This window comes from Sciurus carolinensis, chromosome 1 (genome assembly GCF_902686445.1).
Source record: "Sciurus carolinensis chromosome 1, mSciCar1.2, whole genome shotgun sequence".
Classification (NCBI taxonomy): Eukaryota; Metazoa; Chordata; class Mammalia; order Rodentia; family Sciuridae; genus Sciurus; species Sciurus carolinensis.
The window spans coordinates 121,120,420-121,192,508 of NC_062213.1; the positions used below are offsets into that span (position 1 = coordinate 121,120,420).

Sequence of the window (72,089 nt, forward strand, 5' to 3'; positions counted from 1 at the left end):
GTGAGATGCACATCAACAAGTGTCATTCAGACCCCTGCCAGAATGATGTCACCTGCCTGTTATACATGCCAGGTAAATAGATGCCTCCATGCTGGGGTGTGAGAAGAAAAGCAACTCTGTCCTAGGGAGCCTTCAGGAACCAGGGAGGTTCCATGTACTGTCAGCATTTCATTCCCTGACTGACTGGGGACTGTAGGATGTCTGAGCTCCCAGGTAAACACTTTTCTTACACAGAGGAAGGCAATATGGGAGTTGGCAGGGCAACAATGTCCAAACTGAACAAGTCTGTTATTTCACAAGCCAGATGCACGTCACAGAAAATTTCACAGGGAATATACCATAAGACTTTTTTTAATAGCAAACTTTCCTGATGTAGAGAACAATGTAGTCTGGTTTAAGAGTGCTTCCAAAAAGTGAAATCAGGGCAAGGAGTAAACAACTTGCATGAGAAACTTAGTGGTCTGGCAGTGCCCCGGTTCAAGGACAGATAAGCTCTCTGTCCAAGAACATTAAAAAACTTAAAGACACCTGGTTTCTGCTCTCATGGCCTGGCTCCTGGCCAGATCCAGGTTTGGAGACTAAACATACTGATGGCACTGAGCCCAGTGGCTCCAGACAATAACTTTATATGTTTACTCCAGTGTATTTAAGAGAGATAAGAACTCAAAGGTGACAAGACTGCTTTCTTTGCTTATGTATGCTGCGAAATGCCCGTGATGTCTCTCCAGTGCTGAGTCACTCTTGGTATACTACCTGGGATGGTTTTCCTTTTGTATATACTTTATATGTCTTAATAAATATTACCTTTTCCTATACAGCTTGTGGTGGTACATTCAGTGGATCGACCAATATAAATTTTAAATCTGTGCACAGCAATGGGAAATACATTCCCGGACACCTGATCCCCCAATGTATTGCAAAATCCATCCCATTTCATTAATGGAACCAGATGTTACCTGCAGCACATGCTTAATGGTGCCCTGGAGTCATTCTGCAGAAACAGTACTTGAATCCTCAGAGGCACAGCTAACACTAGTGAAATCACAGCTGAGGTGGCTGCTCTGGCTGATGAACCATGCCAGCTGCTCTGGTCATGTAAGGTGCCCTGACTTTGACCGGAACACTGACTGCAACAGCAGCTACCACTCAGCTGGCATTTTGGAACACAGAGGGAGGACACTTTGGGTCTGGCACTGTCTGGAAAGTACGGATTGACACAAAAAGCATGGTAGAGTCAGTTTGCTTGTTAGGTCTCACCAGTGTCTCTGTCAACTCTTCATAGTGACAAGGACCTTTCACATAATCCACTGTCCTAATTACAGGGACTATTTCTTGACATTACCAAGTCCCTTAGTCTTGGCAGAAATGTCCATGCTCATGGAAGTTGTAGCCACCTCTGCATACTGTCCTTTCTTAGCTGGAGTATGGCTTTGTCTCTTTCTGAGCTGTGTGTGGTACATTTTGTGCAGGTTTCAAAGATGTGTATTGTGAACTGGAGATCAACCAATGTCAGAGCAACCCTTATGTGAACAACAGGCAGTGTGTGGACAAAGTCAACCACTTCCAGTGTCTGTGTCCCCTTGGTAAGTGTCCACCACCTGGCCCTGTTGCCTTCTATATTACAAAGCTGACTGACCATAGGAAGGAGGGGGCATGTGAGTGGGCTGTGCATGAGAAAATCATTAAAGTGAGGACTTGGTGAGAGGTGTGTGTGGAGGGATGGGGAATTGTTTAAGCTAGCCTATCTTCTGACTCATTTGTGGATGGAGGTCCAAGTTTGTTCTGGAATGGTCCATGACCTCTGTAGGTATATTTCAGATCTCTCACTCCCATAGAAGACAGGGTTTTAGGTTGTTCAGGACTATTTTTCCCACCCGCCATGGGTCACACTATTCAAGCCCCTCTGAGAGCCTGAGACTTTTCACCTCACAAATCCAGACAGACAACATGCATCCAGTTTGTTGCAAGATTCTGTCTGTTCTTTCCCTTCACGCTGTTGTTGAAGACATGGCAATTGTCTTCCAGCAATCGGCCTGTCCAATTTGTCTCCAGAGAGAGGGTCCCCTTGTGCTCTTTTGAGGGACTTACATAGCATTTCACTTCCTCTCGCTCCCTCTAGAGCTGAAATCTGCTCTGAAGCAACAGTGAAGACAGGAGGGCCTCTGCCCCTGAATTCCTCCCCGGTATCCTGGTCACCTGCTAAAGAGAACCTCTAAGTAGGGAGAACCACCTGCTAAGAATGCCACTGTGTTGACCCACCACCATGAGCTCTAGTGGTAACCTGACCCACCCTCCATGGGCATCATCCACTCAGCAAGTAAGACACAGGATAAACTTTGACTTAGGCCACACTTGTGCCTCCTCATGGTTTCATGGGGTCAGTATGGCAGATTGATATGGAACACTGTTCTAATACTCCATGCCTGCATGGGGCCAAGTGTATCAATCACTCAAATGGCTACAAATGCCAGTGTGCCACAGGTAAGTGCCTGCTCACTATTTGTCCCCCAGAAGGTCCCTCTGCACAAGGTGGCAACAGTCCTCTGATAGCTGCTCTGAGTTAGAGACAGAAAGGGCTTTGCTCTAACACTCAGAGCCTGCCCTGTGTTAGAGAGAGCTACTGACAACAGATTTTCTAATGTCCTCGTGGCCCATTTCTGTAGCACCTGCCTCCTCTTCCACCATGGTAGTGTTCTGGCCTGGATATTCCACTGGTGTCCATGTCTTTCTGGGACATGGAGAGCACTGAGCATCCAGCTGGCTTGACTGACTCATTTGAAAAAGTAGGATTCCCATGGAATGCTGTTCCTCACTGGGACATCTCTGCATCTGCCCTCTCTCTCTCTTGAGGCCAGTGACTAGAACAGACCTAGGAGTCGAAGGGCTGAATGCACACTGTGGAAGCTGGGACGGTGTTGCTCTTGGGAGGTGGGTGTGTAGCCAACAGGCAAGAGCTCTGGCTGAGAAGTTTGGAGTCTCCTTGCTGATTTCTGCTATGGTTTTCTTTTGCTGCTGGTGTCTGCTAGATCCTCAGGTATTGGGAGGACTCTGAGAGAAGAGCCACTTTGTTACACATCACAGTAATTATGAAGAATGGGCAGACATGCTGTCTGTCTCCAGAATCCAGTGCTCTTCCCTGACCCTGGTTGAAGGCTGCCTGGTAGATGGAGGGCCTGCTGCTCCTTCTGGGTGGATATGGAGTTGTTTTCTCTAAGAGCACGTTCCATAGGTTTCATGTCCCAGAGCAAAGGAAACTATCAGTGGAAGAATAACCAGTGTATGCCTTTATTAGAAGAGAAACTGCCAAAATCGGGGGATTTATTGAGAACTCGTCCTAGACTTAAGGAAAATGGTCTATGTAGTAGGTAGAGGTAGGGTCATGGTTAGCTGCTGTTATGTCCAAGTTCATGTCTTCAATCTTGTCTCACATATGCCAAGTTTGAAAACACTCTTTTCTGACTTACCTGAACAAATGAAATACATCCCATATCTTTGGAGCTGGGAAGGCCTGCCTCTTCCCACATTTAGATAAGTCCCTCAAAGAGCTGAACAGACTGTTTTGAAACCTGAAAGTACTTTGATCCAGGGCTGCTCCACAGATATGAGATTTGCTGGGAAGAAATTTAATTTACCAGCAGCTGCATTGTCACCTTTAGAATGGAGGTGCTACTGTGGTCCTTGCCGTCATTCTTGTTATAACAACATGTTAGGAACTTGGATGAGAGTTGGGTTTAGGAGCACTTAGTTTCCTATGGGATTACATCATGTGCCAGGAGGTATCAGATGTGCTTTCTGGGGTGGAGAGGGAGTGCTTGGTGTAAGTAGCTGTCACTGAGAGTCAAGGGGTAAATATGAGTGGTCTGCAGCAGGCAGCCTGGAGAGGGACCCAAGGAAGGTCTCAGGGCCCTTCCAAATCCACTCCTGCAGCTGTTAGAAGAATTCAAGCAAAGAACTGCTGGCAACATAAAGAAATGTTTGTAGAATTAGAGGTGATTTAAATATTCCCTATCAATTCAAAATATACCTCCTAATTGGCACAGGCTCTTTAGTTAAGCATTTGAACTCAGGTTTTAACCAAAATTGTTTCAAAGTTCAGTCCTGGAGGAAGAACATAGTTATTTCAATTTCATAGACTTCCAGAATCTGTGCTATTGTAGAGTAAAATATTATAGTTGTCTCAAGAAGAGAATTTCTCAAAATCTAAAGTTTGAACCACCTGCATGTTTTAAAATATGGCTGTTGAGTTCCACCCATCACAATTTATGCAGTAGGGCCTAGGGATCTCAAAAACAAGAGCCTTAAGTGGCTATTTTGCAGAATAAAGTTCGAGAAACATCGTCTAGACTGAGAGATAATGAATTGTTTTCTTTGTTTTCAGGGCTCCATAAAATTTTACAGGGAGACTATTTCCTGAGGCAAAATACGGATTCATAAAACTTTAAGAATGAACACAAAAGGCTTTTCTTTATAATCGATTTAATCATTGAACTAAATTATTAGTCCATTGACTAAGCATCCCTCTGAATTGTAATTTACCTAGGTAGACAAGGAAGAGGTTGACTAACTGAAAAGTGAATTGGTGGTAAGCCAGCAGAGAGCACGTTCCAGAAGGTTTCTGAGAGTGTAATCACAGTACCAGCAGCACGATCAGCCATCTTTCCTGATGTCTGAGGTGACTATCTGGCAAAACCTCCCATCATATGAATGTCATCAGTAAATACTGGGATTGATTCTCCTGTCCATATGGTTGGATGTACTAAAGGTGGATCTGGGAAATGGGCCTAAGAGATTTCCCTTATTTTAATTACCTGAGAGCTCACTTGGGCTAGCATATAAATGTTGTGGTTGGAGATTTATGCTCTCCTTATTGTGCATTCTACTGCTCCATGTGTCTCTCAGCAGGGGTGGAACTCCTAATATCATAATTTAGGCAATATTTTTTGAAATTAAGTGGATTTACAAAGGGATCTGTTTCCCCTTTTTACTTTTATTTATTTTGCAGAAAAGACTGCTATAAATTGGAGATTAACCTTAAATTGTAGACAATGGTCTAGCCTTGTACAAATATTTAAACCATAAGAACTGACTTAATAAATATTTCTATTTGGCACGAAGATTAATAAAATTTACCTATTGTTAAAGTCAATGTTGTGTTGAAAAGGCCATTACAATAAAAGAAAACAGGCCCGAATTCCAAGGATTTGATTTTGTCACAGATAGTGAGCTGAGTTACAAAGCTATAAAATGCAGTGAGTACAGACAGTGAAAACTAGACTCATGACCTGTTTTTATGGGTAATGGCCTTATTATTCTAAATTAACTTAAAATATTATATTGGAATTGGTAGTGTCTGTCACGACAGCATTTCATTAAACTATTTAAAAATCTTAGAATTTATGTCACTGATTTAACAATTATATTTTAAGGGATCTTATGGAATGACAATCTATGTATAAAGATACAGTTGTATGAATATCTTTAATAACCTTGTTTTAAAATTGGAGAATATCATGCTAAGTAAGATAAGCCAATCTCAAAATACCAACGGACGAATAATCTCAATGATAAGCGGATGATGACACATAATGGGGGGTGTGAGGGGGGCAAGAATGGAGGAAGGAAGGACTGTATAGAGGGAAAAGGGGGGGGAGGGAGGGAAAAAATAACAGAATGAATCAAACAACATTACCCTATGTAAATTTATGATTACACAAATGGTATGCCTTTACTCCATGTACAAACGGAGAAACAACATGTATCCCATTTGTTTACAATAAAAAAAACCCTTGTTTTAAAAGTAGGAAAACTAATCCAAATGTCCAACATAGGGCTTTGAATAAATGAACTATATGACAAACATCTCGCATTAAAAGTAATGCTGCAAAAGAATACTAATTATGTGTAATCTAAAACAATATGATAAGCTTTAAAATTAACAATATAACTGTGTATGTACAAAGTATGTATATTTCTGAGCAGTTTGAGTATGGAAAGCAGTTTAGAGGATTTAATAAGTGTTAATAACAGTTCTTTGAACCTCAAAAAATATTCTTTTTATGTATATTTAATTTTTCTTAAGTAAGTCTCTTGACAAAATCTAGGCAAACTACTTTAATCTTGAAATCATCTTTAGCCACTTTATCTGAATATTATTTTGTAAAACTTCCATTTATTATTTCTTTGGATTAATATAAATTAAGTAGCATAATCTAATATCACATCTGAAACATGAAACAGACAAGCCAAGAGCTTTCATCCCCTCTTGGGGGAGGGTGTCAAAATACTTCCTTAACCCATATTGTTAGACTTTAAATGAGCCAGTATCTCCTGAATGTCTTCTAAAGTTTACCTCTTAGTGTAGAAAGTAATATAAAAAGTGTACAACTTATATTTATTTAATTTTGAAATATTAAATATTATAATTAATTAATTAATTAATTTGTTGTTATATAAATTTGCAAGAGACCATTAATGAAAATGTTAGTTTGGGGAGTATCAGCTTAATAACATGTCCCTATAAATCAAATACTTTAAAGACTTCCATATCTGGAAAACAATAATATGATTAATATGTCAGTACTAATTACTGTGGTTAATAAAATATAGCCAATGATGTATTCATATTAATCAAATTTGGCCTTTAAAGAGAAATTTGAAATTTGGAATACAAGGTGGTATTTTACAATAACAGGTATTGTTTAATCAAACTGTAGAAGACATAATGTCTTTGACATTAGCCCCCTTTGTTTTTATAACAGAAATTTAAAAGGCATAAGAAATTAATAGAATGAGAAATAAATATTTTAAGTATTTTCTTTTTCTTCTGTCCTTTAGTTAGAAGGTCCAATTATATTTGTAAATAGCATTTATGAAAGAAACGTACTATAATTTAAAGAAAAAATTTTCAATAACTGTAGCTGATTGTGTTAATTAAATATAGCCAAATTAGTACATACAAAGCCAAATATATATAGCTGATGTAATTCTATAAATCTTTTGAAAGTTACTGTGCACAAATTTTGTTTTAATTTACTCAACATGTTATACTCTTCCATTTTATCAGGTGAAACAAAATTATTTTTACATGCTTATGCATCACACCTGATACTTAAAGCGCTACTATCTTGGTACTCAATGAGAAGATAGAGAATAAAGGAATTTTAGACCATCTTTGTATTAACCTAATTACAAATATGTCTAATGTGTAAATATATTTCAGTTAAAAGTTTTCATATTTAGCAGACGATGTGCCAAACAAGGATATTTTAGCATTCCTTCATTTTTAAATAAATTATCTCATGTAATAAAATTTAAATAATTTTATTTACCTAAAAAAATTTATTTATTCTTAATTGTAAAAGTCAAAATATCAAATGTAAATAATATTAATAACATCCTTCCATTTAAAAAACCATCAGTAATAAGGGATACATATCTTACATATTATAGAATTTGATCATTTTATTACATATTTGACAACGTAAAAAAATGGGAATAATTAAGAAGCCTTTTCACCTGGGAAAATGTGAATAAAAAAGTATGGAGAAGGATTTTTTTTCTTCTGGTTCTTAAACCAATATATATTAAAAGTCATTAATTCACATAATTAAAATTATACAGATCGAATGGTATTATAACTTTAAAAGGTGAGCATACTACTTGAACTGTAAGTTTTGAAATGTAAATATAGTCATGGTGTGAACACATAAATAGATGAGACAAAAATATAAACTTTTATAATTTATTGTAAGGGAAGCTACATAGCAATGAACACACATGTATTAAACATTTAGTTAATCTAATAATTTAAATATGAAAGAAAATCTTAAGAATAATTCAGAATGCCAACTGTAGTCCTGATGATTGTTACTCACCTTAGAAATCATGATGAAAAGCAAATTATTGATACACCAAAAGACACAATTAGATGGAACAAAATACATAGAGAGCTAAAATGAGTAAGTGCTTCCAAGAGTAACAGAAGTGAGCACAACTCTACCCAAAGCTTGAAGGCCAGGGAATCTGCAGGCAACGCTCCAATTGCTCAGGATTAGTGGCTTTCTCTTGAGAACATTCTCAGTAAAGACAGTGGTGGCATCAATGAGGATAGGCACCTGACACCCAGGTGTTTCCACAGCTAAACCTTCAAGCTCATCACCCTCGAGCTCGGGAGGGTTCTTCGCTTCAAGCTGAGTCCCCAAATGTGCCTCTGAAAATAAAACCACAGACAGGAACTGTTACTTTCTATGACCCTTATATGACACACCTACAGACCCCAGAGGGTCAACAAATCAAGAAAGCAGCCTCGCACAACCAAGTACAAGACCCGTGTGCATGTTATAGTGACTGATCCTTCCATTCTGCACATGCCTCTGACATATGCAGTACTGGTAATCCTGAGAGGAGGCAAGCACGACTCCAATTTGTGAAAACATTCAGGAGAAATGGAAGGAGTTGATACGTGTAACTCCCAGTTACATAAGGCAGTAATACAACTAGGGATATTGGCAGTGCTTTTAGTAGGGAAGAGATCATAAAAGTCAGGCAAAATCAAAAAATAAGGCAAAAACATATGAAAAAGAAGAACTAGGGAAGAATCACTACTGGAAAATTTTAGATCCCACTGCGACCCTTGACTACTTTTACATATATGCATTATTACTAAATAACTACTACATATGGCTTACATATGGTGGATCCATCATATGAACACAAAATTATGAATGCTCATGTGAAGAACTGTAAAATACTTTAATATTCTATTCAGTAACAACTGGAAATAATTTACAAAGGAGGGGAGAGAGATAGAGAGAGACAGAGAGAGAGAGAGACACAGAGAGACCGAGAGATGACAGAGAGAGAGAAAGAGAGAGAGAGAGAGAGGTGTGTGTGTGTGTTTGAAAAGCAGAATATCCTCTTAGACACCAGCAGCCAATCACTGCACTGGGGAGATGAATTGGATTCATCTGCAACACCATAGGTATACTCACTGGCTCCATCTAGGGCAGAGCTGAATTTAGTCTCATCTGGTGGCGGAAGCTGTCCTAAGTCACATGAATGAGCATGACCAGAGGATTGAAAATACTCTTCTCCTGGCAGGAGGTCATCCTCTTTCTCCTCAGGCAGTTCACCACTGAGACTGCTGAGATAGGGACAAATAACACAAGAAATCCAGATGGTTTAAGAAGACAGGGCCTCACTCTGGTCCTGATTCAAAGCTGAAGGGTGGAGGCCCAGGACAAGGACCCCACCTTCAAATATGATCAAGAAAACATTCTCAGTCCATGGACATAGTTCAGGTGCCATGCTATGAGAGAGAAAGGGAGAGACACCAGTGGCCAGGGTACTGTCCACATAACAAGCTGATGGGCAATGGAGGCTCCACTCCACCTATAAGGCACAGTCCAGAGGGAGCACAAAATAAGAAACATAGCATTGGGTCAACCTGTGCCTGACTCATGTTGACACCAACACATAGCTGGCCAGTGAATACAGCCTGCTGTGTTGCAGAGTGCCAGAGAACTTGTGCCTTCTGGAACTCTTTCTGTCCAGTTTTTGATAGAATCCCATCTCTTCTTGATCTTTGTACTTAACTTGCTAAGGCATACCTGTCCATGACCTCAAGCCATGAGTGTAGAAAGACGGTATGCCTCTAATTCCGATTGCAGAACTTACAAAGATAACAACTGATTGCTTTAAGGGAAAGAAGTGCCCAACGCTGACTGTGCAGGACCTCTTAGTGAGACTCCCTCTATCCTTAAGACAGAGAGAAAAGATGACCTGCTACAGGACTCCATCACACCACAAACAGCAGTCTTTCTTAACCCTTGATCGGGAAACACATGGCTACTTTTGACCTCATGGTCTATACTTTCAGATCATCCTCAACCCTTTATTTTACCCTTTCTTATTATCCACAGATAACTTGTCGTTACCTGGAATTCAGCGAATCTTCCTCTTCATTGTGTTCATTTTCATGGTTCTCTGTAAACAATTCAAAAACATCCTCAAGTCACTAAACAGTGGCATTTCACCAGATCCAAGACACAGCCCATTGGCATTCTCCAGTCACCTTGGCTAGACAGGAATAAGAACCTGCAGAGAACCTTGGAAGTTCTTCCCATGTAGGTCAGGAATGTGTAGAAAAAGGGTCATACAAAATGCAGGGAGCCAAGGAATGAAGACAAAACAACTCCAGACCACTTGGCATCTGCCACCTGGAGTCCAAATGACATTCAGTGGTTGAAACCTGGGCTCTTTCTCATCAGTTTTCACGCTATTCCTCTGTGTGTCCAAGATGCGAAGCCAGGTTTCAGTGAAGTTCTATTTCCCAAGGAGGGTCCAAGAAGGAGCCATATGCCAGTGATATAGGAAAGACACGTTTCCAGAAGAAAGAGGCAGTGGAGGAAAGGAAGTTGGCAAGAGAAGGCAAAAAGGCCTAGACTGTGAGATTCCATGGAAAACCACTTATGTCTGAGAGATGCTCCTCAAAGGATTAGGAGCCCAATCCAGCTGGACTTTCCTGTGGCCCTTAGGCGGAATATCCGGACAGCAGGTGGGGGAACAGAGCAGAGTCCAGAGTGCAAACAGGAGATGGAGATGGAGAAGGAAGGGCCCAGTCAGGGTGGAAGCCCATGGAATTTAGAGGCAGGACTGCACAGTCTCCAGCTGCATTTGGAAACAACCAATGGTGAAGAGGAATCACAGTAGAAGGAGCTACGAACTTATAGAGAGAGCTAAAAGGGAAAAGTGCTTCCCAGAGCCAACAAGAGATCACCACTCTACCCGAAGCTTGAAGGCCAGGAAATCTGCAGGCAATGTTCCACTTGCTCAAGAGTAGTGACTTTCTCTTGAGAATCTTCTCAGTGAGGATGGTGGTGGCATCAACGAGGATAGGCACCTGAGACCCAGGTGTTTCCACAGCTGAGCCTTCAAGCTCATCACCCTCAAGCTCGGGAGGGTTCTTCGCTTCAAGTCGAGTACCCAAATGTGCCTCTGAAAATAAAATCAAAAACAGAAACTGCTCCTTTCTATGACTCTTATATGACACACCTACTAACCCAAGAGGGTCACCAAATCAATAAAGCAGCTTCGCACAAACAAGTCCAAGACTCGTGTGCATGGCATAGAGACTGATCCTTCCATTCTGCACATGCTTCTGACATATGCAGTACTGGTCATTCTGAGAGGAGGCAAACACGCCTCCAATTTGTGAAAACACTTCAGGAGAAATGGAAGGAGTTGACACGTGTAACTCTCAGTTACGTAAGGCAGTAATACCACTAGGGATATTGGCAGTGCTTTTAGTAGGGAAGAGATCATAAAAGTCAGGCAAAATCAACATAGAAGGAAAAAGTTATGAAAGAGAGAACTAGGGAAGAATCACCGCTGGATAATTGAAAATCCCACTGTGACCCTTGACTTCTTTTACATATATGCATTATTACTCAATATCTACTACATATGGCTTACATATGGTGGATCCATCTAATGAACACAAAATTATGAATGTTTATATGAAGAAGTGTAAAATACGTTAATTGATTTTATGGTCAGTAACAACTGGAAATAATATACAAAAGGGGGGAGAGAGAGACAGAGTGTGAGATAGAGAGAGAGAGAGAGAGACAGAGAGACAGGGAGACAGAGAGACAGACAGATGAGAGAGAGAGAGAGAGAGGTGTGTGTGTTTGAAAACCAGACGCCCTGTTAGACAGGCAATCACTGTACTGGGGAGATGAATTAGATTCATCTTCAACACCATAGGAGTACTCACTGGCTCCATCCAGGGCAGAGCTGACTTTAGTCTCATCTGATGGGGGAAGCTGTGCTGAGTCTGATGAATGAACATGACCAGAGGACGCAAAATACTCTTCAACTGGCAGGAGGTCATCCTCTTTCTCCTCGGGGTGTTCACCATCGAGACTGCTGAGATAGGGACAAATAACATATGAAACTGAGATGGTTTAAGAAGCCAGGATCTCACCGTGGTCCTGATTCAAAGCTGAATGGTGGAGGCCCAGGACAAGGACCCCGAGTTCAAAAATGATTAAGAAAGCATTCTCAGCCTATGGACATAGTTCAGGTGCCACGCTATGAGAGAAAAAGGGAGAGACACCAGTTGCCAGTGTACTATTCACATAACAAGCTGATGGGGAAAGGAGGCTCCTGTCCCCCTATAATGTACAGTCACCAAGGGAGGACACAATGAGAAACATAGCAAGTCAATATCTACGTAAATGATGTTGAATTTTAGATACTGGTTTCTTGTCAATAGTGTCCTGAATTTATAATTTCCAGAGACATTCTGCCTTCTTTTAATGTCAATATTATCACATGACATAATATTTATTTGTCTACTTTTCTTCTCATGGCTTACCACCCCTTGATCTCAGGCCTGCAGTAGAGAAATCATGTTTTGGGTGTCATCCTGATACTAGCCCTTACCAAGAGGTTACTGCATTTCTTTAAGAGCAAGTAGTGCCCAAGGCTGCTCTGTTCCCCTTGATCAGACTCCACCTTACAATACCATAAAGAAAACCGAAACCCTTGCAAATGGGTTCCATCATCTTTGATTGAGTCAACAACTTCACTTAAGAGTCCTACTGCGCCTTTGGTTAAGAAATCTGTTAATGGGCTGGGGAGACAGCTCAGTTGGTAGAGTGCTTGTCTTGGAAGCACAAGTCCCTAGGTTCAATCCCCAGCACCGCAAGGAAAAAAAAAAAAAAGAAAAGAAAAGAAATCGGTTACTACATTTGTCCTCATGCTCTGTAGTTTTAGAATCCTGAACCCCCTTTATTTTACCCATGCTTTCTAGCCCATGATCATTCATTGTTACCTGCAATCCAGTGACTCCTCTTCATTATCAACCCCATTTTCATGGGATTCTGTAAAAATATTCAGAAATGAAGACATCATTAAATAATTCCATGTCACTCTCTCCAATAGAGACAACTACCTCAGAAGAACACATAATTTATATATGCTAGATTCGGGGCGCACTTAAGGGAATTATATTGAAAGAACTCACATGCTGAGTTTAAAGAAATGGTCTTTATGCTATGCTGATCCATTATGCACAATGTCTCTAATGGGTTGATTATTTTCATGGCATACTTTTCCTTCACTTAAATGGTTAAATTCAAAATGCATTTTGGTCTCCTAATCCCTGCATACGTGTTCAGCTTCTTCTGGATTTCACTAGCTGAACTTTTCTTACTTCCACAAAGTTCTTTCACAACCTTAGTGGCTCTGTGCTCCCTCACAACTCTCAAATAGAACCAGTTCCATTCACTAAGAAGAGGATTCAAATCCCTCAGCCTCATTTCCCTCAAAAATAGGGACTGTTAAAGATCTCAGTGTTGACCCTGGCAGTAGAGGGAAATTCCTCTTTGCAAACTATTCTGATATGAACCAATATTTCTACCACCTGATTCTAGCATTTTAATGGAAGCAAAATGAAACACTTCCAATAAGTCATTCTGTGATGTCCTGAACTGTGATGTAGAATCTAGGGCAGCTGGTGAAATGTTACTACTGTAAGGGTGGAGTATTAGACACTTTGGTTCAGATGAGAATAAATGCTCATATTAGATTTTGGTACAATATACAAAGTCTAACAAGGCAAAGAATACTTGGTGCTCCCCAGGGCACAGGTATCTTGACCATTTATTGATTCTGCAGGTCAGAGGCTGTAGCATTCCCATCAGGGAAAATTCCACACCCAGGGTATGAGAGGATGGTACTGGAGTCCAGAACCCAGGCACCATGATACCATCTCCCAAAATACATGTGAAATTACCATAATTCTTGGGCAGTCAGAAAGACCCAGGAAAAGTGTTCAGACTTAACATTTAGCAGGACAGATGGAGGAGCAGATCCCATTGTAGAACAGTCTGTTAAACAGGAGACATGGCATCTGCATGTGGCAGAACCAACAGTGCTCGTCAGCGCACCTTTATTCTCCTCACCCCAGCCTACATTGCTTCACATCCTGCATTAGCCAGTGAGTGCCGAGGAGGAGGGGTGTGGCTGGAAACAGGAAGAGTGCAAGGAGCATGACCCACCTCATGTCTGTGCTTCAAACCTGGTCCTACCGTTTGACTGAAACCAACAAGTAACTACAGGACCTGCCTGCAGGGAGATCCCTCTGTCCACACAGAGGGCTGATCTTAAAGTACAGGGAGACTCCTGGAAGCCCCAGGAGCCTTATTCTCCTTGGAAGTGATGGACTTACTATCCACATCCACGTGCTCTTCAGAGAGCGAGGATGGACTCTTGGGAGGCTGGTAAGAGTCAGGCAAGTTGTGGCAACTGGAAGGATTCAAATCCATCTCAACCAATGGGTCCAGCAGCACTTCATCCATTTCCTCACTCTCTTGTGGTTCCATCCTGAGTCCAGGTATGTAAGGAGAAAAGAACGTTAAAAAACAAAAAGTTTGGACTTCACAACTGCTCAGTAGGTTATGACTGAGGTTCCTCTATGAGAAGAAAGCGTGGCTACCTCTTCAAACTGGAGTATCAAAAGTAACCCTGTCTAGGTCAGAATGTGACTTTCATGGGAGTTTGAGAAGATGGGTATACAGTTGGAGAGAGGGCAGCAAGTGGTCAATGCACTGGCCAGAAAATATGCTGATAAGGAGACTCGGCTTTCCCACAATGACAGCCATATGTGCACTTCATTCCACTTTCAGGCAGGCTTCTAGTAAATTGTTTCCTGAAGTGTTACTGACTCCGAATGATCGTGGCTATTCTAGGCCTTGTTTCAATACTGTGATGTAACTTGAATTTTCTTGGATCTGTTCACATTGGCTACTATGTAATCACAGCCAAAACACTCATGGCCAGCATGAAAGCAAAAAGAAGGGAATCCTTCCAATTTCCCTGTACAGGAAAGTACAATGGTTCACCCTGAGTGTAGGAAAACCTGACTTGAGTTCACCTTATTCAGATTGTCTCTAGGTAATGAAAGTTGGAAACTAAAAGAATCATAAAGAAAACACCCACTATCTGTTTAGCAGAATAGATGAAACAGACACAGTCAGCACTTTCTACATTCCCCTGGACCTGAGATCTCCACGTCACCCTTGCCTTCAGATTCACCTGTGGTCTGTTGCCTCTTCCTCTTCCACTTGCTTCTGATTATGTTGACTTTCTGCAAATACATTTAGACAGCAACACTCACAACAAAATCCTACTTATGCCCCATTACCAACTCTCTGCCAATTTATACACAGGGTGTGTTGAGTATTCTTGGCATGGGAAAAGGATTCTCTGAGAGGAACATTTGAAGATATCTCAGCTGTGTCAGATTCCGAGAAATGGAAAGGCTTCCTGGGCAGATGGTTCCATCACATTCTGTGCTAAATTTCATAATCGGTTAAAACTCTTCTTTATTCCAATGATCAGGAAACACTAAAGAGTGGCTGTTGGAAAAGTTTCGTCAAAACTCAGAGCTTATTCCATCAGATGTGCTGATTAAGTGTGCTTGAGTTGAGATTATATACTCAGACTAAATTGATGAATGGAACTGCAGACTCTCCAGGAGGAAAGATCTTTCATGCTACAGAGAGAACAGGATACTTCCTAATAAAGGGGACAAAGAGTGCCAAGGTGAAAGTCATGCCCTCAGGAAAAATTCCAGACACATTCACAAGGGATCATGTCAACAGTATCTCCAGTGACATACTCAAGATAGTAACCTATCTGGACAGTCACTAATCCTCAAAGTACATTCTCTGTGTAGGATCAAACAGTAGCAAAAACATTATAGGAGAGATCAGCATCCCAGGCTGGAAGAATGAGGTCATGCAGACCCCTGTTATGCACAAGAATCAACAGTGCCTGTGAACAGGTCATGATCTCTGCAACTTCCTGACTCTTGTTAGTCCTAGGTTTACCATCTTGAATATGCCATTGGACCCTCAGAAGTATGACTGCTAGGAGTACATTTCTCTTTTAATGGGATACTCATGAGTGGCATCTAGAGAAGGGGAGACTTCATGCTCACCCAACAGATCAGCACCAGAGCAGAGAGGCTGGTGGATATCTGACAATTTACAGTGACTGAAGGAAGACTTATGGCCCTCATCCAATGAGTCCTTCAGGGTTTCTTTCACTTCCTCCTCCTCCTGTCCTGCTTTGCTCAGCCTGGTGGGATAGAGTACAATTAAACCAAAACGATTAATATAAGAGTCCCATGTGGTCATTTGCCTGCCTCTTGCCTGTCCATCGCCTGCCGTACACCTATCCATCACCCAACGCAGGAGGTTCACCTCCAGATTGTCTGGCAACAGTCAGCAAAGTGATCGCCAACCACCAGTGGAGCACCAGCTGCCTGCTGTTGCCTGGAAGTTCACTGTTACAGTACCTGCAGGTTTGATTATACGTGGCTGCAGTCATTTTGAGACAACAGCCAGGACCGGTAGTACGCCTGGCCTGACTGACTGAGCCCCATCTCCAGTATCCCTCAGCTGGACCGATCACTCCCTGCCTCTGGGGCCCTCACATCGACTGACTGCTCTCCGCCGCCAGGACCCTAAGACCAACTGACAGTGCACTATCACCAGGAACCCAGACTGACTAATTACAACCGGCCTCCAGGATCCCGCAACCACACCAAACACACCCAACCTCCAGGACACCTGCCTGACCAACCGCACCCCGCCTCCATGACCTCCAGCAGATCACGGCCACACCCTGACCTGCAGCTCCCCATTTGCCAACACAATTTGAAGCCAGAGTGGCCATCTTGGATAATCCTGGAAGCCATAGCTCTGATCTTTAGGTGGGTCAAAACCCATTCTGAGATGCCTGCTGAAAGACTGAAGCTCATTGTCAGGTACCTCTCATGCATCAGGTCACTGAACTCTGGGAGGTTTCATTACTATATGAGTGTTATACTGTAGATTTTCTTTTTTCTCCTTATTGAAAAAGTTTAAGTTTTTATTTCTTTACTTTTCTTGCTCTCTTTTCCTTTTGTTTACCTGTTCCCTCAAAGTCTCTTTCTCCCTTTTTTGATTGCTAACATCCAATTTCTTTTGATTGTACTCTCACCCTTTCTATTATCTAGAACTTCTGTATATTCTTTTCTTATCCCATTAACAGCCACATTCTACATCCCTCTGCATCCTCTTTGTCCTCCATTTGAAACTGCAGACCTTATTGCAAATCTCTTTGTTTTACTGAAGATAATATTTGAACTCATTCTGTTTATTATGACAATTTTGTTATTGTCCTCATAGGGGCTATTTGGTCTAGGATTGCACAGTGTCTGAATTGGGCACTGCTAATATTGATCTCCCCTTAAAGAAAGGGTTTTGGAAACCTATAGGCCACTATAAGCCTATAGGGGGAAATCTGCAATACCCCAGATCTGCATTGCTAGAGGGGAAGATACATGAACAACATAAACAAACAAGGGAAGAAAATGATCCAAAAAAATCTAGATTCTATATTAATAGAATCCAATGACACTATGTTAGAAGAAATATCAGAAAAGGACTTCAGATTATACATGATTAAGATGATTCATGAAGCAAAGGATGAGATAAGAGAGCAAATGCAGGAAATGAATGATAATACCAATAAGCTCAAAGAGCAAGTGCAGGAAGCAAAAGATCATTTCAACAAAGAGAGATTCTCAAAAAAAAAAAAACCAAAAAAGGAAATCCTTGAAATGAAGGAAACAATAAAACAAATAAAAAACTCAATGGAAAGCATCACCAAAAGACTAGACCACTTGGAAGACAGAACCTCAGACAATGAAGACAAAATATTTAATCTTGAAAATAAAGTGGCCCAAACAGAGAAGATGGTAAGAAATCATGAACAGAATCTCCAAGAACTATGGGACATCATGAAAAGACCAAATTTAAGAATTATTGGGATTGAGGAAGGCACAGAGATACAAACCAAAGGAATGAACAACCTATTCAATGAAATAATATCAGAAAATATCCCAAACCTGAAGAATGAAATAGAAAATCAAATACAAGAGGCTTACAGAACACCAAATGCACAAAATCACAACAGGTCCACACCAAGGCACATTATAATGAAAATGTCTAACATTCAAAATAAATATAGGATTTTGAAGGCCACGAGAGAAAAGCATCAGATTACATATAGGAGGAGACCAATACGGATAGCAGCAGACTTCTCAACCCAGACTCTAAAAGCTAGAAGGGCCTGGAACAATGTATTTCAAGCTCTGAAAGAACATGGTTGCCAACCAAGAATCCTATACCCAGCAAAACTTACCTTCAGATTTGAAAATGAAATAAAATCCTTCCATGATAAACAAAAGTTAAAAGAATTTACAAATAGAAAACCTGCACTACAGAATGTTCTCAACAAAATATTCCATGAGGAGGAAATGAAAAACAATAATGTAGTTCAGCAAAGGGAGGAACTACCTTAGAGAAAAACCACTCAAAGGAGAAACCAAGTCAAATTAAAAACCAAAAATAAGCCAAACGACTGGGAATACAAATCATATCTCAATAATAACCCTGAATGTTAATGGCCTAAACTCATCAATCAAAAGACATAGATGGCAGAATGGACTCAAAAGAAAGACCCAACAACAAGCTGCCTGCAAGAGACTCATCTCATAGAAAAAGACATCCACAGACTAAAGGTGAAAGTATGGGAAAAAACCTACCACGGACATGAACTCAGTAAAAAAGCAGGGGTTTCCATCTTTATATCAGATAAAGTGGACTTCAAGCCAAAGTTAGTCAGAAGGGATAAAGAAGTACATTTCATACTGCTTAAGGGAATCATAAATCAGGAAGACATAACGATAGTAAATATTTATGCCCCAAACAATGGTGCATCCCTGTATATCAAACAAATCCTTCTCAATTTCAGGAATCACATAGACCACAACACAATCATTCTGGGTGACTTTAATGCACCGCTGTCACCACTAGATAGATCTTCCAAACAAACCAACCAAAGAAACCACAGAACTCAATAACACAATCAATAACCTAGACTTAATAGACATATATAGAATACTCTATCCATCAATGAGTGGATTCACTTTCTTCTCAGCAGCACATGGAACCTTCTCAAAAATAGATTACATGTTATGCCACAAAGCAGCCCTTAGGAAATGCAAAAAAAAATAGATATTGCCCTGTGTTCTATCAGATCATAAAGGACTGAGAATAGAAATCAATGACAAAATAAAAAACAGAAATTACTCCAACACCTGGAGACTAAATAATATGCTATTGAATGAAACATGGATAACAGAAAACATCAGGGAGGAGATAAAAAAATTCTTAGAGGTCCATGAGAACGACGATACAACATATCAAAATCTCTGGGACACTATGAAAGCAGTACTAAGAGGAAAATTCATTGCATGGAGCTCATTCCAGAAAAGAATGAAAAGTCAACAACTAAATGACCTAATTACAGCTCAAAGCCCTAGAAAAAGAAGAACAGAATAACAGCAAAAGTAGTAGAAGACAGGAAATAATTAAAATCAGACCTGAAATCAATGAAATTGAAACAAAAGAAACAATTCAAAAAATTGACAAAACAAAAAGTTAGTTCTTTGAGAAAGGAAATAAAATAGAAAACCCTTAGCCACTAAGAATGAGAAGGAGAGAGAAAACTCAAATTACTAAAATTCGTGATGAAAAAGGAAATATCACGACAGACACCACTGAGATACAGAACATAATGAGAAGCTACTTCGAAAATTGTATTCCAACAAAATAGAAACTACCAAAGACATTGACAAATTTCTAGAGACATGCTCCTCCCAAATTGAACAGGAGGATATACACAATTTAAACAGATCAATATCAAGCAATGAAATAGAGGAAGCCATTAAAAACCTACCATCCAAGAAAAGCCCAGGACCAGACAGATTCTCAGCCAAGTTCTACAAGACCTTCAGAGAAGAACTCATTCCAGTACTTATACAGGACCCCTTCATGCTCAAAACACTAGAGAAAATAGGGATAGTAGGAACATACCTGAACATTGTAAAGGATATTTATGCTAAGCCCATGGCCAACATCATTCTTAATGGAGAAAAACTGAAACCATTCCCTTTAAAACAGTAACAAGACAGGGATGTCCTCCTTCACCACTTCTATTCAACATTGTCCTGGAAACTCTAGCCAGAGCAATTAGACAGACTAAAAAAATTAAAGGGATACGAATAGGAAAAGAGGAACTTAAGACATCACTATTTGCTGATGACATGATTCTATATTTAGAGGTTCCAAAAAACTTCTCCGGAAAACTTTTAGACCTCATCAATGAATTCAGCAAAATAGCAGGCTATAAAATCAACACATATAAATCTAAAGCATTTTTATATGCAAGCGATGAAACAGCTGAAATGGAAATGAGTAAAACAACTCCATTTGCAATAACCTCAAAAAAAATAAAATACTTGGGCATCAATCCAACCAAAGAGGTAAAAGATCTCTACGATGAAAACTACAAAACATTGAAGAAAGAAAATGAGGAAGACCTTAGAAGATGGAAAGATCTCCCATGTTCTTGGACAGGCAGAATTAATATTGTCAAAATGGCCATACTACCTAAAGTGCTATACAGATTCAATGCAATTCCAATTAAAATCCCAATGACGTTCCTTACGGAAATAGAGCAAGCAATCATGAAATTCATCTGAAAGAATAAGAAAGCCAGAATAACTAAAGCAATCCTTAGCAGGAAGAATGAAAGAGGGGGTATCGCAATACCAGAACTTCAACTATACTACAAAGCAATAGTAACAAAAACGGCATGGTATTGGCACCAAAATAGACAGGTAGATCAATGGTACAGAATAGGGGACATGGACACAAACCCAAATAAATACAATTTTCTCATACCAGACAAAGGTGCCAAAAATATGCAATGGAGAAAAGATAGCCACTTCAACAAATGGAGCTGGGAAAACTGGAAATCCATATGCAACAGAATGAAACTAAACCCCTACCTCTCACCCTGCACAAAAATCAACTCAAAATGGATCAAGGACCTTGAAATCAGACCAGAGACCCTGCATCTTATAGAAGAAAAAGTAGGTTCAAATGTTCAACTTGTTGGCTTAGGATGAGACTTAATAGGACTCCCATAGCACAAGAAATAACTGGGACAGATTCAAACTAAATAGCTTTCTCTCAGCAAAGAGAGAACCTACAGAGTGGGAGAATATCGTTTCCACTCATACTTCAGACAGAGCACCAATTTCCAGAATATATAAAGAACTCAAAAAACTCTACATGAAGAATACAAATAACCCAATCAACAAATGGGCTATGGATAGGAACAGACACTTTACAGAAAAAGATCTACAAGCAATCAACAAACATGAAAAAATTTTCACCATCTTTAGTAATATGAGAAATGTACATCAAAACTACACTATAATTCCAACTCACCTCAATTAGAATGGCGATTATCAAGAATACAAGCAACAATAGGTGTTGGAGAGGATGTGGGGAAAAATGTGCACTCATACATTGCTGTTGGGGCTGCAAATTAGTGCAGCCACTCTGGAAAACAGTGTAGAGATTCCTGAGAAAACTTGGAATGGACTCACCATTTGACCCAGCTATCCCACTCTTCGGCCTATACCCAAAGGACTTAAAATCAGCATACTACAGAGATACAGTCACATCAATGTTCATAGCTGCTCAATTCACAATAGCCAGACCGTGGAACCAACTTAGATATCCTGCAATTGATGAATGGATAAACAAACCGTGGTGTATATATATACAATGGAATATTACTCAGCTATAAAAATAATAAAATTATGGCATTTGCAGGTAAATGGATGAAAATGGAAAACATCATGCTAAGTGAGATAAGTCAATCTCAAAAATCCAAAGGACGAATGATCTCATTGATAAGCGGATGATGACACATAATGGGGGGTGGGAGGGGTGAAAGAATGGAGGAAGGAGGGACTGTATAGTGGGAAAACAGGGGTGGGAGGGGTGGGGGGAAGGAAAAAATAACAGAATGATTCAAACATCATTACCCTATGTAAATGTATGATTACACAAATGGTATGCTGTTACTCCATGTAAAAACAGAAACGACATGTATACCATTTGTTTATAATAAAAATAAATTTAAAAAATAAAAAAAATTTTAAAAAAGAGTCCCATGTGTTCTGAATAGAGGGCTAAGGGAGTGGTCACAAAAGGCCAGGGTACTCCTTTCAAAGAGAAAGAAAATGATCTTCCTAGCATGTGGGCAGATTGCAGATGTCTTCATGGCAGGAGACAGGAGGAGAGGTTCATGTACTGGGAGAAATGAACTGAGGAGGATGGAGACTCTACTCTCCCTGTGTGATAAAACCATGATCCATAGCATAAACAGAGGGGGGAAAAAAACTATAGATATATACATATTTAAATTTGAAGGCTATAACATCCCTGCCTAGAAACCCATCAACCATAAGGAAACTAGACATACATCTCATCCTAATCTATACAAGAAAGGAGATGTAGATGCTGAGAGTTGAAAAAAACTTTAATTAGGCAGATTGTCTCTACTTACAAAGCAGCACCATAAAGAAAATGGACACCTTGTTAAAAGACAGGCTTCTTCCTTGGCTGAGGAATGTCGTCATTCCAGCAGTTTTTGTTTGCCTTTGCATGTGAACTGTGTGGATACTTTGGACCTCTTGGTTTGCTCATCTGGGACCCTGCTCATATTTTACCCATCCTCATCCAGGCTCTTAAAATTCATTTTACCTGAGAGCCAGTGATTCATCTTCTTTTCCACTCTCCTCCTCTGCACCATTCTCTGAAATCAAATTCACAAATGTGCAGTTAGTCATTGAGTAGTTCTACATCAGTCACTACAAACACACTAGGGTCCTGATCATGGATACATAAATACCAATGGAGGACCTGTTGGGTGAGCCTAAAGTTCTCTGGAGGCAGCTCATGAGGCTCCATTCAAAGGTGAACTGAACTCATACCAACCGTATTTCTCAGGGCCCACTGCAATTCATGATGATGTTCAGAGGACTAACTGGAGTGGAGAGGTGTAGGAACACAGGGAAGCACTTGGCAAAGTCAGAGACCAATGCATAAGCAGACTAAAACCTGAGACTGAATCATAGGAGTGTGTGATGCTTCTGCATCCACACCTCACCCACAGGGCTCCAATAGTAGCAGAGAAATCAATCTTCACGAACTATAGACTCAATGCTGGGTGCAGTGGCGCACGCCTGTAATCCCAGTGGCTGAGGAGGTTGAGACAGGAGGATCGCGAGTTCAAAGCCAGCCTCAGAAATTCATCGGGGTAATAGGAAACTCAGTGAGACCCTATCTCTAAATAAAATACAATATAGGACTGGGAATGTGGCTTAGTGATAGAACTGTCCTTGAGTTCAATACAAAAAAAAAAAACTTCAAAAAAAAAATTAACGGGACACAGAGCATCCACTTTTTGCAAAATTAAATAACCATGATTCACAAACACAGGTGCAAAAAACAAGTATTTTTGTAAATGTACTATAGATGACAAGGAAGAAAATCTAACCTAGGTGACCTTGGGTGCCGTGGGATTGTTCGTTGTGAAGGTGGATACAGCACAGGGAAACTATTCTCTGGGACACTGCACCTTGAAGGTACGGGACATTTTACATTTTCCAAAATACACAGAATGTACAACTAGAGTAAAACTAAAGAAGTCAATCGGCCTTTAATCAGTAATTTATCAATCCTGCCTTATCAGTAATGATAATCATAGCAATCGAGCCCATGCTGGGTTCCTAGGAGAAATTCTCTCTAGGAAAGGAGTTGGAAGTATAAAGTAACATTCCCATCATCAGATGCTACTATGTCAAGGTCTGAAATTCCAAAGTCTGACGTTCTGTATCTTTTTTAAATGAGCTCTTCAATATTTCATATCCACACATGATAGCTCTAAAATACTGCTTGAATTTATTTAGACATAAAGAAATGGAAATTCAAGAGAAATAAAATCATCCCTGGCCCACAATTACTAAGGGAAGCAGCCATGCTGGAGGTTGGGCAACTCCTTACTCCTGGCCTCCTGTCACCTCCCTCTTCTCTACTTTAATATGTAAAGGATGCTGCCTCCTCATCTAGAGGCCACATTCCATCAGGACACAAGGATGTAGCTGAACTGCTAGAACTTCCTTGGGGTGCAATTGCCTTTCGTGTTCCCATTCAGGCAGCCCTGATTTTACCACACCCTAAATATGAAATGGAAAACTAAAAAGCTGTTCAAAAATGTCACTTTGGGAGTGGAGATTCCTGTGATTCAGGAACCATGATGTAGCTCAGTGAATTCAGGGCCTGAGACCAGCCTACCTGGGCTGAGTTTGAGGATGAGGCGATCTGCCAGCTTATACATGGAAACAAGCAGTTCATGCAATTTGTGGCTGTCAGAACTGTGCAGAGTGAGGAGTTCCCACAGATGCTCTCTGATGAGTAATGAAACATTTTTCCCATGATGTACTCTATTCCTCAGTTCAGACAGCTCCTGGGTTTGATGGTCGATGATACTGGATTCCCTGAGGTAGAAGAGAGAAAAATTTAGGCTTACAGAGTTGAACATTATATGAACTTTGACACAGATTTCTGTGAGAACATCTCCAAGTTGTCCTCTTTGCAGAATTCTCCTTGACTGTAGCAAAGTTGTGGGGTGGGGGTACACAAAGCACACTCCTGTCACCAGAAAGTGCTCTGAGACTGCGCGACATGCCCTCATCTACTATTCTCTCATCAAAGGCACATCTTCCTGAATCTCCTTCATAAAAATGCCCCTTAGTACTCATGTGGCCAAGGACATTCCTTCATGGAAACAGACATAGTGCATTGTGCCTAGATGGGATGTAAGCCACACACATAAATGTGTCCTGATCCTGGGGTTAACGCAGCTGGGGTTAACGGAACAATGAAAGTAGAAGAGATCAACACATTCAAGGAATGAAATCTCTGCTGAGTGAAAGGTTACTGAGCCTTACTCTGTCAGGAGGAGAAGTGGACTAAGAGTAAATGAGGCAGCACTTACACAACCTTGTGGCTACCCCAAGGTCACACCACTAGGTTGCTCAATTTAACTCGCCTAATTTTAGATTTGGTGAGTATATTAGCTCGATCCATTTTTAAATAATGGAAATGAAGCTTTTCATTAACAATTTTAGACTATATTGTACCATATTATTTCTTGCCTAATTGTTTTATAAATGTCTGTGCGGCATGCGCCTGCCATGGGACTCTGTGCTCTTCTTGCTCAAATGAGCTCTTACTCCCCCAGCTGAGCTGCCCTAATTCACACTCACATACCTTCCCTCCTGCCTGCACTGTGCAGAGCCCCCTTACCTTAGCTGCTCTTCTACCATCAGTCTCTCGGCCAGTTCCCCGTCATGGGACTGCATCTTCTCCCCCAAAACGGAAACAATTAGGTCGTTGTCCTTGTTGCATTCTGAGAAGAGACAGATGTGCCTTCCTCAGTAGACAGCTGGACATGCTATTCTGGGTACTGCCTTCAGAGGAGGCAGGCCCACCCCAGGGACAACAGGAACTTCAGTCCCAGCCTCTATGCAGGGACCCCACCTCTTGAAATCTCCCCAAATACATGGTATTTGATGATCCTCACTTTAAAGATGAGAAAAGAAGCTCAAGGACATAGAAACTGTCATAAGAGTGATTCAACGTATTTGGCAGGTAGGGTCACATCTAACTCTGAATCCTGGACAACTGTCATTACCAAAACTAAATTCCCTTAAGTTAAATACTGAGCTGGGAATGAAGCATTGATTCCTTGTACACTCAGGAAGACCCCAAAGGACTACAGGGCTGAAGGTTCCCTGTGTTCACAATTTCAAGAAAAAGCAAATATCTCCAAGATAAAAAATTGTATCTGGATGTTTTTGGGTAAAGTATAAGACTTAAGACTGTAAATGTCTAAAAGAAATATGTCCAACACTAGTAAGTTTGTCTTAAATGAGAGGTAACAGAACAAGGAACTATGGGTGTTTCCTTGGTCCCAGGCACTGATGTAAGATCTTGAAGAGGACTAACACATTCGTACATTACAAACCACAGATGTAGAATTGTATAACGCAAGAGCAGAGCAGGAAACTGGGGGGCAGAAAAACACAAAACCCTTCCTTGATTAGAGCCCAGGAGACTGGCTGGTGCCCACATGCAATACACAGTGTTAACCCAACAGGTTCTTGAGGGATATTTTTCTTTTTCAACATCAATTTTTTCCTTCAAGTATATGATTCTGAGAAAAGAGATTAATAAAAAATGGTCTGCCTTATTCCAAACCTCATTTCTTGAATTCCTTAGCAGACTTCTATACTTACTTCTTTGGTATTCCTTCCACATTAAAAATTGTACCACTAATTTTTTGAAAACAAATCTGGTGAAGGAAGAAAATTTGAGCTCAGTGGCAGCAAGGTTTTTTCTAAGGATAGTGATTATCACAGGTCCCTGTTTCCATGATTCCTTTAGTCCCAACAGCCCACCTTATGGAAAAGGGCAATGGGCTCCATTTCCAGGCTAACTATGGGAGGGGAGGGCCTGCCCTGCAGCACTGCTTGGATTTCCCTGGAGCTGGTGGTTTCCCCCACCTGCCCTTCTCACTTTGATCTAGTGTGTGCTATGGATTCTCTGATGTTCCAGAAACACCTTCCACTGCAGTGCACGGAGAAGTCTCTCCTGCAGTTCCAACAAGAGCCTGTGTCCCTGGAACCAGGGATTTCCCCTCACCAACAGAGTTCCTGGTCTGTGGTATCACTTCTGGATACCTTGGTTTCTGTGAGCAGTAGACCATATTCAACTCCCTTAAACAAGGTCTGGGCTCTATCACACTGGTTCCCAGCATTACCAGAAAGTGCTGTCCAATTAGTACTCAACAGAAGTTTGAACTGAAGGGAGGATCATTAGTCCCAGACCTTTAGAACAACATGGTTGTTATATGTTTGTAGGATCTGATATGGTAGAGAGAGAATACTAATAAAAAAGATGTGAGCTACTCTTGAGGATGAAAAGGTATTTCCATGCCTCTAGTTGCTGGGAATTAACCCTATTCCCACCCTACATTTCCTTGTAAATTAGAAGTTGCTGTAGTCTTTGTGCCTCATTATTCCATTGTCAGCAAAAGGAAGGCCAAAATCCAATACCTATTCTTGCAGAAATGTGCTAACAATGGGATGTATTTTCAGGAAAATAAGGAGAATAAATTTTGGAGAAAATCTTATTCTCAGAGGGGAAACAGATCATCACACCTCACTTTAGTGACTGCAAACTTATCTACAACTCATCTACAACTTACGATACTTCTGGAGCTGGCTTTGCCAGGGAGTAGGTCGTAGATTTACAAATGAGAAATTGTTCTTTGAGGTCCTGGAAAGCCTGCTTGCTCTGTTGTAACTGAGAATGCAATTCCAGGACGACTTCTTCAAGATCCATTTCTTCCCCTACATTCGGAGAAGAACTGACAGGTACTGCCATGATGTTTTTAGCAGTATCTTCACAGCCAGGGCCTGCAAAGAAGAAACCCAGGTATGCCATAGGTTAAAAACAAATGAAACCAAGTAGGATTCACCAGGACTAAAGGACGACAGTAGCAGTCATGATTAACTTACTGTTGAGAACAGATTAATCAACAACCCACAACACTTGAAAGTCCTTTACCCCCCAAACAAGGCTCTGTCTGTAGCTACAACTCAGACAGCACTGAGGAGGTAGGGCTGAGTGCGCCAGGTAACAGGCTAACAGAATTAGAAGGTGGGATGTGTCATGGAATGTGAGGAACCCCTCCCTTCCAGTGGCCAGGCTGATTCACTGGTCTCTTGAGAAGTGAGAAGGTCACCACAGGTGTGGACCACCACTCATCTGCCAGTCTCAGTAGTTGTGTACCCTTATGCCATTATTACCAACTTCTATTTGCAATCCCTCCCCAAACTCACCATATTTCACATTTCTTCTAAGTGTGTATGTTGAGAATCCTCAAAGCACAAATGGTTTCCTAAAAAGTTGTATTATCTACAGGGCTACCCAGTAGTCTCCTCATTATTTCTTTAATATTAAAGTGGATCTTAAAAGCTTTTTCTCAAGTGAAAAATACAAACTGGCAACAGGGAAACAGTTAAGATGTTCTTCCCTGAATTTCGACGCATTATTTCTAAAGCCATAAAAACTACAGAACAAAGATTACTCTAACACTAAAAAAGTAAACTATGAGTGTTTGAAATTATTTTCTGCACGTTATCAATATTATCTTTTTTTTTAAATTGTGGCCTCTTCTCTCTCTCTGGAACATTTGTTGGTGTATAAGGCTCTAAAGAAGTCCTCACTTCCATTAGAAAAGTTCCTATTGGTTCAGGTGAAGACAGGAAGAATTTGGTAGAGAATGGTTGCACATCATACAGTACATATTAAGTGTTCACTTGGTCCAAAGTTCTGCACTCCTTTTCTAAGAAACAATGCTACTCTGACCCAGCTCATGTTCTGTTTCAGAAACCTCAAGTCCTTTTCTCCACTACTATCTGCTCAGTGGACAAACTCCTCCTCCTCCTATGTCTCCTACCTAGGATGCCTTTCCTTTCTTGGCCCCAGAGTCATAGCCATCTTTCCAGCTTGTTTAATGCATGAGGGGCCTCTCTGGGGTCAGTGAAAGTCTTTGCTATTTGGTATAGGGCCACCAATTGGGTCACTTAGGAATGTATTTTCTCCAAAAGTCACAAGAAGCTACTAAGAGCAGAGAATATTCTCTCACTATAGAACAATTAACCCCACTCATATATTGAATTCCTCTGGCTTCACTTTCTGCACAAACACATATTCAGGCTTTCCAGACCATCTCTGTGTGGCTTCCCTTAATTTTGCTACTATTTAAATATGATCTGAGAATGGAAACATGAAGGGAAACCATGCTGTGTTTGTGAACCCTCAACTGTGGGACACTCATTGGAAGAGATTTTCCAGATTCCTCTTGTAGCAAATCCTCAGCAGATAGAGGCCAGTGCTGACTCTGCTCTTCACTGCAATCTTCCCTTCACCAGATTGGGCTATTGGTGTCTGCTATCAATGTTCTCACCTATTGAAAACAATGACTGAATTTGGAGCAGACATTTTAAGCTCCTTTCAGTTAGGGCTGGATACCCTTCCTAGCATGCCCCAATGCTTTACCCATAGAAGCTCAGCAAATGTATTCATTGAGCTTAGCTCACATAAGATGTAAGTGCTCTAGAAAAGTGGGGATTTTATAGTTTATAAACATGATAAGGTAAACAGAGGAGCAAACCATGGGTGTTAGTTGATTTTAAGAACACAAGAATTATCAACTGCCATTTACTTGAACATAAGAAAGCCAGGATTTTAGCCACACTCTCCTCCCTTTGTACTGCAAACCTGAAAATTACTTCAATTCTTTCCCTGCATTTGAAATGAACTTTAAGAAAAAATAAGAGTTACATGTGGAGGGATATGAACAACATCAGTTTGTTCTGATGTGGATAGAGAATGCTGAGGTTCAGAGAAAACATCATGATAATTTTCACAAGGATGAACTTATATGTCTCACCTACCTTGCCTCTTTTCTTTCTCCACCTGGCCAGAACACACTCAGTAGCTACTGATGTCATCAGAATCATCACGAGACAGTGAGAATATGAATTTCTATGAGATAATCTGGAGACCAGGTGTTGGTAGTAGTCTTGAGATGTTGCCCATTATTATGCAGAGACCTGTTACAAACAACCAGTAGGAGCCTCAACTCGACTACCAACATTTTTTGACACAGAACTGGCTATATTCACCAATTAGCCCATTATCAATTCTTGGATTTGCTGGTTACCAGATTGACAGCTCTGTCAAAGCTAAGATTATGTTCTCTCTCTCTCTCTAGTCATAGTTTCCATTGAAGCCCAAGCACTGAGGCACTAAGCAGGGTCCACTGAATGAAGGCAAAAAAGTGGTTGCAGACCACTGTTATTAGAATTAAGTCCCTTTACAATGTCATCAAAAGTCTTCCTGTTAGGACCCCTTCAATGAGTCCATGAGAGTCAGATACATCACTGTGCATATGATGCTGAAGATCAAACTGTCCTCAGAACAGTTTGTGTTTCCCACCTATAAACTCACATTGCAATTTAGGGTTTGTAATCAGGGCTCTGGTCAGTTTTAACTTTTTCATTTGTATAAAAGTTAAAGGTTGACTGAAAAAACACTTCAGGGATGACTTACTCTTGTTCTAAAAGATGGGTCTTAGAGAAGTGTCCATGTGCCAATGATTGATGAAGACCATGCCTCCAAGAATAAAGAGGAAGCGGAGTTGAGGAAGCTGGAAGAAAGGAAATACAGCCTACGAACTGTAGGATTTCAGAGACACTGCCATCTGTTTAAAAGATGATTTTCATCACAGATGGACACTGTGTTGGCTCTGCCTCAGTGTCACAATTACACAGATAACAGAACAGGAAAGAGTTCAGAGTGAAAACCATAGCAGTGGGTGAAGTGTATAAACAAAGTTGAATTTTACACCCACCTATCCAGCGAATACAACCTCCTGCATTTGGAAAGTTGCAGAGAATTTGTGCCTTCTAGGGTCTTCCTATCAATAGTTGACCTCATGATATGCTGTTGTTGTTGTGTAGGTGATATTTTTGTTATGGCAGAACAGGTCATGATCTTGGGATAACAGTCCAGAAACAAGTTATTCATATCATTCTCACTTCAGGGTTTAGAAAGCAACAAGTGATTTTTTTTTTTAAGGGCAAGAAGTCCCCAAGACTCCTTAGATCCCTTTGGACAGTTCCACCCTACAACTATCATAAAGAAAATCAATCACCTGGTAAGAGGACTATGTCATCTTTGGTTATGTGAACAATATCATGGCAAACAGTCACTTTATACCTTTGATTCTGGCGTTCACAGCTAATTTTGATCTCATGATGTATATTTTAGAACACTCAAACCCCATTATACTACCTTTGCTTATTAGCCTTGATCATTCATTGTTACATGGAATCTAGTGACTCTCCATCTTCTTCTTCATCCGTCTCATCATATTCTGCAAAACAATTGAGAAATGTCCAAAGTCATTAAATAGCTCTATTTTGCACATTTCCATACAGCAGCCTACCTGAGCCTGCTGGCATAAATTATGTGTTTATGAATTTAGGATGCACACACAGGATTGTACTGAATAATCTCATATGTTGAATTTAAAGAAATGCTCTGTGTTGATGTACTGATCCTTCATGTGCACTCACGAGGTGTCTGGACCATTATGGCAGGCTCTGAGTTCAATGGTAGAGTCTAAATGTACTTTTGTCTCATGGTCACTGGATGTTTGTCCAGGTTCTTCTGGATTCCTATAGTTACATCTCTATTCTTTATACAAAGCTCATTCCCAGGCTTACGTGTTCTGCATGTCTCCACAGTCCTGAAACAGAACCTATTCCCTGTTGTGCACTTCTTTCCATATTGAGAGTTTGGTGCTCATCTCCAAGGTGGCTTCCGCAGTGTACTATGGGCAATTTCTCTTTGCAATCTGTACTAATATGAACCAACATTTCTACCACCACATTCTTTTTTTTAACTGAAGCAACCCCAAACATGAACCACCACTATGGAATCTTAAAATAAATCCATGGGAATCCCTTCATTCAATTGCTACAGCTAAATGCAACACATTATTTGATTCACTTTACAGGAGAGAAAGCAAAAACCCCAGAAGGCAGAAGTGAACCATGTGCCTACAGGTATAAAAGCCAGAGCTCAGGAAGAGCTGGGGAAACTTTACTAGTCCAGTCTCTCTGCCCTCTAAGAATCTGCCTCCTGTCCTTGAGCACTGGAAATTGCTATCTCTTGCCCCAGAGGCCACATACCATTGGGGAGGATAGAGAGAGTTGGAATACCATCACCTCCGATGTAATGCAGCTGTCCTTTTGTTCCTGCCCACACTGTACTCATCTTGCCTTGGCCTTGACTGTGATGGAGAAATCAAAACATCTGGTGAAATGTTACTGGTGGAGGGGTGGACTGTCCCGTGAACCAGGGACTTCAGAGCACCTCAGTGTGATCAAGTACACCCAACCTGCACTGAGACTGAGGCAAGGCTTTCTGCCAGTCTGCAGCCCTCAGCCAGTTACTTCTGAATGTCCTGCCCCTGGTAGCTATCAGGGTCTTCCTGGGGGAGGAATTTTTTTGAATGCTGACGTAGGTAGACGTCAGAATCTCTCTTCTTATATCTTCTGGCTTAATTGATGCGGTCCTTACACCTGAACTTGGATCAGAAAATAATATTTCCTAAGGTGGGATAGAGACATTTTCAGAAAGGGAAAATGGGATTTCTCTCTCTCAAACACCTTCCAATTGTGATTCTGGCTCATTTCTTGTAAACTGCAACATTTTCTTTTCTCATTACATTTTATAAGCTGTGGCCCAGTGAAGACATGCTCCTGAGTCATGAATAGAAGCCCAGTTCTTCTGACTCTTAATGGTAGGATGGCATGTGATATTTTTATTTTTCATTTTGTTTGGTTTTTGCTATAAAGTGACCCATACAGGAAACATACGCCTCTTGCTTGGAGTCAAGAAAACATGGTACCATTTCCAAAAATAGATGTGATTTTGCCATCCTTCTTGGATAGCCATGAATGCTCAAAGAACATTGTTGAGAATTTACATTTACAGGACAAATAGAGGAAAAGTCAGATAACTCACTGCAAAACAATCATTTGGACTGATGATGAGGCATCTGCATGTTGAAGAACTGTCTGAGTTTCCTTGGATACATTCACTCTCCTCACCCCTGCCTGCACTGCTCCATACCTTGCATTTGCCAGTGAGTGCCCAGGTGGGACAGGTGTGGCTGTAAGTAGGAAGAGTGCAAGCTAATTGACCCACCCAATGTGCTTCAAACCTGATCCTAGTGTTTCACTCAAACCAATGAGTGACCACAGTACCTGGCTGCAAGGAGATCTCCCCACCCTCCCAGAGGGCTGAAATTAAAGAATACTGAGGTTACCTGAGAAGTCTTCTTCTTCTAAGGGGTGTACTCACTTGCCACATCCAGAGTAAACCACATGCTCCTCGTCCAGGAGGCTGGTCTCTTGGGAAGCCAGTGGAGTGAGACAAGCCAAGACAGTTGGAATGAGCTGAAAACACCCCATCTAATGAGTCCACCAGCACTTCCATTTATGTCCTTCTCTTCTTGCAGTGCCATGCAGAGCCCTGGTATGTAAGGAGAGCAGAATGCTAAACATTCAATAATTGTTGTTACTTCACACCTCCTCACCTGGTCTTGACTGAAACCTTTAAGGAAGAGCTTCAGAAAGCAGAGTGGCTATACCTTCAAAGCAGAGGAACAAATCAATCCCCTTTGCTTAGAATGTGAGTTTCAAGGGAGTTTGAGGAGGGTGGAGTGTGAGAGAGGGCAGCAGGTGCTCAGTTCACTGGTTAGGTAACACTGCTGATCAGGAAGGAGACTCATCTTTCCCTCGGTGGTTCAGGCATGTCATGCCACAGTGACAGTCATAACAGATGGGACAACCCCAGTGTCCTTTGTTCCACTTTCCTTGAAGGGTTCTGGTAAATAAGGGTTCCCAAGGCATTATTCATTCCAAAAGATGTTGGGTATTCAGGCCTTGTTCTTTAATATTTTGATTTAATCTGACTTTGGTTTGGTTTGGTCACATTTCTTGCTATGAAATCCCAGTCAACAAACTCAGGCCAAGCTCACAGAAAATGATGTACATCTCCTAACTACCTTACACAAGAGAGTGCAGTGGTTCACTGTGAGTAAAGGAAACATGACTTTGGTTTAACACCATTGGAAGAACTCTCTCTAAGTTACTACAGGTAAAAACTAATGGAAGGTAGAAACCAAGAAAAGAATCACCAGGGGGGAAAAAAAATTGATCCCCTTCCTGGTTATCAGAATGGTGAAATAAGTACATTCAGCACTTTCTGCTCTTCCCCAGACCTGCAATCTCAAGATGTCACCATTACATACACGACCCATGATTTTCTTACTTACCTGGAGTCCACTGGTTCTATTGCTTCAGATTGCCTTGAGTATCTGCAAATATATACAGACAGACAGTCCCAAGAAAAACTTCACTTTATGCCCCATTACCAAACCTGGGCCAATTTAAACATAGGGTGAGCACATTCTTTATGTGATAAAAGGAAACTCTGAGGAGGACACTCATGGAAGTCTTGGGTTGTATCTTCTGAGAAATGGAAAGGTGTCCTTTCCTTAGTCACTAGACAGAGACCCCTTGTTTGGTCAATTAATAGCTTCACACTTTAGATGATCAGTTAAAACTATTCATTATCCAAGTGATCAAGAAAAGATTGAAGACTGGTTTCTAGAAAACTTTCTTCAAGACTCATACCTTACACCAGAAGCTGCTATTTCTTGGTAGATTGGAGATTATATACTGGGACTGAAATGATGTGTGTATCTACAGAACTTCCATGAGAAAAGACCTTTGGTGCTAGTGAGAAAACGGGATAATTTCTATTAAAGGGAGTGGAATATGTCAGGCTCCAGTTCAGGCCTTCTGGAATAATTCTAAAACATTAATGAGAGACCATGCCTACACTATCTCCTGTGAGGCAATCAGGAGTACTAACCTATTTATACAGTCTCTAATCTCAAAGTAGACTTACTGTTCAGGATCAAAAATTAGCACAGATATTATGGAGAGATCGGCTGATATAGCTTGGAGGAAAGAGAGCATGCAGACCTCTGCTACATATGCATCAGTGGTGCCTGTGAGGCTGTTGTAGTCTCCACAACCACCCTACTCTGGTTATTCCTGGGTTCACCATCCTGAAGTTTCATTGCACCCCTGAGAAATATGACTGAGAGGAATACAGTTCTCTTTTAATGAACTACACCCAAGATGCATCCAGAGAAGAGACTTCATGCTCACCCAGAGGTTAACACTGGAGAAGGGAGGTTGGTGGATGTCAGGCAATTCATAGTGACTAGAGGATGTCTCAAGGCCGTCATCCAATGAGTCCTTCAGGACTTCCTCCACTTCCTCCTTTTCCTCCTGTCCTTCTTTGCTCAGCCTGGTGTGATAAAGTGTATCATTAAACATTAAACCAAGAAGGATTAGATACAAGAGTTCCAGGTGGTCCTGAAAGATACCTAAGGGAGTGGTCACAGGTCAGGGGTACAGCCTTCTAAGAAAAAGAAATTGGTCCACCTAGGATAATGGCAGAGTGCTGCTGCTTTCATGAGTTTCATCATAGGAGAAGATGCACTGACTAGAAGTGAGCTGAGAATGATGGATGAGAATCCCCACTGTGTGATACAACAGTGACCCACAGAGTGTACACATGCGTACACACACACACACACACACACACACACACAAACTTTTCTATAAATTGTGTCCATTTTTACACAAATCAGAGGTTGAAGCTCTTGAGACATTGCAGAATCCAAGAGATTTTGTGCATTCTAGGATTCTTTCTCTATATTGTGAATAGATATCATAATTTTCTGGTTCTTTGCTATGAAATCCCTGCAAATAAGCTACAGTCAACCACACATAAACCAGATATACATCTCTACCTCAATTTATCCACGCAAGAGTACAGAGGTAGATTCTGAGTTTAAAAACTTTGGTGAAGCTTGATTATTTCTACCCTCATGAAGCCCAGCATAGAACAGTTGCCCCAATTAGATGCTTATCAAATAAATGGGTAAATTTGTGTTTGTGTTACTTTGAATCTCAGAATAACTTGGGCTGGAGCCATAAAAAAAGACTTGGTAAAACCAAGAGTGCAGGAAAAATATAGGAAATTGTTGGAAATTGGCTCTTATATTAGAAGTAGCAATGTGGTATCTTTCCTATATGAATCAATGAATCAACCACCTACCTATTTACCTTCATACATATGTGAGTGTATACATACACACACAAATATACAGGCATTATATTTTATGACACTGTATAATCTTTTTTCAAACATGAAGTCAAATTGTTTTATAAATTTTGTTATTAAACTTGGAATTGTATTCTTTTGTTTCTCATTTGAAAGAACAAACAATTTAAATCATATTAGTTTACACATTATCTTTTAGTTACAATCTGCCAACACCAAGTGACCTGTTAGGTAGAAATCAAAACATCTCTATTACACTCTCTTCATTTTTCAACTGTTATCTGTAAGAAAGACATTACACAGAACATAGCTACAAAAAGGAAGTTACATAAGTCTTATCTTGATCAACTACATTAAAAATGAGATTTGTCTGCATATAGAGTTATTCAAAACAATCATTTAATAACTTCGTCATTTGATATATGGTTGTCCCTTGATCTGTAGAGAGTGATTTCAAGACTTTTCCTCAGGTACTGAAGTATACTGATGCTCAAATCCCTTAAGTAACATGGTGTAGTATCTGCATATCATGTACACACACACTACCTGGTACTATCAGTCATCTACAGACTCTACATGATACCTAATACAATGTAAATAGTATCTAAATGGTTTTTATACTGTATTGTTTACAGAATGACAAATCAGCCTGTACATGTTTAGTACAGCTGCAGCCAGAAAGAGGTCCAACTACATACATTATGAATGATCTGCGGTTGATTGAATCCACAGGTGTGGAAACCACAGATATGAAGGAACAACTGTACTCAAGTTGCTTTAAAACCATTTTATGTATTTGCATTTGCTTTTATAACAAAGAAAAGCTTTAGTTTAAGATTTGTGTGAAGTGTTAATATTTGTTTTGGATCCAATGAAAATGTGAACCTAGTTGCTTCTAAAGTATGACTGTTTTCATAATCATCATTGCAAAATTCAAAGAAACCAATGATTTTACCCTAAGATTGCTTAATGTTATTAACTGTGTTGGCTATCCCTATGTGCACCCATTAAAAAAAAAATGTTTATGTAGGTTATTTATCAGCTAGATTAAGCCTTTCATTATTTCTAATGTTTACAAGGTGATTATATAGGAATTTGTATGATTTAGCATAAAAGTTTCCTATATTTGGTTTCTGGCAGTTTTATAATCTCTCATATTTCTATACTGAAGGATTCACACACATATGCTACACAATATTTGCACTGAAGTACAATGAACTGAATGCAAAGATTATGGTTTTTAGAAGAAGTAAAAATTAAATTTGTCAATAACACATTGTTCAATGTGTGAACACACATTATCTACTTAATATTATTTAATAACATTTAATAATGAACATTTAATAAAATTACATTTAATAAAGCACTGCTTTTATTAAAACATGCCTCAAACTAATTAATGTATTTCAGTACTCCATTCCAATCTTACCAAAGTCCTTGTTTAATCCTGTCCTTTTTCCTTGGGAAACTAATTGGATTCAGTGTTCAACACAATTAACTAACATTATGACAAATCAAATTTTTATAGTAATGGGAAAATAAGTAAGTGTGAACTGTATCGGTGCCTGGTTGTTCTTTTTGGGTTTGTGTTTTGTTTTTGCTCTGGGCAAAATAATATGCTTTGTATCACACAGGGGGTATTCTATTTAAACATACAAAATATATTCTTTGTATATTAATTAAAGACATTAGCAATCACATTATAACTAGAATGAAATAGTCTGGGCTTACGCCACTTCATGAAAGATAAAGATGACATTTCTGACAGCCTGCTTGAATAAGATGGGTATTGACATAACTAAAAAATAATATTAATTCAAACAGATCTTACATAGTGGAAAAATTATAGAATATTCATAAACTATATGCAATTGAAGTATACATAACCAATTTATGTATACACGAGATTCACGCCATGATAAACAGTAAGTAGTATGATTACACACCAAGGGAGAAAAAAGAATGAAGCTTTGCCTCATAATTAATAACTGACTACAACAAAAAATATTTTTAGGGCTCATAATACTATTCACATTATGAAAATAGCACTGAACTATTCTATTGGGGGAGATTAGTTAAGCATTGTGAAATAAACACAGCACCTATACTGAGAGTTCAATTAAGTATTATTGATTTGATGTTTATCTGGTGAACTTCCAAGTACAAACTCCAGGAAAATGAGGGATTGGCCAATAAAATCTTAAAACAACTTAAGGGACACAATGTGGGGAAAATGACGAAACACAATCAAATGAGCAAACTGAGAATTTTGATTACTATGTTGATAAAATACACAGAACTTTTTTGGCCCAAAATAATTTGTCAAGTACCAGAACAGAGGTCAAACAAGTTGCTTTAGTCATCCTCAATCACTGCTTGTGACTCTGAGACAAAAGAAATCAAGGGGATGAAAGTAAATAAATGTCAAAGATGGTACCTGTAGGTCAAGAGTCTTGGACATTTTTCCTCTAACACAGGCAACTGACTAAATATTTTTAACAAACATTTTTCCATGAATGCTTTCGGCAGGACATTATGCTTAGTAGTCAAAAGAGGAGAATTAATGATAGTAAATTATTTATATTTCAGATATAAAACCTATCATTTATGTTGTTGCTAAAAGAGAGACAGCATCAAGATTTTAAATTATAAATTTAGAATAGTCATTAAGTTCCTGAAAATTAAGAGGAGTTTAGGTTTAACCTTTGCCCATTTTAGGAAACTGCCAAAACTACTATTGCTCCCTCAGTAACTACCCCTATGAAACACAAACATTTTGTAGATATTGTGTGTCCTGTGAAATTATCAATGTGTGAACTTGATGCTTGATCAAAAAAAAAGTTAATCTCATTTTACCACCTTTAAAAATTAAAATGAGAACAAACTGTCAATCATAGGTCTGCACCATTTTGTATAGTAGTGTTGTAATATATAGATAAGTGTGTGTGAATGTTACTACATATACATATGTGTCTATATACGTACCTAGGCAAATACACATATGTATCTAAATATCACACTAGTAACATATTCACTTGTATCTGTGATGGCTCTGTACTGGCTCTGGTCTGTCTTCTATCTTTCATCCACTGTTATATTAAGAAATACAGGAGGTATGGGCAGGATTAATCCAATGGTTGTCAGGAAGGGAGTAAAAGAAAACTACTTGTATCACAAAGAATGCAATCCTCTGACCTTGATGACTTCAGCTTAGTGCTGGATCAGATAGATAGGAACCTTTACATAAATTTATCAAGTACATGATATTTTGCATTCAGTCCTTTATTGAATTATTTATATCTCCTCTAACAATTTAGTCTTTCTTGAAACTACAAAATTCAGAATATCAAATTACACTTCAGTAAAAATTCTTGGAAATCTCAATTATACTTAGAAAGGGAAAATGTACTTACTTGGAAATTCAGAATCTCTAATATTATTCTAAAAGCTTTCTTCAACTCTTACATTCTAAGTTTTTAAAGAATCATATAATATAAAATATAACACTTTCCAATAATGAGTAGCCTAAGGCATGGAACATTACAAAACTGCATGCCACACACTCAAAGAAATTTAAGAAAATTGAAAAGGATTTTACCTTTATTTTAAATATAAATGAAGTTCTAAAGACTAGAGAATATCAATAAGAGACTATAAAGAGCTTGCGTCAATATTAACACTGTTGGAATTTAGCCCTATAGAAGTAAAGCTGTCAGAGATTCCACAGTCAGAATCAAAGTGTGATTTCATAAATAAAGGTTAAAAAAACAAAACAACTGGTTAACTAGAAAAAGGAAAATGAATCAAAAGTTTATGCAAAACAAATTAGCTTTCTAAACCAAGATGAATTTAACTTCAAGAATTGCTAAAATCACTGCAGTACTCTTCACTTTCCAAGGTTCCAGAAACCTTTCATTATTTTGCAAAGAAAATAGCACACATGCAGCAAACACATACATTTATGCATATTTTCTTTGAATACAAGTATATAAAATTTTGACCAGGATATTTATTTGTTTCTATAGGATTCAAACAATAGGGATATCGGTCAACATCACATTTTGACTTTTAAAGCTAATTTCTTATTTTTCATAGGAAACATTTAAACTTGTTTTTCAGTCTAGTCAATATTCACATGTTAGTTTAATTTGGGGTGTTTAATTTCCTAGAGATTAGACCTCAAAATTACAAATTACAGTCACAAATTGCAATGAAAAGGAAGTCTCACAGATTACTATGTTACTTTTTCTAATTGTATTATACATATTACATCAGTCATATATAACAAAATCCTTAAAATACTACATGACATATAGTAAGCATTTGATATGTCAAATGTTATTTGTGCCATTGATTACTACTAATTCATTTACAATTATCCCATTTTCTATATGGACTAAAATGATGTTCACATGATAAAGTTATATAACATGAGAATTTAAATTTTTATAATAAATATTTTAAGTTTAGTGGTGGGTAGATAGCTTCTGGAAAAGTTCTGATGACCTTCAAATCTTAGAAACGTGGTTCATAGAAGAAATTAAATTCATCTATGTTGATAAGACTTTCCATTTCTTTGTAGGAAATTTAACCTTGTGTAATCTAAAGAACAACAATAAATATAGTCGCTATTTAATTATACTTTTTTATACATCAAGTTGCATCCTCAGGTTAATTATAAATGCCTTTTACTTTTAATGCTAACTTGTTCTGGACTAATGAGTTTCTGTACATCTGTCCCTCCTTTTCTTGTCCACTGGTATTTAGATGATCATATGGAAAACTGTCAGGTTTTTTACTTATAAAAATGGTAACTTCATATGGATCAATCAAATACATAAGTCTTTCCCCAAAACACAATTACATCACATCGTGGTTTTTAAGAAAGGTGCGTTCTGGCTCTCCAAAGATGGGACACGATAGCGAAAAGAGTACTTCCTAACCCACTTTCTATGGATGCTCAAGCATGATCATATTTTTTTTAAATCATATCAAAGAACTTAGGTTTATGACAGGATTTTATTTTTATTTCTGTTTACTTTTTAATTGACAAATAAAATTGTCTATCTTGACAGTGCATACCATGATGCACTGGTATTTGTATACATTTTGTAATAGCTAAATCAAGATAATTGAGGTATTTGTTTCCTCACATATTCATCATGGTTTTGTGGTAAGAATATTTAAAACTGACTCTCAGCAATTTTCAAGCATTCAGCACACTCTTAGAACTACAGTCACCAAATTCCACAGCAGATAGCCTGAATTTATTCTTCCTATCTACCAGAAATTTTATCTCTTGACTACATCTTCTCACATACCCACAGCTTCTGGCAGCCACTATTCTACTCTTTGTTTCTGTTCCACTTTTGGAGATCCCGCAAAAGACATCATGCAATGTTTATCCTGATGTGCATGATTCTTAGAATAACAGCCTCCAGGCTCATCCACATAGTCACAACGACAGAATTTCCTTCTTTATGAATACTGCATAGTATTCCATCATGTACATACACATTTTCTTTTTCTATTCATGTGCTGACAGACATTCAGGCTGATTCCTTATCTCAACTAATATGAATAATTCTGCAAAGAACAGGGAAGTGCAGAGAACTTTTTGAGAAAGCTCATTTGCTTTCAATATATAACTAACCAGAAGAGGAATTGCTGGATCATCTGGTAGTTCTTTTTTGATTTTCTGAAGAATCTCCATAGTGGTTTCCACGATGGCTACACCAATTTACAGTCCTACATATAATGTAAAAAGGCACCTTTTTCTCCATTATCTTTGCCACAATGTGTTACTTTTTGCCTTTTTGGTAATTCTCATTCTAACATATGTAAGGTGGTATCTCAATTTGCATTTCTATGATAATTAGTGATATGTGACTTTTTTATATACCTGTTTGTCATTTTCATGTCTTCCTTTTAGAAATGACTTTTAAGGTCCTTTGTCCCTTTATCAATTAGATTATTTCTTTGCGTGCTATTGAGTTCTTTGGATTCTTCATACATTTTGGATATTAACTGTTATTAGAGAGATGGTTCAAAAAACAGACATATATACCAATGGAACAGAGAAGAGAGCCCTGAAGTAAATCCACATCTATCCATCTGATGTTTGACAAAGGTACCAAGAATACACAATGGGGAAAAGACAGTCTCTTCAATAAATAGTGTTGGGAAAACTGATGACCACTTGCAGAAGAATGAAATTGAGACCTTCACCTCTCACCACATACAAAATCAACTCAAATGAACTAAAGACTTATATGTAGATCTGTAATGATAAAACCACCAGAACAAGGAAAAGATTCTTAATAATGGTCGTGGCTAACATTTTTTAAAAATTACCCCAAAAATATAGGTAACAGAGGCAAAAATAGAGGGCATTTCACTGAATTAAAAGGCTTATACATGGCAAAAGATAACAAAATCAACAGAAGAGAGAGGCATGGAATGAGAGAACGATTTCTAAATGATATGACAGCATATTAAAAAAAAAGACTGATTTCCCCTTTTAACAGTCTTATTTTGCTAAGTGCCTGGTTGTTTCACATGTCTAATATGTTTTTTTTTTGTGAATACAAATCCACTTTTTAGTAGTAATATTCTTTGAGTAGAAAAATGACATTTAGCAGAGACCATTTACTTGAACAACTGGGGGAGAAGTAACATCATGTCTTTTTTTAGTGGTAATATTCTTTGAATAGAAAAATGACATTTGGCAGAGACCATTTACTTGAATGCCTGGGGCAGAAGTAATGTCATGTTTTTTATGTAAGTCTAGAGATAAATGTAACACAGATTCTTGTAAGATAGACTCTAAAGAAGCTGGTGATGCATGATAGCAAAGTTGTTTGGAAAAACAGAGAAAAGAAAATATACACAAGCTTGACCTTTATAAAAGAGGACTTTGTGCAGAGTACTGTTAAGGAGAAGAATACAAAGACTAGGTCATCACACACACACACACACACACACAGAGAGAGAGAGAGAGAGAGAGAAAGAAAGAGAGAGATACAGAGAGAGAGAGACGGGGAGAGAGAGAGACAGAGAGAGAAATGAGAATGGGTAGAAAGAGAGAGATACAGAGAGAGAGAGAGACAGGGAGAGAGAGAGACAGAGAGAGAAATGAGAATGGGTATGGGTATTCCTGCAGGCAGAAAAAGCTATTGGCTACAGCCTGTAAAAAACTGTGATTAAAGATGTGAGGCAGACTAATATGTACTTACATTTCAGGTCAATCTGTATCGGGGTGTTATCAGACAGCTTTTGTACATCCCTGTTCCAAACTGGCATCTATGGTCACAATAGGCATGCTCAATCAGGTCATCCTGATGTTACCCAGGTACACATAATTCAATGGAGGAATGTATAAAGCAAACATTTCTCAATCCAAAACACTCAAAGTATTCATCACATAAACCCAAAGGACTTAAAATCAGCATACTCTAATGACACCGCCATATCAGTGTTCACAGCAACTCAATTCACAACAGCTAAGCTATAAAACCAACCTAAGTGCCCTTCAATAGATGAATGGATAAAGAAAATGTGGTACATACACAAAACGGAATATTACTCAGCCACAAAGAAGAATGATATTAATGCAAGTGCTAGTAAATGGATGGAACTGAAGGCTATCTTACTAAGTGAAATAAGCCAATCCCAAAAAACCCAAAGCCCAATGTTCTCTCTGATATGCAGATGTTGACTCGCAACAGGCAGAGAGAAGGAAGAGTGGGGGTTCAGTGGATTGGACAGGGAAGAGTGAGGGGGATGGGAATGGCAAAGGCAGGAGAATGAATTGGACATAAATTTTCTATGTTCGTATATGAATACACAATCAGTGTAATTCCATATCATGTACAATCACAAGAATGGGAAGTTACAGTCCATCCATGTAACAGGTCAAAATACATTCTAGTGTCATGTATAACTAAAAAGAACCAAAAAAAATCTGAATTCCTATTACAATTTTAGAGAAAAAAGACTGGAGGAATTTCAGGTGTCATATCAGAATTCACAACAATCATTAAGAACAGAGAAATCAAGAACTGAATTTAAGTGTCCTCTGGAGAAAGCCTTTATCAAATATGCCTGAAATCAACTTGTTAGTTTAAAAAAACTTTTTAAAAAAAGTTATTTAAAATCTACATGATATCTTTCTAACAGGGTATATACTAGAGACTAGAAACAATTGAGAAATGAAATAATTCAGAAGTTAATGACTTATTTTGCTTCAACAGACATCACAATATCAACATGAAGATTTGTTTTCATTAATACCCTATTTCTATCTTGCTATTTAATTTGAAATAAACAATTTCAGTAAATACTTAAGAGTAAAAACTTGTATAAAACACACTGTTACAATAAATATGTTAAAGTTAAAACAACTCATTTTCTAATAATTATAGATTATATTATAATCTATTATCCAGGTTGACCAATAAGGTAATAATTCTACTTCAATTGAGAATGACAACAGCTTATCAATGCCAATGCCTTAAGAAGTGTTACAATAATTCTATCAAATTATTAATTTATTTGATACCATAGATTTTTAAGTACAGGAATAGATGATCTATCAATAATGTAAGCATTTTATATGAAGATAATTTAGAAAACATTCCTGATTGGATAATACAATTCTGACCCTTGGCACATGCCTGTAATTCCAGTGGCTCCGGAGGCTGAGATGATACAAATTTAAAGTCAGCCTCAGCAACAGTGAGGTGCTAAGCAACACAGTGAGACCCCTGTCTCTAAATAAAATATAAATAAGGGCTGGGGATGAGGCTAAATAGTTGAGTGCCCCTGTGTTCGATCCCTGGTACCAAAACACACACACACACACACACACACAATTTTTCTGGCTTTGGATGACTACAGGTTGATTCTTTTCCAATCATGATTGGATGCCTTGCCTAGTATGGTTTACTAGTACAGATCTACATGCAGAAGAATAAAATCAGATCTTGAGTGGAGAACAACAATTTACAACAATTTAAAAGTCATTCTTATAACTGTCATGTAAATAAAAATTACAGGAGTCACTTAATGTATGGACAAGAATTCTTAAAAGGCAATAGATTATGCCTGAATTCAGCTGCAAATGAACTGTTCAATTTAAGTCTATGGAATTAGTTTTTTTTCTATTTACCCAATGCTCCTGAGAATTTTTGACATCTCTGTTCATTCACTTTACCCCCTGAACTCCTTGGTCCTTTGTTTACCCTCATATCCCCACAGACTTTGCTTATGCTGATTCTATTCGGAACTGTGCACAGAAAAACAGAACTAGCTCCCTTACTCCTTTCAGGTGTCTCATCAAATGTCACCTTAATAAGAATGGCTTTTCCTAACCCACAGAAAAGAGAAACAACCCATCCCACCTTCCCCATCTCCTTTCCCTTTTACTTGCTTTATTTTTCTATATACCACTTAGCATCACTGGCATATCATGAATCTGTTTGCATATCACTTTCTCATCCCTAACAACATGTTGACTTAATTGCTACAGCCCTAGCATTTAAAGCAGTATCTGGAAAGTAATAGGTGATTAAAACACACACACACACACACACACACACACACACACACACACGGTTCAAAGTATAAGCTTCATTAGACAGTATGGATTACTTTGGGCCAAGCAACACATTATGCACTCAGAATGCATCAAACAAGACTTAAAAATACCTCATATGAAACAGATTAGTGAGACAAAAAAATACTTTTTAATGTTCAAGAACTTACATAAAAATTATAATACACTATCTGAAAACAGAGAAAAAACAGTAATTTGACTTGAATGCTAGAGAGACCTCTATGAAGGATGCAGCATTTGAGTAAAACCTAGAACAAAGAGGATTCCCACATGAAGATGCATGTGAAGGCCACCTAGTAACAGGAACACCAATAGTCAAGGTATGGAGAAAAGAGAGCATAGACAACGTGGGGGACAATCCTTTCCCTCATAAAGACTAAGGCAAAGGTAACTTCAAAACAAACATTACATAAAGAACCACAGGAGGGTTTTGAGATGTAATATTACGTCATTTATTCACTGAATTTCTAGTCTTTCAATGAATGGGCTCAATGCAATGAACTCTCCTCTTAGCACTGCTTGCACAGTGTCCCAGAGATTTTGAAACACTGTATCAGTGTTCTCATTTACCTGTAGATTTTAGTTCATCCCTGATTTTCTTCTGCTATCCATTCAACATTCAATAGTGTATTATTTAATCTCCAGGTGTCGGAGTAGTTTTTGTTTTTTTTATTTTCAAGCAATCAGAGAGACGACACCATCAAAGCCTGCCAATCAAGAACAGCTCAGGATCAGACAGATTCTCTGCCCACCTCTACAAGACCTTCAAAGAAGAATTAACACCAATACTCCTCAAATTATTCTATGAAACAGAAAAGGAGGGAACCCTTCCAAACTCATTCTATGATTCACCCTAATACCAAAACCAGACAAAGACACATCAAGGAAAGAAAACTTCAGACCAATATATCACTGATGAACATAGATGCAAAACTCTCAATAAAATTCTGGCAAACCGCATATAAAAACAGAGTCAAAAGAGAATACACCATTATTAAATGGGGTTCATCCCAGGGTTGCAAGGATGGTTCAACATATGGAAATCAATTAATGTCGTTTACCACATCAATAGATTGAAGACAAGAATGGTATGATTGTCTCAATACATGCAGAGAAAACACGTGACAAAATACAGCACCCCTTCATATTCAAAACACTAGAAACACCAGGAATGGTAAGAACACACCTCAACATTGTAAAAGCTATCTATGCTAAACCCAAGGTCAATTTATTTCTAAACAGAAAAACTGAAAGCATTCCTTCTAAAAACTGCAACAAGACAAGGATGCCCTCTTTCACCACTTTTATTCGACAATGTCCTTGCAACTCTAGCCAGAGCAATTGGAAGAAAGAAATTAAAGGTATTCAAATAGGTAAAGAACTCAAGGTATCACTATATACCGATGATATGATTCGATATTTAAAAGAGCCCAAAAATTCCACCAGAAAACTTCTACAACTAATATATGAATTCAGCAAAGCAGCAGGATATAACCACCCACAAAATCGTGTCTTTATATATATCAGACACAAAACGTGTCTCTATATATATCAGTGAAATGAAAGAGAAATTAGGAAAACTACTCCATTAATGATAGCCTCAAAACAAAACAAAACAACAACAACAACAAAAAAAAACACCTTGGGAAACAATGTAACAACAGATTAAAGACCTCTACAATGAAAACTACAGAATATTAAACAAAGATACTGAATAAGACCTTAGAAGATTGAAAGATCTCCCATGTTCTTGGACAGGGAGAATTAATATTGTCAAAATGGCCATACTACCAAAAGAACTATACACATTTAATGCCATTTCTATGACATTCATCATAGAAATAGAAAAAGCAATCATAAAATTCATTTAGAAAAATAAGAGACAGAATAGGCAAAGCAATCCTTAGTAACAAAAGTGAAGCAGGAGGAATAACAATATCAGACCTAAAACTATACCACAGAGCCATAGTAACAAATAGGTATGGTATTGGCACCAAAACAGACACAAAGATCAACAGTACAGAATAGAAGACACAGAGTCAAACACACATAAATAACAGTTATCTCATACTAGACAAAAGCACCATAAACCTACATTGGAAAAAAGACAGCCTATTCAACAAATGGTGCTGAAAAACTGGAAATCCATATGCAGCAAAATAAAATTAAACCCTTCTCACCCTGCACAAAACTCAACTCAAAATGGATCAAGGAACTAGGAATTAGAACAGACCCTGCACCAAATAGAAGAAAAAGTAAGCCCAAATATTCATCATGTTGGCTTAGGACCAGACATCCTTAACAAGACTCCTAAAGTGCAAGAAATCTAAGCAAGAATCAATAAATGGGATGGATTAAAACTGAAAAGCTTTTTCTCAGCAAAGAAAACAATAACTTGAAAAGAGAGCCTAGAGAGTGGGAGAAAATCTTTACCACACCCACATCAGGCAGAGCACTAATCTCCAGAATTTAAAATGAACTCAAAAAAATTAACACCAAAAACTACAAATGACCCAATCAAAGATGGGCTAAGTTACTGAACACACACTTCACAGAAGACAACATACAAGATATCAACAGACATATGAAAAAATGTTCAACATCTCTAGTAATTAGAGGACTGCAAATCAAAACTACACTTTTTTATAATTTTATCTCATCCCAATTTGAATGGCTAGTATCAAGAATACAAGCAACAATAGGTGTTGGCGAGGATATGGGGGAAAAGGTACACTCACATTCCTGGTGGGATTGCATATTGGTACAGCCACTCTGGAAAGCAATATGGAGATTCCTTAGAATGGAACCTCAAATGGAATAGAACCACCATTTGACCCAGCTATCCCACTCCCTGGCCTATACTCAAAGGACTTAAAATCAGCATACTACACAGTGAGGCAGTCATATCAATGTTTATAGCAGCTCAAATCACAATAGCTACATTGTGGAACCAACCTAGATGCACTTTCAACTGATCAATGGATAAAGAAACTGGTAAATATACATACACAATAGAATATTACTCAGACATAAGCAAGAATAAAATTATGGCATTTTCAGGTAAATGGATGGAGTTGGAGAATGTCATGCTAAGTCAAATAAGCCAATTCCAAAAAACCAAAGGCTGAATATGTTTCTCTGATAAGTGGATGCTGATACTTATTGCAGGAGGGTGGGAGTGGGGGAGCTATAAGAGAAAAATGGAGGAATGTTGGGAATGGTGGATTGTATAGGGGAAAATGAGGGGAGAGGGTGGGGGAGAAGAAAGATGGTGGAATGAGACGAACATCATTATTCCATGAACACGTAAAATTATATGAATGGTGTGACCCTACATTATGTACAACTGGAGAAATGTAAACTTGTACTCCATTTGTGTATAATGGATCAAAATTGATTCCACTGTCATGTATAACTAAATGGAACAAACAATAAAAAAAAAAACGCAGGCAACTACCAAAAACTAATAGAGTTATGGCAAAATGACCCAGAAACCATCATCAATATGGTGCCAGAATATTTGGTCATAATTATGATAACTATAGGAGATTGAAATGAACTGCATTGAATCCTTGAGCTCATAAAATTACTGATTTTTTAATAATCTCAATTTTAGGTTGAGAATAAGACAGAGCACTTTACTATTTTGAACACGAGGATAAAGGGAAAAGAATCAGTAAGTTATCTTTTGTCCCCTATAAAATCCTAACTCCAGGTAACCAAATAGGTAATAAAAGAAATTTCTCTTTTTAGAATAAATACTTCCAGAAAACATACAAAAGGAAAATGATAGGCGTTGATTACCATATTCAGTTGTTGTAGGCATCACAAAGGAGAGGAAATCAGACCTGTGTCTCCTGAGGAAAGTTTACACAGTCACTGTGAAAAAAATCTTTAAAAAATTCCATCTAAACGTGGATAAGTCTGTAGGTATTACTAATGATTTCCAGAGGATACAAGAAACAGAGAAGTCTCTCAAATGATGCCATAAGGATGCAATCATCAAATTGCAAACCTTATGAAACCACATAGGACAAATGCATAGGGCAGGATAAAATGCATCTTCAAGATAAAATGCAAGGGGAAGGTGGGAATATGTTGAAAGCACCTGTAAATTGGGAGACTTAGGGACATACCAATAAATCTCAATTCCTATCACTTATGAATTCCACTTTAAAGAAATTAACAGAAAGAAAATTATGAGAGGGAATTATGAAAAGAGAAGACACTGACATGATTAATATGTAATGTCTGAAATTGTTTCAAGACAATCAAGAGACTAGGAAGGAAATGGATCAAGTATAGAAAAATAGGGTTGGCTCCTTATAATTGCTGAGACAGGGACATGTGTAGACCTATTTAATTAGGCAGTTCTCTTCCATTTCATGTATGCCTAAAAATCTCCAGAATAAAATGTCAGAAATAAAAGATAATCAAAATTAAGTTCATGATAGCTTTAACACAAAAGTTGGGAGGAGGATGAAAAAACTCAAGGTTTTATGGACCTAAGGTCATCTGGAAAGAAGTGTGAAATTTATTTTACATCAGGCTAATATATCAATGCTACCTGCTACAATTTTTAGGATAATCATATAAAAATAGTAAAGGATGTATAACTCACAAACTAATAGACTGGAAACTCCAATATCACACAGGAAAGTTAATCTTAAAAGGGCAAGAAAAAAGTGCAAAAATAGATCAAATAGAAAAATAGCAAAAATGTAGATATAAATTCAAATATAACCATAATTTAATGTGAAGAGATTATCACGATTAAAGACAAAGCCTTTCACAACTCATTTTGGAAAGGTTACATGTTGCAAAAAGAACATTTTAAGTATTAACAAGTAGAATCACCAAAATGAAAATGAAAATCATTGCTCAAGTATATAAAACAAAAACTTAAATAACTAAAAAAAATCATAATCATCATTCACCTATCTAAATAACTGTTGAAAATGATCAAATAACAATAAATGATGATGATGCAGAAGACTGGACCAATTAGAAATTTGTGGCTGCTCTACATAAAGAAAACCACTCAGAACAACAGAAGATACACTGTTTGTCAACTGCCTATAGGAACACTTAGAAAAATTGACCAGTAGAGGTTATTAAAAGGTCTCACCACATTTTAATTCGTTTAATTATTATAATAGTGTTTATTAAGCCAAAATCGATTTTAAAAACTTGTAAATTCAGTAACAAACTTCCAAAGAACCAATAGGTCAGAGAACTATCAAAATGAATTAGAAAATGTTTATCTGGTATGACCCACACAGCACAGCACAAAACAGTTCTCCAGGCACAGGCAGTGAGTCAGACTAGGAAAATCAGAAATTATAATGAAGAAAATAAGAAACTATAAGAAATAAAAACAAAGACTCAATTATAAGTGAAAGCACGACCTGATAGGTGACCCAGCTCTGATGGACTCTGGTTCTAACAGTAAGTGAGGCTCTGCATGTTCATTTCATAGGCTTTAAACATCAAAGGGATTCACTGTGCAAAGGTTTCTTGATGTAAACAGGAGTAAACTGTGACAAAATCAGCTTAGTTGGGGGCTTATCAGTTTATGCCCACATCTTTTACCTCAAGGCAGTTGGGATTTGAATTCAAGATTTTTGAACTAGTAAATTACAACAGAAGCATGGAATTCTCACTATCAACAGAAGCCATTTGCAAATGGGCATCCCCTTGGTGCCCTTGCACTGAAGGATTCCCATGAGAGGCATTTCACCGTCCAGCACTATAGAGTTTAAAGAAATGATTCATTTGCAGTTCCAATGAAATGATCTCAAAAACATACTAGAACTTGAGGGATGAGGCTGCAGCTGAAGTCAAACAAAGTTACAGACTTAAATTGTTTTGAGAATTTATGTAAAGAACTCAAAAAAATCTACACAAAGAATACAAATAACCCGATCAACAAATGGGCTAAGGATATGAATAGACACTTCACAGAAGAAGATCTACAAGCAATCAACAAACATGAAAAAATGTTCAATATCTTTAGTAATAAAAGAAATGCAAATCAAAACTACCTGAAGATTCCATCTCACCCCAATTAGAATGGTGATTATCAAGAATACAAGCAGCAATAGGTGTTGGAGAGGATGTGGGGAAAAACATACACTCATACACTGCTGGTGGGGCTACAAATTAGTGCAGCCACTCTGGAAAGCGGTGTGGAGATTCCTTAGAAAACTTGGAATGGACCCACCATTTGACCCAGCTATCCCACTCCTCAGCCTATACCCAAAGGACTTAAAATCAGCATACTACAGAGATACAGCCACAACAATGTTCATAGCTGCTCAATTCACAATAGCCAGATTGTGGAACCAACCTAGATGCCCCTCAATTGATGAATGGATGAAGAAACTGTGGTATATATATACCATGGAATATTACTCAGCCATAAAGAATAATAAAATTATGGCATTTGCAGCTGCAAATGGATGCAGTTAGAGAATATCATGCGAAGTGAGATAAGCCAATCTCAAAAAACCAAAGGACGAATGATCTCGCTGATAAGCAGATGATGACACATATAGGGGGTGGGAAGGGGGCAAGAATGGAGGAAAGAGGGACTCTATAGAGGGATAAGAGGGGTGGGAGAGGTGGGGGGAGAAAAAATAACAGAATGAATCAAAAAGTATTAACCTAGGTAAATGTATGATTACACAAATGGTATGCCTCTACTTCATGTACAAACAGAGAAACAAGATGTATCTATCCCATTTGTTTACAGTAAGAATGAATTTAAAAAAAAGAAAATATGAAAAGCGGAAACTTACTTTTCAAATGCTTCATTCATAAAGTCAGGAAGAAAGTGACACAAAAAGCAGGGAAATAGTATAGAGGCTTCAAGTGGGAAGAAGGTGGAGGTTGATGATCAAAGGATACAGAATCTGTTTTGTGTCTTTAAAAAAAAGAAAACAAAAACCCTACAGCATAGCATGGCATATATAGTTAATAAAAGAATATCGTACATTGAAAAATTCCTGAGAGTAAATTTCAAATATGTCTACCACCACAATAAAAAACTTTAAGTATGTGAGGGGATGGATATGTTAACTAGCTTGATTTAATTCTTCCAAGCCATATGCATAAATCATAACATTATTCTCTATCTTATAAATCATATAATTATAAACTGTCAATACATAAAGAAAAGAAAATTACACAGCAATTTTAGAAACAAAAACAAGCACACAAGAGAGAAAATACAGTGCAATAATTTGATTATTGAATACATGGCAAATCTCACTAAGAAAAGGGAGAAGGAAGAAATTATCAAAATATCTTTGCCACTCATACCTCAGATAGAGCGCTAATTTCCAGAATCTATAAAGAACTCAAAAAACTCTACACCAAGAATACAAATAATCCAATCAACAAATGGGCTAAGGAAATGAACAGACACTTCACAGAAGAAGATGTACAAGCAATCAACAGATATATGAAAAAATGTTCAACATCTCTACTAATAAGAGAAATGCAAATCAAAACTACCCTAAGATTCCATCTACCCCAATTATAATGGCGATTATCAAGAACACAAGCAACAATAGGTGCTGGTGAGGATGTGGGGAAAAAGGTACACTCATACATTGCTGGTGGGGTTGCAAATTAGTGCAGCCACTCTGGAAAGCAGTATGGAGATTCCTCAGAAAGCTTAGAATGGAACCACCATTTGACCCAGCTATCCCACTCCTTGGCCTATACCCAAAGGACTTAAAATCAGCATACTACAGAGATGCCACATTAATGTTCATTGCTGCTCAATTCACCATAGCCAGATTGTGGAACCAACCTAGATGCCCTTCAGTTGATGAATGGATAAAGAAACTGTGGCATATATATACAATGGAATATTACTCCACCATGAAGAATGATAAAATTATGGCATTTGCAGGCAAATGGATGAAATTGGAGAATATCATGCTAAGTGAGAAAAGCCAATCTCAAAAAACTAAAGGATGAATGATCTTGCTGATAAGCAGATGAGGACATATAATGGGGTGTGGGAGGGGTTAGCATTAGGGTTAGGGTTTGGTTTAGGGTTTGGGATAAGGAGGGTGGTAAGAATGGAGGAAGGAAGGACTGTATAGAGGGAAAAGAGGGGTGGCAGGGGTGGGGGGAAGGGAAAAAAATAATAACAATGAATCAAACAACATTACCCTATGTAAATTTATGATTACACAAATGGTATGCCTTGACTCCATGTACAAACAGAGAAACAACATGTATCCCATTTGTTTATAATAAAAAAAGAAATTATCAAAATTTAGATTAAAAACTGGAACGGCATCACTTCCAGACAAGGATGACAATACAATATAAGAAAAGACTACAGTTTCATGCCAATACATTTGAAAATGTGTAGCCAGTGAGCATAATCTTTGAAGCTTATTTCTCCAAAACTGATGCAAGAAAAAACTTTTTAAAAACCTCAATCCTGCTTATGTCTATTAACAAAACAGAATATATATTGAAGATATTTTTACAAAATACTCCAGATTCAAATAACATCATTAATGAGTTCTCCAAGTACCATGAAAGAAAGAACACCAATCATATGCACATTCTTCCTCAGAATAGGAGAAATAAAAAGAAATCTTTTCCAGTTTGTTTTATCAGGCTAGCATTTTCTCAATTCTGAGTCCAGGAATGAGATAAGAAAAAATTATAGGGCAAAGTCTTATCAAAAACAGAGATTTTTTTTTAAAGAAACTACTTTATGAGTTTGATTCCACGCATGTAACACTTATTTGACATTCAAAATTCAATCACTTAGGCCATCACCTTAACAGAATTAAGAAGAAGATAAAAATTCCATGTATATGGGAAAAGTATTGAATACAATTCAGTGTACTTTCAGTATAAAAATGGTTTAGCTAACTAGTAGAGAATAAAAGTTCCTTAACTAGAGATTGAGTTTCCAAAAACAAAAAAGTCCTACGGACAGCTGTTTTAGTAAAATAAAGGCACGTTTCTCATGTGATGAGAAAAAGATACTACTACCACTATGGCTTTTTGATATTAAGCTGGAAGTTCTCGGCAAATGAAACAGGGCAACAAAGAATGTGTATCTAGAAACACAAGAAATAAAATAATATTTGCAAGAGATACTGATGTGCACATAGAATATTCAAAAATATCTAAAATACACTGTTAAAATTAATACACAAATTCAGAAGTTCAGAAAGTATAGCAGTACTACCAGTAATGACCATTTAGGGAATGATATCTCCAAAATGGCACCATTTATAGTAGTATCAGTATTTTTACAACATATTTCTGGCATGATTATATATATATGTATATAAATGTATATTTGTAAATTGACATAGATGCATATATATGTTTGAATATGTGTCTGACTGTCTATCTTGCTGGATCATGACCAAACTGACACTCTCGGAAAGTGAAAAACAAAAGGACAATTTCTTCAAAATTGTGGACAATTTCCACAAAAGCGTGTGGAATTAATTGATATTCATGTGGACATGAAGGAATCTTGTTCACTACCATGTACCACACAAAAGTCAATTCAAAGAGTATTAGTAACCTCACCTAAAGGATAAAGCAAAGCAAAACAAGACAGAACAAATATTCCTGAAGAGACAGAGGTTGTCTTCTAAGGCCACAGAGCAGGTGAAGATTTCTTGAGCAGACAGAAAAAGCACAAACCAATAAAACTGTGAGTTGTCTGGGAACTTAGAGATCACCTAACCCCATTCCCTCCTCACAAACGATCAGACTACAAAGGATACAATTCTTATACAGAATGGACATCTCCAGGAAGCTAAACATCTATTGCACTATCTCCACTTTACAGACACTGAGACCTTTAGTAAGTCGCCCAGAGTGACAGGGCTGACACATGGAGAACTGGGACTCTAACAGAAGCCTAAGTCCAGAGCCTGCACTCTAAACCTCCATCATTCATAAACACTGGAAGCTAAAATTTCAAGTTCTGCGTTTTAGTTTAACTTCAAATAACTGAAGAGTTACAGCATCTAAGGATTTTCTCCAAAACTAACATTCAAAATTTCAGCCCTTGCTATAAAGGAATAAACACTTAAATTCAAATCTACATTTTCTAAATGAACTTCTTCAAACAACTTTATAATACTGTCTCCCTTTTTAAAACCGGAAGCACTTGATGTTGTGTATTACATACAGTTTACTTTACAATTCCGATTATAGGTTGTTTCACGGGTACACATTTTATTCCCAATTGAATTGCCCTGACAAGTCTTCCTTAAGTACACTAAAAACCCTTTATCCTTTCAGGGTACTTGATCTGCATTACACATTTATTAAACAAATCTTATTCCTCTTTTGTGACCTTATTCTGCATGTTATTTTCAGGATTTTACTCCAGAATTAGAACAGTTCTCATCATTTAGCTTTATATTTTGTATTGGTGGGGGCAGTGCGTTTCCGTGTCCCTTGTGGAGCTTCATGTGTGTTGGTGAGCAGCGAACACGACTCTACACGTGGTGTTTAAAGAACCAACGTTTGTAGTAGGATAGCGTTGTGGTGAAATCAGTTCACAAGTGATTTTCAGACATTTTATCCCAGAATTAAAGGACAGCTTTGGGTTTTGCATTTTACTTATTATTTTGCTCAGCTGTTAACAGAGATTAAATAACAAGTAATCAGAGCGACGTAAAAAGACCCTTCCAAATGAGGTTCAGGCGCTTCCAGTGATGCTGAAGAGATCCGTCTCTGTCCACTGTTTTCACTAAATTACGTTACTGAGTGAAAAAACAAAGAAACCTCCCAGGCCTCCTATCCTACGTGGGGCCACGCATTTCCCTAACTGACAGAGGGTCGGTTCCACAATCCAGTCCACCCTACGAGTTTGCTACTTAGCACTTGTTTGCGGCACTTTAAGCGGCACTGTCTGATCCCTGAAAACTTGAAATGTGCGCTTTACAGCCCTCGGGGTAGTGTTTTTAATGCGCATTAACTGGCGACAGTGGAGGACGAGGATAAAGACGCCTTAATTAATTGCCACATATTACAGGTGCACTCGGGAGAGTGCGACCAAGGGGAACGATTCTGAAACGAGGAGCGGGAATTCCTCAGGCTTGTCCTCATGAAACACGCTCTTTAACACAGTATTTTAGATTTACTCATTTGTAAAATGAGATTAATTAAATCGACCACCTGGCTTCCATGGAGACCGCCGGGAGGACCGTTTATAAAAACGCAGTGAGACCTACCTTAACCTGGGTGGTGCGCCATTCTGGGCGAAGCAAGGTGGGCGCCAGGACCCGAGCGTCTTCCTCGCTCGGGCCTCGACCGCCCCTGGACACGGACGCGGCTGGGGGTCGGTTCCGGAGCCGCGGTGCGGTTTCCACCGGCGCGGAGGGCCCGGTGGCCGGGCAGCCTCCACGCTTTCCGCTCTCCGCTGCCCGGCATGGGTCCCGGGCCAGGCGATCCTAAGCTGCCAATCCCACCGCCGCCTCAGCAGCAGGAGCAGCCGCCACAAGACTCGTCCAAGCTCGAGGCTCCTCATGCAGCCCGGCCTCGCTCGCGCAGTAGGCAGCGCGCCGCCGGCCTCCGCCTCGGCCCCGCCCACCGCGCTGCGGCCCAAAGGCCCCCAGACCCCGCCCCCCCGACGCCCCCTCGGCCCCGCCCAGGACGCCGCCTCCTGAGCCGCGCAGCCTTGGAGGCCGGACCACACCCCGCAAAGGCGGCAAGCGGCTTTTGGGAGCACTCCAAGCCGCAGCTCTGATTTTAGATGTGCCATCTAGGCTTTCATTGCGCTTTGGTTTTGTCTTTTCTTGTTTAGTTACCAGTTTTAAACTCTTGCATTTTAGTAAGGAAGCTACCATTTTATGGATGTGCCACTTTATTTGCAAATGGTCTGTTTGGGCAGGTAGAATTATGTGATGCAGTGTTTCAAACTGAAGAAAAATTTTTTCGTTTTACTTTTTCCTTTCCTCGCTCCATTTTTCCCCCTTTACCTTATAATATCCCTGAAGTTAACAGCAGTGCACCTTGTGCCACCGAATTTCCAAAGTATACCTGTTTTATTTTTTTTTACTGTGCTTCAAATAAATAAAAAATGGTTATAATATTTATCTTCAACTTCGCCGTCATGCATCTATGCACATGAGGCTAGGTATTCCTCTTTGAAAGCATGAGAGTGTCAAGGTCTTTGAATGGCAGGCATATGCCACTTCTGAGAAATGTATGTGGATGCTAAGTATTGCTTTGTACCAGCAACTGCCCCCTTTAAAAAAAAAGAAATGCAGATTGAAGTAGTTGTCGATTTGTTTGGCATTATAGGAAGCAATCTGGTGTTAAGTAGTTTTAAATGGTTTTGTAAGCAAAGCTGAACTGTAGATCTTCATGCAGGAATATATATTAAGACTATGGAATGGGTGTTAAGACTTGGCAGGGGGAGAAAATAGGTTTGGTTAATGGATCTTTTGTGGCCCTATGAGTTATCCTGTCCTTGAAAGTTTTTGGAAAAAAGTGGAAAGATCATTTTGTTGCATTTCCCCTATTCTTGTTTTTAAAAGAAAAAATCCCAAGCCCCACATATGGCTTGTATTGAACTTTTATATTTGAATTAAAAATTGTTAAACATGAAAAAAGTACCTTAAAATTCTTTGAGATGGTTGATGATGGAAAATGACATATAAGTAGAAAACGTTATTACTACAAACTACAGATTTCTAATGGCAAGATATTTACATTAATCACAGAATAAAGAAACGAAGAGAATTGTATTGAGTACCATCTCATTGCAAATTCTTGGCACTTGTACCCATGTGTACACTTTTCAAGACCTTTCATAGCCTTATGAATAGGTTTCTTTATATGTACGTAGGCGTATATAGCATACATATAGCATTTTGTACTTGCTAACTATTTTGAATGTCTGTATAATATAAAATCCGTTGGAAGAGTGAATGTTTAAAACATACGATTAGAAATTAGACATTCCCTTAGTGGAGAAAGAAAGTCAGAATGGTGAATAATTAAAAGGGTACTAAAAATCCAAAGATCAGACTATTAAGGTAAATAAACAAAATGGAGACATTACAGAAAACAGAAAATGGAAAACTAGCTAGTGAAAATCATTATCTTTCTTTAAGATATGAAAAACTGAACAAGAGGTAAGGTAAATAAATGCTAAATTATTGCAATGATTACTTTTGGTTTCACAATAGCAGCCACTTATGTAAAATGTTTTGTATTTTATCTCAAAAACTACTTTTAAGACTTAATACACATGAGTTCATGCTTTCTGAACCATTTTTCTTAAGTATCTTATAAAATTGGATATTGCTCATAATGTTCTTTAACACTCTTCAAACTTGATATCTCAATACTTCTGTTTGTTTTATATGGTCCTTTGACTTTATGTGAACAAGACAGAGGTCACATCAACATTAAAGCATATAATCATATGCAAATAAGGGCTACAAAGGATAAGGAGTTGAATCACAGCATATACAGTGAAGGCGATGGGTCAGAAGGCGACTTTATGTAGATAGGCTAGTCAGGATCAGCCTCGTTTTGGAGGTAAATATGGAGCACAGCATACAGTAAATCAGGTAGCAAACAACCAGCAGAGAACTAGCAAGTCCAAAGCCACTGAAGTAGGAACAATCTGGAAGGCTTGAGGCACACCCTGGTGGACAGCCTTACCAGAATGGCACAGGAAGGCAGAGAGGAAACTGAGGATGTGATGGTAGGGCATTGTAGGTATACTACAAAATACCCTTCTTATTCGGTGCCATAGGCCTTAGAGATAGAATCAGGCATAATCTAATTCACGTTTTTAAAAGGCACTGGCAAGAGTGGAAAGAGAAAAGCTAAGGGATTCTCCCAGGAGTCCGCCTATATAAGATGGAGGCCTACACGAGCTGGCCTTCATTGCAGACTTAGAGGAGACTGGGTTTGGGATCTACTGGGAAGCACACTTGATAATGGATTATATTTGGAATGTAGGGGGAAAGGAAGAATCCAGATTGAAAGTTAGGTTTTTATTTGACTAGAGAATTCATAGGGATTCAATTTACTGTGAAAAAGAAATTCGAGGTACAACAGGTTGGGGTGTGGAAAATGGAAAGCTTTGTTTTGAGATGCCAGTTAGATATCAAGAATAGATGTGTAATAATCAGTTTGAGATATGAATCTGGAAGAAAGAGATGTAAGTTAGGGAATCATTGATATATTGATTGTATTTTTCCACATGGGGGAAAATAACTAAATATTATCTAATATTTACTTTTTACCTGTACTTTGATTACAAAATATTTTCTCCTGACCTAGAATTTTACTGCAGACTTTATTATTCTTTCTGGAAAAATACAATATTATTTCTTGGACATCAGGCACATATCTGATTATTGTATGTGATTAAACAGGTGTGATATATAAAATTTCTAAATATATAGAATGAATGAGTTATAACCCTTTTTCAGTTCTACAAAGTTTGCTTCTTTTTTCTATATTTTACTTTTCCTTCTCAAAAATAAAAATTGGAAATAAGGAAAATAATTAGCCACTCTGAACAAATATTGTAAGTACAGTTGTTTGACTTAGTCTACTATTTCCTGGAAAATACACACCATTGCAAGGAAAATAAAGTTACATGTGATGCAAATTTATTATTTGCCTGGTTCTGTTAAGATTGGTAGAAGCAACACATATTTCAAAGAGGACTTGATCTCAAGTTGATTAATTTGTACAGAAAATGTGATACCTACATGCAAAACAATAAGAACAATGAAACAACATGGTTATAAATACTCAAGCTCTATGATTGGTTAAAAAAGTAAAAGATATTATGATGGTGCTGGCTTTTCAAAGATGAAACCATATGCAGATGTATAAAGAGAGGACCTACTATGCAATATGAAAGTGAACATGGTTTACTGAGTGGTCGACCTGAGATGATCCTGGCGTTTTCGGCAGCCACTGCAGCTCCCACATGTGACTCACTCATGTACTGTACAAATGCATAACATTTGTGAACTGAGCATTCAACTATTTTCCCAAGCTTTGAAAAAATGATTTCAATATCAACTATCTTGACAATGGCTGTATTTAAATTGATAATAAAAACCCAGGAATTGATGGACTTGATCATTCTTGTTGATGACATTGCTGGTCTGTGTGTTGCCATTCATAGTTGGCTCACCTTTTTTAAATCCTTAAACAAAGAAATAAAATAACATGATCATAAAATAAACAATCAGATCCACTGGCTTTTTTTAGCTTTTCAATATTATACTTAGGAAAGCTCAAATCCCAATGTATTACTGATTTTCTTGAGAAAAAATTAGTAATACACAAGGTATATATGGCATGATTGAATGCAATAAAAAATACTCAACATACAATTTTGAATAAATTATGGATTCATTTATCCAAAATTCATTTCTGAATAATGACTAAATATTTGGTAGAAGTTTTTCATTCTTAAGTAAGTCCATTTTTTTTTGCAAAACAGTTAGTGGAATAAACTGCATTTATATATGAACAAAAAAGAAAATCCAATAAGGATAAAGAATGGTGAAATATGGAACATAGCAATGTAACCTCCAATTATTCTTTGAGAACATGCATTTTTATTTCTCCATTTTCTATAACAGATATACAAGTTATCATGTTTAATGTCAAAACCCTAATATCAGAAAACAACAGTTGATTCCATTAAAGGCCATAGAAGAGAATAAAAGGTATTAAAATCAGATGTTCAATTAGAAAATTTAACATGAAGAAGCATAATGTTGAGAATAAGAGATTTAATTAGAAATAATTATGTACATGTTATTTATTTAAACCAATAGTATATGTCAATTTTTTTTAAAAAAAGCATACGTAGTCAGTGTTCATAATAACTAGCAAATTAATAGATTTGGTAACAGTTGAAATTTTATTTTCAACCTCATTTTTTATTCCTTTGATAATAGGCCCCCATGTTGCCTAAGGACTGCTAGTATTTTAAAAATTTGTTCTCTGAGATTGGGAGAATGCTTATTTGTGTTTACTCAAACTCATCTAAACTTTTATTTCTAAGTACTGTAGCACTTACAGATTTAGTTTAAAAACTCACTTAACTCCTATATTTGTTGAGCACATATATTCTGCCAGACATCTATAGTATCTATTGATTGAAAGAAATTCTTATGGTGAAACTGAAATGTTGACAAACACACTTTCTGACTTTGATGATCATTGTTGAACAGTAGCTAATTGATATACTTAGCAACAAATATATGTTTGTTTGAAGATTCTTAAAATATCACAGCTACCAAGATAAGCGCATTTCATTTTTAAGAACCATGTTAAATGACATTTCTAAATTAAGCATTAAGGTGGTAGAAGTCCTAAAGGCAGGTAAATTGGATATGCATGAAAATTTACCTACTATGTATTTAAACTAGGTACTCCAAAATCAAAAGTGATTAAGTAACATAAAAATGTTTTTAATAAAACTGTAATTATTACTTCTGTGGTTATTAAAGCTTTACTTCAAACTGAACACAAAACATTATACTTTTGTCTTTAAAATGAAGGTCAATTTAATAAAAAAATTAAGTCATTTACATAGAAATTAAGAGTAAGACATCATTAGAAAAAGAATATACTGCAGCCTTTTATTGTTTCAGCTTAGTTATATTTAAATGACTTTTATAAAAAAGAGAATTAAAGAAAGGAAAAGTCATAATTTTTTTTTATATCTTGTAGTTTGAGCTATTGTGTACTTTAAGACAAATGATCAAAGAATCAACTGAAACAAAAAAAAAACAATGTTTGTGTATATAAACATGTTAGCTTTTTCTTGTAGTCTAGTACTAGGTTCCATTTCTTAGCAGTAGAGGTCAGCATCAGTAATACAATCTATGGATATCACATTACTTTGTTTTTGCTGACATGTGATAAATATTTTCAGAAATATCATAGACATTTTCTAGAGAAAATATTTTTTATGGTTGTCATTTTTATTTCCTGGACAGCAATATATTGGGTAAAACACAAACACAAGAAATGTCACATTAGACCCATGGTTTAGAGATTCCAGTGGTCTGCATTGGACAGTGGTCCTCAGTCACGTTTAATAGGAAGGTACATTTGTACTCGATGTTCTCACTGTAGTGTCTACATGTGATCTTTGATGTCATCTTTTACTAGCTGTGGATGACCCTCATGGCAAACTCCCAATTGTCGATTGTGTAATTATACTTAATGACTCCCAAGTATCCTAAAATTTATACACATCTAATCTCACAAAGTCTCACTTGCCAGTTTCTGTCAGTATTCATGAAAATGAAGAAAATTTTTTGCAGAGTTGTGTGATAGCACTTCAACATTCTCTTGAATCAAGCCTCAGTTGGTTACTAATATACTAATACTTGACTACTAGTCTATCAGTTAGCTTGTGCATTTCTATTACATGAATTTTCAGTTAGTTGAGGAAGGACTTCCATTTTTAGTCATGACAAAATATCAAGGACTAAATTAGCCCATCTGACTCAAACAACTAGAAAACCAGGCAAACACAGATGAAGCAACTCAACTGTTCTTCAGACATTAAACTACAAGCAGTGCAAAGTCAAGACATGTGAGAGAAAATAAATTAAGTCCTAGGATAGCCCCAGCTTTCTGCCTGGAAAGCATATTTCAGATCATGGAAAATAAAGAGGAGCTGGGGGAAGTTTTGCAGATAGAAAGAGTGACCTGAGTTGAGGAACTGGAAACCAGAGTTGAGTGTCTGTGAAGGCAGTACTTTGTGAGGCAGTTTGCATGTGTGTGTGTGTGTGTGTGTGTGTGTGTGTGTGTGTGTTACTGAGGATTAAACCCTGGGCCTTGTGCATGTTAGCTAAGCACTCTAGCAATGGGGCTGTATCCCTAGCCCTATGAGGCAGTTTTCATGAGAAGAGAGCTATACAGAAAGGAAACTCCAGAAATCTGCTTCAAGGTGTCCCATGAATCAATGTTGATCTCTATGACATGGGCTGAACTCCACCTGTATGGTTAAAAAGCTACTGGAGAGCTGTGAACTGCTTAAATTCCAAGATCCACACTGGACCTATCAGCAAAAGTAAACAATGAAAATTGATTCCTGGCAGCATCAAATTTAGAAATCAGAAGAAGTGGACCTTAATTAATGGGGATAAATGATCCCTAGGCCATTCCTAGCAAAATATAAAAATCAGATGATCCAATTAAGAAATGAAAATGCCTATCAGACAAAATCATAATACTTTTTTAAAAAAAAGCAACATGAAAATGTATCCTCTCTAGTATCCTATCAAAACCTCCTAGTGATCTTAGTCATCTGAAAAATATGACCATGACCAAGAGAGAAATGAAAGATACACACATGAATCAAATGTAACTTTTAAAGAGGAAAATTATAATATATATGAAGTTTTTTTTTAAAAAAAATCACTGGATAGATAATACTTTGATAAATCTTTGCAGAACAGATGAAGAAATTTGAAATCCTATAAATAGAGAATAACCAAAATGTAATATAAAGAGAAAACATTGAAAAACAGAAGAGCCTCAGGACTAGTTGAATAGTAACTAGCTATTCAACATATTTCTGGAGTTCCAGAGGAGCCAACAAAAAAAATTTCAAAACATAATGTCAAAAAACCTTCTAAATATGATAAAAATGATAGTCTCACAGGTCCTAGGCTCTCATTGAATCCCAAGCAGAATAAATACACAGAAAACCAAACCAGATACATCAGAATCAAATTACTGAAAAGTAGTGATAAAGAGAAACATTGGGGCTGTTAGGCATTAGGAAAATGCTTACATTCTGACAGAAAAAAAGGAACAAGAGTCAAAGAAAGTCTGAAACTACAAATGACAAGGGAAACATGATATTTTTTCAGTAAAAACCGTTTATTTATTTTTAAATCAGATGTTTGGATGAGCTAAATTGTCTCTGTGAAAGTTGTTATAAAAGATAAGATGTAAGCTACTGTTTCCCCATAGAGTTTTTTGTGATGATGTGAATATTCTATATCTGTACTATCAAGGGAGTATTTAATAATCATGCATGTTTTTTGAAATGCAGCTACTAAGTTAAGGGATTCATTTTTAAATTTTACTTAATTCAAATAATGTCATATTGTAAGGGGCTGCTCTACCCAAAAAGTTTAACAGGGTTTCAGCCCCCTAAAATACAGTAAAACAGAAACAATCTAATTATTTATGTCTAACTTATACCTAAAGAATGGATATATTTTGGTCCTGAAGACTTAGCAAAGATATAATTGTGTTCATTATATTTCAAAAGAACTACAAATAAAAGGTTTAAGCAGCTGCTGTATGAGAATTAACTTAAGTGATTCTGGTTTTTAGTCTGAAAATATTAGCAGAGATGGTGAATTCTCTGTAAAATCATAGAAAATGTGTTTGAAATAAACCATTTCATTTGTATTCAAGAGAGATTTCTATCCTTGAATCCCAATAGGATATATTAATTATGAATTAAATGCATCTCTAAAGGGTACTTTAGAGGAAATAGTTTTGGAGCATATAAAATTAACAAACAGTAAATTCCACCCTTGTTCCAGATTTGGTGGTCCTGAATTTCAAGTATAAATATTACACGCACTCAGACTCAAAGAGTAAACAACAGAATAAATAGTAAACAAACAATAAAAAACCCAGATATCCCAGAGAAGCAAATAACAACATTATTACATACCATATTCAAGAACTGAGAGTAACAGTTAAATTGATACTGAAAAATAAAATAAGAACAATATAAATTATTTCCTGAAAGCAGCATTCAAATAAACACCATAATATTAATCAAACTGTGGTAAATATACTAAGATATAATTGATGCAAGATATAAAGTCTAAACTTGTAGTTTCTGAGAGAGCATGCACATAAGAGGTAAGATAATATCCAGCTGAGAAGACCACAGAAACCTTAAAACAGGTAATATTTGAATTAGTTATTGAAAGAGGAATTCAATAGACATATAGTTAATTTCTAAGCATGCATAAGTAGATGTAGTTTTCAAAATATTTTGAACTCACCTCCATGTACCAGAATAATCTTAAACATGTTATTGACTTATATTCATAATTAGGAAAAGGGGAAAACAGAACACAAACTAATGTATTTAAGCATCTCTTCTTGCACAAAGTAAATCAAAAGAATGCCATAAAAATTCTGAACTTATTCCTAAAAAAAAATCCACAATTTAGAAAAATATAACTTTTACCCAGGAGAATAATTGATCCAAATGTTACTGCATTCCTTGGAAATGGTATGGGAATTCATTTACCTGGATTGTTTGAAGAAGCAGAGAAAAATGTTGAAAAAGTAGAAGGTCTGGAAGGCTGAGAAAAGAGACTTCTCATACCTGACAGAGCTCATGTTGTATTTGATTTTCATCAAGCAGCTGATGGTATCCAGGAACAACAGAGACAAGAACAAGCAGGGAAAAATTCCAGTCCCACACAAAAGGGCCTTGGCCCAGTTTATTCTTCCAAAGTTCCTCCCAGGGAATCTTGTTTCTGACTTTGATGGCTTCTCTGAGAGGTTCAAAGTTCTAGCTACAAATCCATATATCCAACTTTGGAAATAGACATTGAAGGTGAATTGCAGAACCTCAAGGTTATATGGAAAGGTTATATGGAAAGTAAACCAATGGTGAGAGATGGAATTTATTTCCTGTATGAGGGCCTCCGTGGACCACCAAAGAAAATCTTCATAGAAGGTGCAAATGCAGAAGTGTTAGATATTGATTTGGAGACTTACCCTTTTGTAACTTCTTCAAACTGTACTGTTGGAGGTGTTTGTACCGGTTTGGGTATACCACCTCCAAATGTTGGTGAAGTGTTCAGAGCTGTGAAAGCTTACACCACTGGAGTCGGTATAGGTGCCTTTCCAACAGAGCAAAACAATGAGTTTTGGTGTGACTATAGGAAGGAAAAGAGGATGGGTCTGGTTGGAACTTCTTTTACTCAAATATGCTCCTAATGATCAATGGATTTAGTGCACTGGCTCTTACCAAGTTGGGTATTTTGGACACGTTTATGGAAATCAGAGTTGGAGTTGCTTACAAGTTAGATGGTGAAATCATACCTCATTTCCCAGCAAATCAAGAAGTCTTAAATAAAGTTGAAGTTTAATACAAAACTTTCCCTCCATGGTCTACAGACGTATCAAATGCAAGAACATTTAAAGAACTACCTGTTAATGCACAAAATTATGTTTGAATTAATGAAGATGAGCTTCAAATTCCAGTTAAATGGATTGGTGTAGGTAAATCCAGAGAATCCATGACTCAGCTGTATTAAGGATTTCCCAAAACACTCTTTGAGAGAGAGGGGACCGAATTTCTTTAGTATTTCTTTATGATCTGCAACTTCAAGAACACACATTGGTGTGAGTTTGCAGCCCTACAGTTGTTTCCATTCTTTTAGGATAGAAGGCTATTGTGGAGACAGACTTTGGCATATTCCAGTGTCAACTCTCCTCAGCTGGAATAATGGCCAATTCATTTGTGGCTCCTGCTGTTCATGATGCCACAATTTCTTTCAATTTTTAGTAATAGTAAATCCATATTGTCTGAAATCTAAAATAGTTACTTTCAATGAAGTTTTTCCTCATTATTGTCATTGTGTTTTACCATGGCAAGAACAATTAATTCAACTTGGCACAAATATTTTTATATTCTGATCATTTAGTTCTGTCATTGGAATCTTTGCTCTTAGATAAAAGAATGCAGAGAGACCGTTCTGTAAACTTTCACAATGCTATAAATTCAGTTTAAGTTGTGAACTGTTTATTTTCTGCTGAAATCATTGCAAAGTTGAGCTTTTGGTTCGGGGAGAGAACTTATTCATGGGTTCTTTAATTTGTACAGAATACAATTTATTTCTCTCTATAAATTATTTAATACATTGAACATCTAATTAAATGTTAAAGGGAAAAAATATTTCCCCAAAACAAGCTTAATGTTAAGAAAAAGTAGTCATGAAAAGATATGTTGTGATATTTGATGAATATTTTTCTAGAGTCTGAGACATTAACTGAAATGTATCCTTTTTTTTTTCCCATATACCATTATTTCAAAGTCTAGTGAATTGATTTTTCAACATTGTGCCTATAAATATATTTACAAAATCATCTACAAGTGTATAAATGAACTCAAATTGTTGGCCATAATTTTGATCATGCCTTCATATCTCCTTTCTATTAAAAAAAGGGTTATTTTGAACATTAGGTTTAACATACTATATTGTAGATTATCCTCAATGAACTATTACATGTTCAAATTAAGTGCCACTTTATTTTATTATACCATCAGTAGCTGATTAAAAAGAACCAAATAATACTAGTAAAAAAAATTATCTTCATACTTTTTAAATACTTACAAACTAAGTTATAAATTAGAAATATTTCGTCACAATCTATACACTATTATTACTTATTTGAATATCCATTTTATTTTGTTGTTAAATAACTTACTACATACAACATTAATTCTTTCATAGTAATGAAGTTATACCATCATATTCTTTGTGTGCTTGATGGACATTTGTCTTATTTCCAATTTTCTTAGGTCACAAAAATATCTTGAGATGAACTTTGAAAATTTATCAATGGCAAGTCCCAACATTGAAATTACTTGGGCAAACAGGATGGGAAATATTATCTATCAAATCTCAACTACTTTCCTGAGTGGTCGAACACTTTCCCAATACCCAACTATCTTGTCATTCATAGCCAAATTATTTTTGAAGTGTTAATTGTTCATAAGAACAAAGTTGTCCTCTACTTTTGTTTCCTCTCACTAGTAAAAGCCTGAATCAGTTTTAGTACCAGTGATTTAAAAGGTAGTGTACAAAATAAATTTCCATAGAAATCCATATTTAATATGGTCTAGGAAAATGAGAATTTGAATAACTGTATTGCCTCATTATGCATATTTTGAGAAATATTTGAAAATCAAATTTTTTTCAGCAGTGGGAAGATTCATTTTTCAGCTAAAATGGTATAACTCTATTTCCAGGGATACCAAAAAGTCTGGTACTTACTTTTGGCCAAGTAAGAATGACTGTAATGATTAATGATTTATAATGTACTGTTTAAAATTAGTAAGTCTAAAGGTGACAGTGTCAGCTTGTTTATTGATGACTTACACCAGGTGTCATTGGATAAATAGCCTGACTTGCTTACAATGATGAGTGGGGCATAAAACACCCTGCTACAGACAATCTCTTCTACTGTTCCGAAACCAAGACCTTTAAAAACATACTGAACATGTGTCCTAAGAAGAAATTGGGAAAACTGCAGCTGGAAGTCTCTTCCAACCTGACACTTGCCAGTCCTTTTTTCACCTATGAAGCAGTGTATCTTTATTAACTCTCCTTTAACATTCTTCTCTGGCATCTTTTGGGTCTTTTTGATGATCTTATTATATGTACTCATTGCAGGTAGCTATCATAAATATTGCTCTGTCTTCAATTGTCTCCTCTTTAAAGACATTTTTATCTCCCAGGAGAACTGTCTTCCTTTGTGAACCCACAGATTCTACCTGTGCATATCTCTATTTCAATGCCACTACATTTTTCTGTGATTGAAGTTCACCTATTTTCCTGTCACATTATAAATACCAGAGGAGCACACAATTAGATTATCTTCTTATTCCTATGCACATTAAAATTTTTAAATTTGATTTTATTTGATTATTATTTATTTGCTTAAAAACAGAACATACACCATCAACCAATGAATTTCAAAAGATTTCTCTGTTCAAAATAAAAACTTTGTTTTTGTATCCCTCATGTTATAATCACTTAACCTAATTCTTTTCTGAATATTAGACATTTCATTTGATCACAAATTTAATACAAGAGCAAATAAATATGTAATTAAAATCTATATATCCTTATATATTATGTATTGTATAAAAATTATGTATATATAAATACCTATACTTTTATATAAATTATATACATTTATATATTAATTATACATATATTTTATACTTTCAGATACCTCTTGGGGAAGAAAAAAAAAGAACTTAGTGTGAATTATAAAAGGCAAAAATTTAAAAAACAGAGTTTGCTATGCAAGTCTTCTGAAGGCTGAAGGTTGCCTATGATCTTAAGTGTTAAGGCTGGGAAGTGATGGGAAGCAATAATAAGGGACAAGAATAAACTGAACATTTTAAGCAATTAGAGAAATGCAATATTTCAATTCATTTATATGATATGTACTAATCAAATAAGGGTAATTAAGATTTCCATTTTCTTCTAATTACTATGTTTTGGAGTGGCTTTTTCCTAGTTACTTATAAATACATGATAAGTTATCGTGAAGTATTGTTTTCTCACTGTTCTGTCGTCACTGGAACTTGTCACTTCTATCTACCTGTACTGTTTTTCAAGTTCTCACTACTCCCCTCTCCAATTCCTAGTCTCTATAAATTGCTGTTATTTTCCCACTAATACTATTTCAAAATTTTTTGAGACGGTGTCTCACTATGTTGTACAAGCTGGCCTCAAACTCCTAGACTTCAGTCCAAGTCCTGGGACTGCAGGCATGTGCCACTCCACCGGGTCCATCAGGTCTTTTTTTCAAACATTCACATGACAGGGAACATGCAGCATTTAATTTTTTACTGTTTGGCTTATTTCACTTAACGACATTTCCTCAATTTCCATCCATGTTGCTGCAAATGATAGGTAACTTACTTTTTGTTTTTGTAAGTGCTTTTAATTGTTTCGTAATTAGATTTCTTACTAAATTAGAACTAGGCATATTTAAACCACTGTACTTCAAGTCTTCATAGTTGAAAAGTGGATCTGTTACTTGTCTGATTTCGTTGTGAAGTACTGTGCACAGGGAACAAGTACTAATGTAAGCCACTTCAAATGCTACTGTCACAGAATCGACAGAGCATTTTCTAATTTTGACATTCATTGGTTGATGTTATATGTTCTGTTCTTTTAACGTCCAGGAAGAATAATTTCATCCTTCGTGAAAAGTTCAGGAGTGTCTAGGAATTTGTATTTGAGTCAGAAGGCTGGAACTGTCCTGCTTCAAATAATTCCTTGAATTTTAAGTAGTTTCTTCTTTCATCAAAATATTTTCTCCACTTCTGGCGGCAACGGGCCTCGAAGGAGCTGCGGAGGCGCAGGCAGAGGCCAGAGTCCTGGCGTGGGCATCCAGGCACCTCCAGTGCTCTTTGCTGGGGCTCCAGCAAACCCGCCGCTCCTTCCTCTGGAGGGCGCCGCCCTGCAGCGCAGCCAGCCCGCTGTGCGCGCAGCCAGGAAGCTGCAGCGCTTCGCCTCAGGAAGTGCAGCCGCCAGCTCCACTGGGCTCACCCACAGCCCGCGGGGGAACGGCCGGGTTATAATTTATTATTGCTGAATTATGATCCCTTGTGAATGTGCACGTTTCCTTTATCCACTGAGGGGCGTCTAGGTGTCTTAATATCTTAATTATGGTGAATAGAGCAGTAATAGCCATGGTGTGCTTGTGCCTCTTTCATATGCTTTGATATTTCCTTTCCATATATACCCAGAAATGGGATAACTGGGTCATATGGTGGGTCTATTTTTAGATTCTTGAAGATCCACCCCCATGCTGTTCTCCATAGTGATTGTAGGGATTTGTTTGTTCATTTCTGGTGATTGAACACAGGGGCACTTCACCACTAAGTTACAGCCACAACCTTTTTTTCTTTCTTTTCTTTTTTTTTTTTCTCTAATTTTGAGACTTGTTCTCACTAAGTTTCTTAGAAACTTGCAAATTTATTAAGGCTGTTCTTGAACTTGTGACCCAACTGCGTCAGCCTCATGACAGGTATGCACCATCATGCCCAGGTGTGGCTGTACTAATTTATATTTTCACCAACAATAATTGTTTTATACAATCACATATAAAAGTTTTAATGAAATATGAAGGGATACATCTAATGTCCTACAATTCTGGAAAAAGTGTTCCAGAAAAATAGCATATTTCTTTTTTAGTCATTTAAACTTCAGTTACTCTTGTCCTAAATAGACTTTGGAACACATCAATTATCAAAGAAAATTATTTTATTCAGAAAAGAAATGTTGTTTAAACTTATGTGTAGTATACCTTGCCATGTGTTTAATTAACATGCCTATGTTATGTTATATATATTTACTACCCTTTTATTTTTTGCTCCCTATATCCCCATCAATTTCTTTATTTCTTATAAATCACATAGGGTTTTTTTTTTTCTTAAATACTGAAAAACCAAGACTAAAAAAGCAGAGACTTAATTTTTATTTTTTCAACCATTGAAGGAATGAGTTAATAAAATGTGTTCATTAAAGAATACTTTCTGTATACATTTTATTCTTTAGTTTAAAGATGATACAGTTTAGGCCAACAAAAGTACCAATTACCTTATCTAGGTTAGAGAAATACATTTAAATATGAACTGTTATGCATGTTGGCTTGTTCTCTTCTGTGTGATTTCATTAGTGAGATTTCCCTAAATGTGGAAAATAATTTAATATTATGCAGAAACTGGGTCAGCAGAGCAATATTTAAGCTTTTGCTTT

General features: G+C 37.5%; 1 protein-coding gene and 1 pseudogene across 1 annotated transcript; one reads left to right on the plus strand and one right to left on the minus strand.

Moving 5' to 3' along the window:
• Window positions 1–7,733: 7,733 nt before the first annotated feature.
• Window positions 7,734–56,985, minus strand: LOC124994818 (neuroblastoma breakpoint family member 20-like). Its single transcript, XM_047567080.1, has 19 exons — window positions 56,757–56,985; window positions 34,934–35,075; window positions 34,030–34,071; window positions 33,054–33,224; window positions 30,975–31,056; window positions 29,573–29,731; window positions 27,316–27,526; window positions 25,353–25,455; window positions 24,339–24,541; window positions 22,746–22,797; window positions 16,010–16,149; window positions 15,103–15,154; window positions 14,237–14,391; window positions 12,839–12,887; window positions 11,777–11,928; window positions 10,786–10,995; window positions 9,936–9,984; window positions 8,991–9,142; window positions 7,734–8,209 (listed from the first exon to the last, which is right to left on the minus strand). Exons 8-19 carry the CDS (start codon window positions 25,406–25,408, stop codon window positions 7,950–7,952), a joined length of 1,530 nt encoding a protein of 509 aa, XP_047423036.1. The 5' UTR covers window positions 25,409–25,455; window positions 27,316–27,526; window positions 29,573–29,731; window positions 30,975–31,056; window positions 33,054–33,224; window positions 34,030–34,071; window positions 34,934–35,075; window positions 56,757–56,985; the 3' UTR covers window positions 7,734–7,949.
• Window positions 56,986–60,404: 3,419 nt separating this feature from the next.
• LOC124993124 (adenylosuccinate synthetase isozyme 2-like) lies at window positions 60,405–66,839 on the plus strand (annotated as a pseudogene).
• Window positions 66,840–72,089: the final 5,250 nt, after the last annotated feature.

Excerpts from the sequence above, each read along its gene's own strand:
- LOC124994818 (XM_047567080.1), bottom strand. The coding sequence starts at position 25,408 with ATGCAGTCCCATGACGGGGAACTGGCCGAGAGACTGATGGTAGAAGAG. Across the intron at positions 9,985-10,785 it reads TCCTGGCCTTCAAGCTTCGG|AGAACCATGAAAATGAACAC; the intron begins GTAGAGTGGTGA and ends AATTGTTTACAG. Across the intron at positions 9,143-9,935 it reads GAAGATTCGCTGAATTCCAG|CAGTCTCAGTGGTGAACTGC; the intron begins GTAACGACAAGT and ends TCCCTATCTCAG.